Source organism: Zingiber officinale, chromosome 3B (assembly GCF_018446385.1).
Source record: "Zingiber officinale cultivar Zhangliang chromosome 3B, Zo_v1.1, whole genome shotgun sequence".
In the NCBI taxonomy this organism is placed as follows: domain Eukaryota; kingdom Viridiplantae; phylum Streptophyta; class Magnoliopsida; order Zingiberales; family Zingiberaceae; genus Zingiber; species Zingiber officinale.
In genome coordinates, this window is record NC_055991.1 from 131,124,657 (window position 1) to 131,196,745 (window position 72,089).

At 36.7% G+C, this 72,089-nt stretch overlaps 2 protein-coding genes, 1 long non-coding RNA gene and 1 pseudogene across 3 annotated transcripts; 1 reads left to right on the forward strand and 3 right to left on the reverse strand.

Moving 5' to 3' along the window:
- Positions 1–21,634: 21,634 nt before the first annotated feature.
- LOC121968631 lies at positions 21,635–38,533 on the reverse strand (annotated as a pseudogene).
- On the reverse strand, positions 23,686–29,240 carry LOC121968633. The gene is made up of 3 exons (XR_006108245.1): positions 29,131–29,240; positions 28,948–29,034; positions 23,686–23,722 (listed from the first exon to the last, which is right to left on the reverse strand). It is a non-coding gene; the product is annotated as an uncharacterized LOC121968633 (long non-coding RNA).
- A 4,555-nt stretch (positions 38,534–43,088) lies between the features above and the next one.
- On the reverse strand, positions 43,089–45,431 carry LOC121967764 (pentatricopeptide repeat-containing protein At2g13600-like). Its single transcript, XM_042518184.1, has one exon. It carries the CDS (start codon positions 45,346–45,348, stop codon positions 43,525–43,527), a length of 1,824 nt encoding a protein of 607 aa, XP_042374118.1. The 5' UTR covers positions 45,349–45,431; the 3' UTR covers positions 43,089–43,524.
- Positions 45,432–67,632: 22,201 nt separating this feature from the next.
- On the forward strand, positions 67,633–68,403 carry LOC122055244. The gene has a single exon (XM_042616612.1). The coding sequence runs from the start codon at positions 67,633–67,635 to the stop codon at positions 68,401–68,403; it is 771 nt and encodes a 256-aa protein (XP_042472546.1).
- The last annotated feature ends 3,686 nt before the right edge of the window (positions 68,404–72,089 follow it).

The window sequence follows — 72,089 nt, forward strand, 5'->3', positions numbered from 1 at the left end:
CAGGCTCTTAAGTCCAAGTTAACATCAGAATTTGAGATTAAAGATCTTGGATCATTGAGGTACTTCCTGGGCATTGAAGTCGCTCGATCAAAAAAAGGAATCTATGTATGTCAAAGAAAATATGTGTTGGATTTACTCAAGGAGACAGGGAAGCTGGGTTCTCGGCCAGCGTCTATTCCTATAGAAGTAAATCATGATCTTACTAGTTCTAGTGGGGAGGATCTTACAAATCTGGAAAAGGGAACATATCAAAGGTTGGTTGGAAAATTACTCTATTTATCTATGACTAGGCCTGACATCACCTATGCTGTTAATGTAGTAAACCAGTACATGCATGCTCCTAAAACTATCCACATGAAGGTCGTTGACAGGATTTTAAGGTACTTGAAATCATGTCCTGGAAAAGGCTTGCTGTTTAAAGGAGGTGGTGATCTGAAGGTGGAATGCTATTCTGATGCAGACTGGGCTGGTTCTCGAGATGATAGAAGATCCACTTCTGGCTATTGCACTTTTTTGGGAGGAAACTTGGTAACGTGGAGGAGTAAGAAACAAAATGTCTGTGCACGGTCCAGTGCTGAAGCAGAATATCGAGCCATGGCACATGGTCTTGCAGAGATGTTGTGGTTGAGTTTTCTGTTGACAGACATGGGATTAAAGGCTGAATTACCTCTCAGGTTGTATTGTGACAACAAGGCAGCAATCAATATTGTAAATAATCCGGTACAACATGACCGGACTAAACACATTGAGATTGATCGTCACTTTATTCGGGAGAGACTTGATTCTGGAGAGCTATGTCTGCCTTATGTCAAGTATGAGGACCAACTTGCTGATATGTTTACAAAAGCTATACCCCAAGCTGTGTTCGACTCTTCTCTTAGCAAGTTGAACATGTTTGATATATATGTTCAACTTGAGGGGGAGTGTTGTGAGAAGCAAGGGTAGATAGGTCTTTTTATCTTTTGTTAATAAGTTGATTCTTAGGGTTGTGTGGTTATATAGCTATATAAACAGATGTAATCCTACTGGAATTGTATGAATCTTTAAACTCTCTTTAATACAACACTCACTTCAAGCTTCAACAATTTATTCACAAAGAACTTAACAATCACTCAATCAAACAATAGCTTGATTCCCATCTTGTTTCAGCCAATAACATCACTTAGAAAGCTACTACAATTTCAGAATTCTGCACTTTTGATACCATCCGAATTATATCCAGCAGGTTTGAAAAGAATAGAAAGAAGATAAACAACAAATGATGCTGATCATTCAAGAGGTTCAATTTATTCCCCAAAGGTTCCAAGGGCTGATAATGAAGAGTTGCACACATTTGTTTTCATTTGTTTCTGAATTCAGTTTCTACATTTTTACTTCACTGTTTAATGTACCAATTGTTGCCCTTTTCTTCAACTTTTCAAAGTAAATAATACTCCATTCAAGTGCTTCGTTGATAAAATAATTACCACTAATTGAATTTCCCATTAAAGTCCATTGTGATCAGATTCCAGTGGCTATACAACTCACTGTTCTTACATTGTTTTGTGTCCAGATAAATCCCTGAATTCAGCTTTTCTCATCTTGCAAATGCCATACAAGGTCAGCATACCTTTTGTTTCAAACATACTCTTAGATTTCAATTAAGCTTCCACTCATTTGGATATTGCTTCCAAATCTTGATACAAACCTGATACAGATTTTCCAACTCTGCACTACAATTCTGCAGATTTCCACGGCCTTTCCTTTGTGTTACAGTTTCAGTTTCTTGCTCCTGATCAAAGAAAATTTTACACCATTGCATTCCTGCACTTCATCACTTCTAATTGTTAACGAGAGGGCAAAGCTTCCTTTAAAAGAAAACCACACTTTGTCACTGAAATGATAGAGGTTAAACTTCATGTTGCTGTTGGTTGAAAAGAGCATGCATCTTTGACACAACATTGACACTAAGCTCTTCATTTACATATTACTGCAGCCTCAATTTTCTGCAGATTCTAATTACTGCATTTTGTAATTTTCTTCCTTTCTCAATAAACCTCTTCCACTTCAGATTTCAGGATCTTGTAACTGTCTATAACAAGCAAAGTTCAGCAAACAGAATTGCTGAAATTTAATAGCAGACAACTTCTTTTCAGAACAAACCATTGCTGGGTTCAGAGATTGTTGTTGTGCAAAATTGTAATAGCAAGGTTAGGACTAAATGCAGTAATGATTCTACAGCTTAGCAATTTATAGTTTCTGTTACAGCAATTGCTTGTTCTGAAAACAGTACAGTAGCAATGCTAATCTGCATTCCTATTGTTAAACACATTCTTCTTAAAGGTTATAGCACACCTCATGGCAGCAACACCAAAAGAATGTTTAGATTCCAGCATTTCAAAACTTCAAACAATGTATCCATCAACTTGAATTCTAAATTTCAGAATTTCCAAACCATTTGAAGTAAGAAACCTCAAGAATCTTAAGCATATACAATTCTCCCCCACACTTAATTCTTTGTTCATCTAGTCAAGCTAACTCATCAAGCAATTAATCCAAAACTCTCAACGAAATAAAAGTAATATGACAAGCAAAGAATATTAAGAATTAGAATGCTAGATAAGAATGTTTCAAGAAAATAGTGGAGAAAGAAATGGGAAATCATGATGGAACAAAAATGACAAAAATCCTTCATTTCCATGCACACATATGCTATTGTGACTGTGAAAAGAAACTAAGCAAGTTCTAGAGTTTAATTTGCTATGAGTGCATTCCACACAAAGATAAAATAGTGTTAAGGCTTAAGGTGGTCCTCTCTAGGTATTTTATGCAATCAAGCTTGATTAATCAAAATGGAATCCACCACCATTTTAACCAATATCATGTAAGTAGAGTATCCAATCATGTCACAAGACCTAAAATTGATGATCAAATTTAAGAGACTTTTACCATCTTAAAAGTATCACTAGAAAAATTCATGGAGAATTTTATTCAAATGACATGTCATATACTAAACAAAATGCAAAGTATGAAAGCAAATGTGAAAATAAAATGCAAAATGTAAAAACAAAATGCAATTGCAAAGTATGAAACCAAAGAAACGTATAACGAATTTATTAACAAAGCATGAATTAAAATGCAAAAGAAAACAAAATTAGAACCAACTCTCCTTTAACTCCTGGTGGTTGAAGAAGATTCAGAAGAAGAAGTCACCCCGGTAGTGGAGTAGTTGTGGTTCCACTCAAATTCTTCTTGTTACTCATTTTTCCTTTCAAAATTTTTTCTGGAGGTCTAAGTCGGTTCAGTTTAAACACCCACTCCGGAAGCTCAATTGCTCTTACAACGTCAATCAAAGAAAATACCTCCCACACACATGTGGGATATAAAGAAAATAGGAGAGCATTAGTGTGGGTAAAAGATATTTTAAGAAATGATTTACATCTAATAAAATCAATAAATGGTACCTCTATGAAATTTCCTAATGTATCACAAACAATACTTACCTTATCGTGTTGAAAGGTACCTGGAGTGGTGTTTGTTACCTCTTCCTCATCTAGTAAATGCTCAGACTCTGATTCTGGTGAATGTACAACTTCATGTAGTGATTCTTGGGTGCTTGGCTCCATAGCACAAGTCCCTACACTTACATCCTTATCATAATCAAATCCAGGTGATTCTTGAGGTAATGATTCCAGTAAGCAATCCCCTACACTTAAGTCATCTTCTGCAACAATACCTGCATCATTCACAACATCTAGAGAAACAGTATCAATAGAATCAAAAATCTAAACAACTACATCATCATCACAAATAAAACTAGATAAATCATGTGAATAAATGGAAGTAGGATCAGGCCTGACAAAATCACTACTATCCATCTCCTCACTGGAGTTTTGTGCTTGTAACCGATTAATGGATGATGCAATCTGATCTAACTGACTCTGAATATTCTGTATCCTTGCAAATTGTTGCTCTTGATGTTCTCTCATTTGTTGCATAACTTCATTGAATTTCCAAACTAAATTTGCAAATTGGTCTTGTACTTCCTCATACCTATTCTGCTGCTCCATAGGTAGGTAATACTGAGATTCAAGCTGATAGAACTGAGTCTGAGGTTGATTGTAATAACTCTCCATCCCATCTCCAAAATCTGATAATATGGATCCATGGTAAAAGAAATTTCCTGTTCTTACACTGACAACTAGCAAATAAAATTAGAAGACTCAGGAACAAATAAAATCAACACATGGATATATAATCATGAACGCAATCAAACAACAATCCTAAAAACATCACTAGTGTCCCCGGCAACGGAGCCAAAATTTGATAAACCTAAAAATTCTACATGTCCCAAAAGGGCTTATCAAATTAACAATTAATATTCCATGAACCCCTTATCTACACAATCATGTTGTAGTAACGAGCTCAGGATCGAACCTCAAGGAACAAACGGTAGGATGTAATCTAGGACTGTCATTTTCTTCCTATTTTTGGGGTTTCTAATGTAAAAATGGGGGTTTAAATTTGAATCTAAGTCTAACAAAAGTGAAGCACAGCAATAAAGAAATTAATCTAAAGCAAGAGTGAAACCTAACTCTGTGCCAATGATCAAATCATAATGCATTGTCACCCTACATTACAATTAAACCATCAGCACACTTAAACTAAATATGAAATAATGAAATGCAATTAAATCTGATCTACAACACTAATTAAAACCCTAGCTTGAAGTTAACAACCTAACAATTATACGAGCACCAAATAAGACTTAAACTAAGCTTTAACAAGGTAATGAAATGCTAAACTACTACTAAAAACATAACAACATCAAAATAAATTTATGCCAAGCTACAAAACAGGAATAAAAGGAACTAAAATGGTAAACCAATCCATTCTTACAATCAATCTATCAAGCAACACACTCTTGCCATCACACAAGAGTGTCGAAGTCGGGAACACCCAACTCCGGACCTCAATGGAGCATCTCAGCTGCGTCTCAGTTCAAGGTATGCTCAACTACACTGGTGGACCACCTCCGGTGAGCTAGAAAACCCTAAACCCACTCAAATGCCAAAAATCTGGAAATCTTCAAACCTTGACCTCTGAATCTGGAATGGAGGCTATGGATTGCGGATTGTGGTCGGATGAAGCTCAGTAACCCCGGAGGAACACCACCGAACGTCGCTGATGTAAGGTGGAGCTCAGATCTGAGGAAATACCCAACAAATCTGGTGAAAATAGAGGATCGTCGGAGGAAGAATTCCGCCGGAGGGAACGCCCGCCGATGGCTCCGGATGATCGGAATCAGCTGCCGTGAAGCTCACCACCGAGGTAGAAGCTTGAGAGATCGATTGGAGGAAGAATCGAGGTCGAAATCTCCTGGAGAAATGCCGCGCGACGCAAGACTTGGCAGAGGAGTCGATGAAGCCACGAAGGTACTGTAGCTTCTCTTTTGAATCTGATCCAGATCTGAATGGACGACAGTGATTGATTTTGCTCCTGATCAACGGTGAAAAGTCACCTAAAATCCGATCCGAAGGTACTGATCTTGATCTAGGGTCTGGATCTAGTCTCCCTTAGGTCGGATCGACCAGATCTTCACTGGATGGTTCAGATCTGGCCAATCTTTGATGAACGGTCCAGATTAATCCGAGCTTGATCAATGGCTGTATGAACACAGATCTGAATCAAAACCTCTGGATCTTCATCTATGGCTGAGATCTCCTCCTCATTAGGTTGGATGGGCCAGATCTTCAATGGATGACTCAGATCTGCTTGATTGTAGATGAACGGTCCAAATAACTCCAAGGTTTGATCTTCTCGTTTCAACTCCGATTCGAGCACAAATTTGGTCCAAATAGATCCAAATCCAAGATCCTTTGATGCCTACAAAATAAAAATCAAATATTATTATCAAATAACACAAAAATATAATAATTTGCAATTAAGTCCAAGAATAAGACAATGCACAAAAATGTGATATAACCATGATTTAAACCTATGAAATCAATATCAAACCATGCATATATGAATCAAAATAATACAGTAAAATCATAGTTATCACTCACGAAGATGATAGACAATATCATAAGCATCCAAATGCTCATGTTGTTTCTGTAATTCAGATGTCAGAGCGGCTAGCATGATGTAACTAGCAAGTACAGAATCATCCTTATGTTTCTAAAGGACCAACAGTTGGTTCGCAGTTGCATTGGCATCAAGACTGGTGGGAAGAGGTTGATCAAAGACATAAGCTAGCTTCTCAGCTTTGAGAACAATTCTCAAATTTCGAAACTAGCCCAAGAAGTTTGGCCAATCAGTTTGTTCGAGTCCAAAATCGAGCGCAGATTAACAGAAGTTATAATTAAATGATTAACCTAGAAATACAAAAATGAGCATGTATAAGAGACTTGATTTTATTTATGTAAACAATTTACATAAAAGCCCACTTATTTATTAAATTCAAATACCCTTATTTTAAATTCGGGAGATGGTAGGTTTTCTCCAAGTGGGTTAATAGCCACCATAGATAAGAATAACATTTACTTTGGTCAACAAGTCATTCTTAGCTATAGCGGTAGATAACATATTTACCAATTGCATATCACTTATATGCAACCATGACATTATACTAGCAATTAATTGATCTACGAATAAATATCGAGTTGTTAACACATTCACAAGTATATATCAAATGCACATCACCCAACATCACCTCTATTCACACTGATCATGGCTTTGGCACAACAAATCAACGTTTCAAATATAAAACCAACCCGTTAATCATGAGATTGCATCTCTATAATTTGAACATGTTTAATTTCAAGTTGAGCTTGACTTTGGCCAACAACTCAAACAAGATTTTAAACTCTGGTTCTTACCATATTAATGAAAGGTGTAGGTTTTAATATTGAGTAAGGGATTTATGTCTCATCTACATCATGTAAAATTTTATCTACATGGCATTACACGCATGGTATAAATGATGACATGGCACATCGCACGCATGACATAAATGATGGCATGACACATCACATGCATGACATAGCATGACACATCATACATATGGTAAGATCTAATCACATCACACGCATGACAAAATCTAATTATGTCATAATTAATGCATCTAGATGGCATACAATATGGTATGTTTATAGCATAAATTAATATATGTTATAATTCTATTTTGGAAATAAAAATATGTTATAAATCTAATTTTAATAAATCAAAATTTATTGAATCAAATTAGGAAACTAATTTCAAAATTTAATAAACATATCCTATAAATCAAGAATCTTTAATTATTTTGGAAACAAATTTTCAAATTAATTTCCTAACTATTTAAGAAATAAATAATTAATATTTCTTAATTTATTAAATAATAATTCAAATCTGAATTTTTTATGATTTTTCAAATCTTTCTAAATTTAGAATTTCCTCAAAATTTAGGAAACTTTCTAAAAATAGAATATTTTAATAAATCTAAAATTTTCAGGAAATATTAATTCTATAATTAAATTTAGAATATCTCACATCTGGATTTTCATGATTTTTAAATCTTTTCAAATTTGGTATTTCCTAACAATTTAGGAAACTTTCCAAAAATAGAATGTTTTAATAAATCTGAAAATTCTAGAAAAGATTAATTTGACAATTTAATTTAGAATATCTCATATCAGAATTTTTTAAAAAATTTCAGAATCTTTCCATATTTACTATTACTTAACAAAATAGGAAATTTTCTAAAAATAGAATATTTATTAAAATTTTAGAAATTTTTAGAAATGATAATTTCTAAATTAACAGAATATTTCTAAATTTAATTTTCTAAAATTATATCATAAACTTTCCAAAAATAAAATTTTCTAACAATTTAGGAAACTTTCCAAAAATAGAAAAATTTTAATAATTTACAAAAAATCCAAAATTAATTAGAACACAAATTATAAACAATAAAATAATTTTACGATCATGTTGAAGCATAATTTGGCGCTGATACCACTGTTGGGATATGTCTGATGCGGTGTGTGCTAAAACACATTTCGTAAATATGATCAGTGAAAAATAAAATAATAATAATTCCTAAATTATTACATCACACGCATACAAGGATACAACATGATAAACATGATTGCATAATTAAATTTTTACAGAAAATAAATTTACTCTAGGTGTACCTTACGGATGACCTGTAACGAGAAGGGCATCAACCGTAGCAACGTTGTCGAACCTCGCCTCTATTCGTATCCACACCGAGCTCCTCAAGACAACTCCTTGAGTACAAGCCTCTCCTTCGGAAGTTACTAGCTACGAACGAAGAAGAGGGATCAAGAGGAAGGGGAAGAGGAAGAGGAAGAGAAGCACGCAAAGAAGAGATTTCTTCCTTGTGGTGGTCACAACGACAAGGGGAAGGGCTTCCCCCTGTTGGTGGCGACAAAGAGAGAGTGGAGAGGGAGAGAAGAAGAGAAAATGGGTTAAAGTTTTCCAAAATCCTTACAAGCCAATAAATGATTTCATGTGTATAATCTTCTCTCAATCATATCAATATATAGCCCTCATTAATGAGTTGAATTAGAAAGCCCAAATCCAACCCATTATCCCTTAATAAAAAATTAGCTCATTAACCCTTTGATTTGGTTCGCAACTAAACTGAATTGGTTCATAACTAATTCATGATTAAACCAAATATGATCCAATTCTTCCATAAGAGATGTGGCTCATCCGTGCTTCTATTACGACAAATATTTCTATATTTGTCTTATGTATGGTCAAACCAAACATTTATCTCTTGATCTAAGAATTCTATTCTTTAAGTTGTTTTACGTCTTTTAGAGACTCGTTAGTGTGTTGACCTAATAGGTTCCCGGTTTATCCTGGCCATCCATAATTAACTACTTAATTATAGAATGATAATGAGTGGCACCTAGTAGTACATCATGATCCATAATTAGCCAGAAAATCATAGTTGATCTTAGAATTAATTATAAATCCTTCAATAGTTACAGTGAGTTGTGCCTCATTCCTTTCACTCATCTTATACCCACTTGGTTCAGGACATGGTCTATGTGTCTTATCCCCACTAGGCTGATTACATCACGGCTAGCCTAAGTAATACTTCCTCGTTCTATGGATTCAAATTACTCGTACATGTGTACAAGAGTCTCGCACTCTTAACATGTGATGCTTTGGCCAAAAATTTTGAGTAATAATCCTAACGAGTAGTGATAGGATATACGTCTCCTCGCAAGAAGCGGTGAAGCCTCTGTGGGCTATCCAAATATCTTTGGGCACTTCAACTTATACCCAATCATCCTGGGTCCACGCCTCAATGAGATGCTTGCTTAAAATGTCAAAGTATAAGTCTCTATGACCAAGATGACATGTATACCTCAAGTCGAAGGAAACTTGCACTCGTGCTGCAATAAGAACTTCATAGAAATATCTATATATATGTAGAGAATCATATGAAGTCTTACAGCGAGTCACTCCAATGAACTAGTACCATAACCAGCATCCATATTTAACTCTTGACATCCCAATGTCTCTAGCCAGTGAGAAAACAACTGTTTGGTGTCTGAATATATCAATTCGACGACTAGGAAAATTTTAATATATTCATAATTACACGTGTAGAAATAATCACTAGTTGTGATCCAATCACAAATTATCTCATACTATGAATTATATTACGGATATTCAGTAAATGAGTTTAAGACAATCAAACATATAATATGCACTCAAATAATGAATCTATAGTTATCAAATAAATAGAAAAAAAATGTAAGGTAATTGCCTTAGGACATCCCTCAAATTCTAACTCGCTAGAGGTAATTAACTCGAAGGGACTGCCACTGGGACCATGGAGGGCGGGTGGGTGGAAGCTCACCTGTGGTAGTCGTGACTTCTCTAGTTGTCACTTAGCTTGCTTCTCCTCTCTAGCTTAGCAGCCCCCCGAGAGTTGATCTTCGCATTTGTTAATTTGTTGGTGCCGCTCAACAATGATTTGAGCATAATTTGAGCTTTAAAAAAAGGAAAAGAAATCAGTTAGACTCAAAAGTGACAGATAGAGAAATGACTTACCTAAGGTGCCAAGCAGCCATGTTTGGACAGTGTAGGACCCCGTGGTAATTTTGATGTGATCAACCAAGTTGGTTAGGTCCTGCTTTGTGTTTGATCCCTGTGTCTAAGTGTGTCGGAACTTAGGAGCGCAGGAAGTCGAGCGGAAGACGCAGCTAGCGAGAAGGACGGCACGGGAAGGGAGCTGACGGACTCGGTGCGTCCGAAGGACGAGAGAGCTGTGGAAGAGTACACCGGTGGGTGAGAAGAACGTGCGCGGCGTTCGAGGGACGTTAAGCCGGGGAGGAAGACTGCTCGAGGAGAAGGCCGGAAATTGGGTTCGGGTGAGCCCTATTTCGGTTGGCCGAAATCACCCAAAAGAACGGAGCGTCGGAAGCTGAAGAAAGCCAATGAAAAAGAAGCTGAGCTGGATAAAACAGCTCAAGGCGCCTTAAGCTTGGTCAAACAGATCGTTCGCGCAGCGGATAAAGTTTTATCCGTTGAACCCTTGGAGGCGCCTTGGACCCCTATTGGAGGCGCCTTGGACCTTCGAGATCAGATTTCCAGAGGCTATTTAAAGGCCCCTCGAGCTAGGAATTCATAACAACTCAAGCAATCAATTGTGTAGCCATTCCTAGCAATAGTTCTAAGCTTCCAAAGTGTAAAAGGCTTCTCTGCCTTCAGTAAAGGAGATTCTTTTTAGTGGCTTCTCATTGCCCTGGATTAACAACCTCCTTGGTTGTAACCAGGTTAAATTCCTGTTTCTTTTCTGTTTACTGTTTTAATTACTTTACTGCTTTATTTACTATTGCACTAATTGAGTTAAAAGCATGAGGAGGGTATAGTTTATTTTTGTTTTCATCAATTCACCCCCCTCTTGCCGGCCTCCGCTACTCCTACAGACAGGACTCAACCAAAACATCTAGAGAAAACCCTCCAACAATAGCTTATGGATGTGGTACTTCTGACCGGCCAGATGAGTGACTGCTTGGAGGTAGGACTGCTCCCAATGGTATTTTCCCAGCGCTAGGGATTTTGACAACTCCATTTGTTACCCTGTTAGGAAAGCGGGCTAATCGGGAAGTCGAATGTAAAAGTAATGGTTCTTCCATCCTTTAATAGATGAGAATGTCTTGTCAAAGTAAACAGTGCCGACTCGGGCTTGGAAGAGAAAAGTGTCCGACTTGGACAACTTCGGATAACAAAAGTAGTGGAAAAATTGGGGTAAAAGGGGAATTCTGTGTAGGCAGAATAGCATAACAACCCTGCACAATAATCTAAAGGAGTTGAGTACTAGCTGATACAATGGAATGTGGAAGTATTTACAAACGTTAGAGAAAAATGGGTGAATGGGAAAGCGCAGGCCAACGTAGAATTAGTCTTTGAAAAAAGGAAGAAAGTCATCTGGGGTGTACGGGGGTGAGCATAGGCAGAGGGAATGATGATGTTGTAATCATGAGGGATGTGGTAGGTCATCTTCATTTGGTTGACCTCATCACCATTGAAGTTGAATTCAGTGGAGGTATACCACAGCCGAGGGACAGCTGGGGGTGGAGAAGGAGAGTGGGCCATGAATAGGAGGAAGAAGTCAAAACCGAAAGGAAGAAAAGAGAGAGAGCTTACTAAAGAAAGATCGTCGGCGATGAAGCAGGAGCAAGAAGGAGAAGAGAGGAAGACGAAGAATGAAGATGAGAGGTCGTGGGAAAGGAAATTACAGGCTTAAAAACCCTATCCACGACTGCCTCAGGCAGTGCGATCAAGGGTTTTGGAAAATGAGATTTAATATGGGACGTTGAATTTAAAAAGGCAATCATCACATCAGATCTCAACAGTCGCTTATCACATCACACATGTGGCGGTAGAGGAAAGCGACACATAGCATTTGATTACTAGTGGCATTAATGAAGAAGGATAACGCATGATTAAAAAGCATGACCAAGCATACTTTGCATTAATGATTAGAGATTTGAATGGTTGTCGAGAAATTATGGTGATGTCAGTGGTAATTAAAAGGCACTAAGTGGGGGTTGTCGCTAGGAGGAGAGATCAAAGAGAAGTCAACCAAATTGGCTAAGTGTCATCAATAATGGGTCCGAGCGGCATCAACCTTGGAACAAAAATACCCGAGCGGCGGCTCTAAACCCTATCACGTCCGGTCAAGAGGAAGCCCACTTCTAGAATAGCAGAAAGATTCTCGTAGCTGAACTGTGGCTTTAAACCCTAGAACACCTGATTGGGGAGATGGGTTGCAGAACATACTAATTGTCCAGTCAGTCAGATTTACAACCTCCTTCGACTAGACTTGAGGGGAATACTTATGATGCAGTGATGAAGAGGGGCTCCACTGAAGATGGGTCAAAGTAGGGAAGAACGGCTGATGTGGAGGTCAAAGTCAAAGAGACACGATTTGTAGATTAGGCGAAGCCGACTGAACGGGGCAGCAAGGCTTGACGGACAGCCTATACAGTCCGAGCGGAAGAGCAATGCGGGACAGGTGGCATGTTTGAAGAGCCATCTCTGGAAACCTACGGCTGGAGGTTAGAGACAAAAATAAATCCCCTGGCCACCGTCTCAGCCAATTGGACATCATGGTCGGTCGGATGAAAGGCAACTTGCCGACAATAGGCAAGTCGAGTGAGGGAAGACAGCTTTATTTAGTACAACTGAGCTTGGATGTTCCGACTGAGCGACCTCCAGTCAACCTACAGAGGGACCCACTTGCATATCTTATCATACCCTTTTGGAGTCTTGCGCCGCTAATAACAAAGCATGTCCAGCAGACAAATCATATTTTAGAAGCTTCCAACCTATCACATCAGATAGTTGTATACTCGCTTAAGAAAATGTGTCAAGGATACTTTTTGACTTTTCTTTTCCTAGGTCACTTTGGAAAATATGCATGCACTTTGAGATGCATACACAGACACTACAGTGATACTATAAAAGGGGTTTCCATCTACAAGTGGAGGTATGTGTTACTTTGCTCTTCAACACAATTTATGCTACTGTTCGCTACTATTTTTTACTATGTCGGGATTGACTTGAGCATCGGAGGGCCAACGCTTGGAGCCCCTTCGCGGTCAAGCACTAACACTCCTTGTCTTGCAGGATTGCGTGGAGTCTTCGTCTAATTAACTAGAGCCACATCCACAACCAACCATCTTCTCCGCTTTCGGACAGGATTATATCGGTAATGGAAGATTTCTCGAAGGATGACTACACATCTTTCATGTTGTACATCTTCCATCATCAGACATATTCTAACACCAAATATTCCCTTTTGCCTCATTATTGCAGAGATTATGAGAGATGATATAAAAAGAGGGTTCTCTTCGGTGGTGATGTATACTCACTTTTTTACTTAGGCAATACATTTTTACAAACTTGACATCACACAACTATTGGGTAGGTACCCCAAGGTAGTTTTGATGTAGTCAACAGAGTTAAATTAGGTTCTGTGTGTGCTTAATGTCTTGTGTCTAAGTGTGCAAAAACTTAGGAACACAGAAAGTCGAACAAAAGATGCATCTAGTGAGAAGGACGGCATGGGAGAGAGTTGATGGGCTTGGTGCGTCAGAGGGATGAGCTCCTGCAGAAGAGTACGTTAGCATATGAGAAGGAGGCGAACAACATTTCCAAGGGACGAGAAGTCGGAGCGAAAGCTTGCTCAAGGAAAAGGAGAGAAAATGGATTCGGATGAGCTCTATTCTGGATGGCCGAAATCATTGAAGTGAACAAAGGAGAAACCGGACAGTCAATAAGAAGTTAACTGTCTAGGCGCTCAAACTGCCCTGGGCAGCCCAGGGTGCCTCTTCGATGTGCCCTTACCGAAGGCGATCCGAGCGCCCGGAGTTGTTCCAAGCCCCTAGACCAGATAACTTTTATCCAACGCAAGCCATTGCGGTGTGGATAATGTGTTATCCACACCCAGGTGCCTGGAGCCCTTCTAGACGCCCGGAGTTGCCACGTTAATAAACGGTCAGAATCAACCAACAGACTATAAATAGAGTCATGGTATTAGTAGTTCAGCACAACACTTTCTGTACTTCGAACTACATTTCTGATTTTAAGTTCTCTGCTTCCAATGCTTGTAAGAGGCTTCTCTGCCTACGACGAAAGGAGAATTTGATTAGTGCTTTCAACATCTTGGATTAACAACTTTCTTGATTGTAACCAAGTAAAAATTAGTAGCCTTTTTTAATTTATACATTTTAGTTTATTCTAATAAAGTGGTTGTCTTAATCAATATGTAAGTTTCAAGAAAGGTCTTTTTGCTTTTTCAGAGCAATTCATCCCCTCTTGAAGCCGACCTAGGACCTATATATTGTTCTTCTGCATCTTTCGCTCGGTCACCATACTGACTTAAGAGTCCAAGGGCCTATGTCGGGGACCCCTTCCCTGGTTCTCACTCTAACATTCCCTTCTCTCTCTGGTGTGTGTAGAGAAAAAGAATGAGCTCTTTTCTCTCTAGTTCGAAGTCTTCTCTCAGTCAACAATAGAGCCACATACCCAGCACACCATCTCCATGGCTTTCAGATATGATCAAATTTAGCGTCGTTGTGGGAACTTTCGTCTAAATCTGAAACAAAGAGATAGAAGAAGTTGGATGACTCACAACCATCACTTTATCCCAGGAAGATTTTGAGTTACTCATGGTTGTACGAGCACAGAAATTGGCACAACAACAAGCGGCAGCGGAATGTCCCTTGTTAAACAACCTGACCCTATAGTGATAGGGCCACATGTCGATCTAAGGACACGGGTGGAGGGGTCAACTAGGTTTCAATCGGCTCCTCCCCTAACTGGTTTCATGCAAGTGCCTACGCGGGCAGTTAACCTGCCACCTGTGCCACCACCCCCAATTGCCTATCACCGGGTATTATTTTGCACTCCTCTCAAGGAGATAAGCTGAGAAGAAAGTCCCAAGTATCATCTTATAGAGATGCACTGAAGCGAGATCTGCACAAGGGAAAAGCTCCAATGGTCAGTGGGTCCCCTGAGCAGATAAGCATGTCGTTCTCTCATGAAATCTTGGAAGACAAGTGGCCGAGCCACTTCTGACCCCCGACAATAAAGGAATATGGAGGGGCAACCAACCCAGAAGACCACCTCCTTAAGTTCAAAAACACAATCATCCTTCACCAATATATAGATGACATAAAATATCGAATGTTTCTCACTACGCTCTCTAGCTTGGCACAAAGACAATTCAACCGATTTTCTGCTGAGTCCATCTACTGCTTAAAGGATTTCTACAATCCTTTCCTTCACCAATTTGACAATAGTCGCAGGTACCACAAAACTATGTTGAGTTTATTGTCCCTCAAACAAGGGTCCAAGGAGACACTGAGGGCCTACATCAAAAAGTTTGATCAGGTGGCCATGGACGTTCCTTCAGCTACCAAGAGATTCTAGTGAGCGTCTTCTCTCAAGGGCTCACAGATAGTGAGTTTTCCGCTCCCTTATTAAGAAGCCTCCAAGGGGCTTCAATCATTTACTTGACCAGGAGACCAAATATATTAATATAGAAGAAGGAGGTCGACCCACTCGCTGTAGTCTCGGCTCTAGAGCATCGAGCACCACCTCCAACTCTTCCTCACAAAGGACCTTGAGCGGGCCCTCCACTACCTATCCCTGAACCGCAACCCCACACTGTACAACAGTGGGGGCTAGGCAGACGCAATTTCTTGAACCCCCCCAGATGAGCTCCAAAGTTCTATACCTACCATCGATCTGAGATGCACAATTCTCAAGACTATTACCATTACAATCAAGAGAAGTTTCTAGCGCCTAACCAATGGTTCCACCAACATTCGTCGTCTCCCAATCACCATCTCTACCAATGACCGAACATACCACCCTGAAGAGCCTACCAAGGCACTGAGCAGCGCCGATGAATGCTGTAGTAGCAAGATAACCTGGCTCAAGCCCCCACCCGGGTTGAACAGAAGCATCCCTCAACGCAGCAAGAGGAAAACTGCCATAATACAGCTCGAGGGTGTTGGATCAAAAGCACTAGAGGGAAGGGAGTGAATAGAGCTCGTGGCTTCTTCACACTTTTCAAAAAACATTCACGTAAGAGTTTGTGCAGTAGAAAAGAAATAAAGAAAGAAAGTCAAAAACAACCAAGCTAACACAATCGAGTTTTACTTGGTTCGAAGTCTGTGACAACTCCTATTCTAAGGCCAATACTCATTGAGTGTTTACTTTAGAAATTCACTATCAATCTAGAGAATTACAAGTGTAATAATTTAATTACAATAATTGAAAGTATACCAAAAACTTAGAATTCTAAAAATAGAGCTTTTGATCTTTAGAGCAGCATTACGGCTTCATGGATTGTCTTTGGAGCAGTACGCACGAGAAGGATCTTGAAGATGAGTTATGTTGAAAGTCTTGCTCAAAGACTTCTTTCATAGAGTGCTGAAGGCGCCTTCAATAACATGGAAGGCGCCTCCAGCTGTAGAATTTATCCCCAAACTCTCAGACTTGATAACTTCCGCAATCTGCAAAATTGATCCAGCTAAAGGCGCCTTCAGCCACATGGAAGGCACCTCCAACACTGTTCATCGAAGGCACCTTCAGACATATAGAAGGCACCTTCCAACACTGATCATTCGAGTTTTACTTTTATGCTTCTTACTTCTTGCAAGGCAGGTTAGTCCAAATACCAAATATATCCTGTAAAACAAAGTTTAGCACAATAAAATAATATGGTAATAAAATGTTTGACAGTCTTTGGACTGTTCGATTCTGACTTTCGGATTTCCAGAAAATCCTAGGTCGAACTGACACATATTGTTCCCTCAACGGGGAACGCATCCTCACGTACTCCTCTCAGGAGAATTTACCTTTTGTCAGACCTGTCCTCCAGACCGTCTGGACTTTTGCTCAACATCTGAGACATCAAAACTTCATGCTGGATTTTTGATCCCTGACTCGTCCAGTCTTCTGCCTAGTGTCCGTGACCCTTGGGACTTACACCTAGCGTCCTCGACCCTAGGATTTCGCTTAACGTCCTAGACCCGCCAAGACTTTGTCCAGCCCCCAGGACTAGGTCTTCGTTTCTTAACCACAACTATGACTTTCCACCTGCCTAGTCTCAAATAGGACTTTTTTTTTCCTAAGATCACTTAGGACTTTCTTGTACACTCAGTTCAACTAATTAGAACAATAAGAAACCTTAACTTTGAACCCTTTTCCATAATAAGAACTTGAGTCCGATCATCTGGTGCTTTCTACACCAATAGGGGGGATATTGGGATGATTGCAGGAGGCCCAACCGATGGAGACTCCAACCGGGTGAGAAAATCGTACGCTCGTCGATTGAAGATCCACTCTATTGGCTATAGCCAAGAGTAGGAAAAAGGGGTCGAGATTAGTTTCGGGCCCAAGAATTTATAGGGGGTGAAAGTACTCCACAATGATGTTTTGATTATTAAGGTTGCTATAGCCAATTATAACATACATCGAACTTATATTGACATATGTAGCTCTATCAAAATTATCTTCAAGAAGGCGTTTGAGCAACTGTAGATTGATGAGCAAGCTTCAACACATGATGACGCCTTTGTATGAATTCATGAGCAACGATATTCAGCCGCTCAATCAAATTAAGCTGACCATATTCTTAGGGGAGAAGCCCCTAATGAGGGCACATCGGTAGGCCTTCATAGTGGTGGGCGCACCCTCAGCATATAATATAATATTAGGTCGACTGGCCTTAAATGAGTTTCGGGCGGTTGTCTCAACTTTTTGCCAAAAGATCAAATTTTTCATGGATAATCAGGTTGGCGAATTTAAGGGAAATCAACTAATGACACATAAGTGCTATGTTGATATCATCAAATTATGTTGATGGTAAAAAAAATGAGAATTCAACTTGTAGGATGAAGTTAACAAGTTTTGGTGGAAAGTAGATCCAGCCCTGAGTTGGTCCGGGACCCAATTCGGGCTTATAACTGGGTCAACGTTCAAGGCTCAAAAACAGGTGGACCGCTGGTTAACCACCGGTTCTTCCCGCCGGTTCACCCCAATTTTATTTATTTATTGCCCGTTGGACTGGTGGTTCCTAGACGTTGGGAAGGGGGTTGGAGTATTTTTCAACTGTTAAGATTATTTGACCACTTTTTGATTAAAGACTATAATTTAGTGTCCGTTACTATCTAAACTCTATAAATAGAAAGTTCATTTCATCATTTTCACACGCATCTTCTCTACTTTTAATCTCAATTTTGCATTCTCTATACATTTTCATCTCCATTTTTATGCACTTTCGTTTTCAATTTTTAATTACAATGGAAGGAGGTCTTGGAGGTGCATCCACTACAACAAAACCCCTCATAGACATCGGTTTTCCACCGGTGTCTATTACATTTTCGACCGATGTCTATGAAGGCGATGTAAAAGGTCTGCCATTTTAGACATCGGGTTAAAACCGGAGTAGTATCACTTAACGACACCGGTGTTCGAATCGGTTATTAACCGGTGTAGTATCACTTAACGACACCGTTTCATCAACGGTGTAAAACCAATGTAATATTATATGCTAATAACACCAGTTTTGGCAGCGGTATACAACCGATGTAATATTAGTTAATAACACCGGTTTTACAGCGGTGGAAAACCGATGTAATATCAGTATTTTTTAACAGCATAAATTTGATTTCCGAAACAGTGAAAAACCGACAATAACAAAAAAAATACACAAATATTCACAAATTACACAAATATTCTTCTTCCAACAGTATCCATAAAATACACAAATATTCACAAATTACATAAATATTCTTCTTACAACAGTATCCATAAAATACACAAATATTCTTTTTACAACATCAAAAGGTAATAGATATTGTACACATCAAGGTAATATTCGCAATTTGCATTCCATGCAAATGCATGCATCATCCAAAGTTTTCAAAAATCAAATACCTTTCCTACTCAAATGTAATCTAGCATGCATTCAACCCACTCGAACCGCACTTCATCAATTTCAACTCTGGAGTACTTGATATTTGTAAACTGTAAAAACACATAAATAATATATTAGTAAATCAAGACCAAAAATCATAATTGAAAAAGCAGTAAGAGCACCAGGTAACAAGATGAGTAATTGGAATGCTTAAAAAGAGAAACGTTCATCAATTATCTCAACCACAAATAAATAGAAAGAAGAATCAATGATGTAAGATACTGATATAGTCCAACACCAGCACAAATTCGAAGAAGAAATTACCTATCTTTGTAAGCTGAAGCCAAATTTGCATTGGCTTTAGGCATAGTTGGTATGATATTCACAGCACGTATATAATCCTGAATTGCTTCAGTAACTCTACCAATCTCCTTCAATGTGTTCCCTCTATTGACAAGACCATCAGCAGCAGTCTGCGAAGAACTTCATTGTAATAGGCTATCACTTCTGCATAATTTCGCTGGTGTAATACAAGAGAACTATCAATTTCTAACTAGGGGCAAAGATAGCAAAGAAGAAGATAGACAAATTATATGACTTTCTTCCATTAAATGAGGCAATATGCAGTAACTCTCAAACTAGCGATGAAAAAGGCAGATATAGTACTCTACCTGTTGCTTGTATATAATAGCCAAGTTGTTGAAGGGCGCAGATATCCCTGTTGTAACTGCTAAAGTTGCCTTATAGAATGATGCAGCAACACTCATCATGTTGCTGCATGAAGAGAAGTTTCATTAAGAAACAAAAATAAACTATCCTCATAGTTGTCATCAAACATTTCTAAAGCTTACCAGTCCATGTATATGTTGACAATGCTTGTGGATGGTTAGGTTGTAAAGCAAGGCATGACTTGGGAAAAATTATTAAAATGAAGTTATTCAACAAGGAAAAAAAACTTAAGAGAATAAAAATATCCAAATTAAAAAGTCACCCTATAGAAGTTGATAGCCTCTTCCACATGTCCAGTGTCTTTGAGAGCATTCCCCTTTTAATGTGCAAGAAAGTCGATCATTAACTAACCTGGCTCACCATCAAGAAGGATACCACATTTTGACATATTAGACCATTATCAACTTACTAGATTATTGTAAGCTTCAATAAAGGTAGAATCACAGTTGATAGCTTGCTTGTAATGCAGAATTGCCATGTCAAGTTGACTTTGTTCATAATAGATGCCAGCAAGGTTTCCTGCGTCCAGATAACCCAATGCATAGTTGACATAATAAACTCTCTTCAGAGCATAGTTTGCAGCAAAATTATCCATAAAATCAAAAAGAGATTAACAGTCCAGTGGAAAAATAGGAGTTATTGAATCACGTAGCATATTCCAGTGAATGTATTCTGCAATAGCAATGTTATGAAGAACCTGAAATAAATAGAAAATGATTAAGAGTTCACACAAACAAGAACTACACATAGTAAATAAACTTCTCTTCTTTTGTATGCAAGTCAACAACAAATCATCATGTACTTTAAAAATGAGTAAGATGTTAGTTAAACTAGAAATATTTAGAGGAAAAAATAGACATGTTTAATATAGCAGCCAATTAATACATTTTGACATGGTGAAACAACATCAAACCCTTAGTTGCAACTATTAAGGAGACCTAAAGACAAATAGTGTAAAAGTCTTCACACAAAAAGTAGAAGTGTGGATACCAAATATGCAATTTCTTCTTTTATATCAAACCCAACAAAGAATCATTGGATCACTGTCATCTTTGGGAAGCAATGAGATTTCAATTAAAATAGAACAAATTTGAGGAATTTTACATTCTTGATTTGTATAATAACTGGTCAATTGATCTTCGTATGGAGAAGAACCAAATAAAATATGGTCAGTGTAAAATCCTTATGAGTTGAAGTCGAATTATATTTCAACTAAAATACAGATTAAATCAATGACAAATGATAATCAAAGTGAAGAAATAAACAAGTAGACAATAGGTTCCATTATCACAATAGTTCACAGAACCTAAACATTCTAAAAACACTAAATCTAAGAATTTATTTGTGGTAAAGAATCTAAACTTGTTGCGCATGAAATATAATGAATCTGGAATGCAAATGCTAAACACCCTAGGAGTTGAAGTCTTATGAATGGTCAGGTGCAAGAAAAGGTGAGGAGGGCCCCTTGAGGTTTAATCTTAACAACTTAGCATCTAATATTTGGACGCTAAAATTAATGCAGGTTGATGACTTTGACTCTGAAATCTACAATATCCACAGTTCACACATGATTACAGTACACTCTTCTTCATAGCAAACAACACAGAGTAGGAAACTACAAGTTCCGTTATGCAAAGTTGACCATAGAGAAAGTTAAAATCCTGTTACTCTTACTTGTTGGTCTCACCGTAGAATTACATCCGTCATGCATTTGCTGCAATTTCATAAAAGATATCCTTAGGTCATTAAGCCATGTGCAAGCTCTGTTCATCTTTTCACCATTTTTAAGCCCCAAAATCTTATATATTTTTCATCATAAAGGACTTTTCGTTTGCTCATAGCTTGGATATGTGGTAGCGCTAATCAGGCAATTTCTTAGATTTAGGTTCAAATGACGATCTATATGACTAAGGTAATCTTGCAATAACTTGAACAGAAATTTGAAATATTCTGTATTTTTTCAGGAGGGATAACTCTAAAAAAGATAATAGTCATTCCATATCAACTATGTGAGTTGAAGTGCTAACTAAGAGAAAAACCACAAAGGTACACAAACTTCCAAAAAAAAAATTGTAAAATGTCAATTCTGATTGACATAAAAAATCATTACCTAGGTCGAGGGCTACAACTTCTTGACCTTCCTCTTGTCTTTGGAACTGCTTCCATAATTTTTCCTTTATGTCTAGAAATTATTAAAAAAAAAGATACATACAACTTATTAGATTTCATGTTAAATAGAAAAGAAACATCACATTGCTTACTGTTTACATCCATAGAAGATGAGATACACGTCTACAAATTGACCAGATGCAGTCAAAAGGGTAGCATTACACTATGAATTGTTAAGAGATTAACTAAACTTGTAAAACTCTGCACAAAACTAACAATGTGTGAGGAAGAACCTCAAACAGTCACCCACTAACCTATTGCTAACAATGGGATAGTAGTTTAGAACATCAAAGGCTGCTTGAATTTATTAAATACTAAAAATTCTTTCAAGTATACTTTGCATTTATTGTGCAACTTGTGTTCCAAACAATCATATACGATTTTCGATGACCGCATTAATATCCCTTGTCTTTGTCTAAGTAACTAGATGCACATCAAAATCAGATATACAAGATCAGAAGTGTTGGAGTGACAGTACTCATGTCTTTAAGATATTAAAATTTGGACCACTTTTCAGTAAATTTGTTCAAGTATTGTAAAGGAGATATACAAAATAATTCTTAAATTCAAAACCTTCCAGTTATTTCTAATCTACTGAATTCAAGTCAGTGCAACAATAGCAAAAAATAATCACTTCAACAAAAAAATCACAAAAGAATACTAGCAGTTCCATAACTTACATACGCTCAGCATTTGGTCCATATTTTGCAAACTAAACCATAATATTCCGACCATCCACATTCCTCCCTACAATATCCAATAAAAATAATAATCAAATTATAGGTTACTTTCCAGAAGATCAAACATCGTCAGAAAATAATTATCAAAACCAAAAATAAAGTAAAAGAAACTTGGCATCAAGTTTATCAACAGCCTTCTGAGCCTCATCAGCATACTTATACCTCACAAAAGCAAACCCTCATGAATCTCCAGTCCTTTGAGTCGCCAAAAGACGAACAAACAATTTAGTAAACAATTGAAACTCAAAAATCGTATCAATAACAGCAATCTCTCACCTCTGGTCCCTTGGAATGAACACGTCAATGACTTTCCCGTACCGATCAAAGAGACACTACAAGAAAAAAGCTAATAGAAAACGCTTTTAAAGCGTTGTCTTTTTGCCTAAAAAAGCGTTGTTAAAGGCACTGTTGTAAAAAGTCTGCTCAACGACAACGCTTTTAAAACGTTGTCGTTTGTACCAAAGACAACGCTTTTGCAACGCTTTAAAAGTGTTGTCGTTTTATGCAAAGGCAACATTTTGCAACGCTTTTAAAGCGTTGTTTTTGGTAGAAAAAACAACGCTTTTGCAACGCTTTAAAAACGTAGTCATATTTTGCAAAGACAACACTATTACAACGCTTTAAAAGCGTTGTTTTTTTACAAAGACAACACTTTTTGCAACGCTTTAAAAGCGCTGTCGTTTTAAAGAAAAAAAATTTAAAAAAATTATTTAAAAATTATTATTTTATATTTATGAAACTATTATTTTTCTTTTACCATGTCTAGATTCAAATTTTACATATAATCAACTCAGTTAATGATTTCAAACTCATAAAAATAATAGAAATCTGACGCTGAAGTAATATTAATAATTAATTACATGAAAAGCTAGTAAATATCAAAATTTACACTAATTCTGTTTCAAAGTATATAGTGATATTCACATATAAAACAAAAGAGCACAAAAAATCTGTTTTGAACAGCTACAATCTGTTTAGCCAACAATCTGTTTACTGAATACCGAATACTGAAGTAGCCAACAATCTGTTTACTCAAAATAGTACAGTAGTTACCGAATCCATACACTTAGTGTACCGATCAATTACTGAATTCAGACGCTCCTTAGTGTACTGATCTCGACTGTCCTGTATCCACCTACAAAAGTAGTAATAATATGTTTCAAGTTCATATATGAGCATTACCGATGGCTCTCAAAAGAAACAAAACAATCATCATGACTTTCTACCTACCGAACACACGCAATATCTAAATGAAGATTTTCTGTAGCTATTTTGTGCAGTTAGTGTTTCCCATTTAATTATTCAAGTATAATATGGTTTCATGGAAATTCTATTCCATCAAAAGAATCCCCTCTAAGAGGTTCTGATTCTAATGAAAATCTTAATGAAGATTTTCAAATTCTTGATGTAAAATAGTTTTCAAATTGCACGCAGCTATCTGACTGCTTTATTAAACTAATCTCATGCAGCTTGTTCTTTGATCTACTAAGACGCCAAGCACATTGTAACGACCCAATTTTTCCTATTTCAAGTTCTAAAAGTCCATAAAAATATTTGGAAATACTTTTAAAATATTCTAGAAAATTTTAAAATATTTTTACGTAATTTGTGCAGGTCGTTTAGTATGTTTACAAAACTAAAGAAGTTTTGACAAAAAATTATTGAAGGTGAGACTCAAATCCATGACCTCTTGTCGAACACGACCTAATCAGGCGCAGCCAACCAACTGAGCTACGTGGATTTTGCTAAGCAAATAAGTAGAGATAGATATTTAAGGTATAGTTATAATGGAAAACCCTAGATTTCAAAGAAGGCTTAAGTTTTTTTCCCGAACCGAAATCCCGAAACCTCTCTTCCTCCCTCGCGTACGCGGCGGCTCTTCTCTCGGGCGGAAACGCAGCAGCAGCTAGGGCACGATTCCGGTGGCCGACGAGGGGATTCTCTGGAGGTTCTTCACCAGTACAAGGTTCTCTCGTCAAGGAGGGACCGTGAGCACAAGAGGAGACCGAGATTTCGAGCTCCACCCGGAACCCTAGCCGCCCCTCCCTCTCGGTTGTAAGTCCAAGCAATCAAGGGTAAGTACTACTCACCTGTGGTAGGAGTTGCTCCGATCTTTCGGTTTCGTTTCCTTATTTCCTGAGTTTCTTGAATCCGAAGCATGCTATTTGATTGGGGGTTTTTGATGTTGCTGCCATGTATTTCAAAGAAGAGAAATAGGGTTAGTTTGCTTGTTTAGCATGTGGTTGGTTGCTTTGAATTTTGTAGTTAGAAATTCGGAATTTGGAGTCTTCAGATTTCGGAATCTGCTAGAATTTACAGATTTTGGAATAAGAACAGCCTCTGAGGTTTACTATGTATTAGAATTGGTACAGCTCCGGTTCACTCCTTTAGATACGCAGTTTTAAATCCTTTGTGGCCAAGTAAACAGAAATGAACAGCTAGGAGTGTTTGTTGGATAAGTATAATTGCTTGGTTTCAGTTTGGTTTAAAGCATGCTAAAAGGTTTCCTTTACTCTATAATAACTTAAGCTGTGGATAAGTTTGTATAGGCCTTTTTGTGCTTTGCATTGGGCAAGAACAGCCCTATAATCAGCATTCCTGTTAGACCCTTCTTTTGTGCTAAGTAGTGGGCACGAACAACCTTAGATCCAGGAACATGGTGTTAGCTTTCTTGCTATTAATAAACATGATCAGTCTTGTTTAGTAACATTGGAAATTTAGTTTTCTTGCTATTAGAATATCATGTGCAGAATTTTAGTGTAGTTGGATCTCTTTGTATGCAGAATTTTTCATTGTAGCTTAGTTCATCTTTGCTAATTCCATGTACATGATTAGTTTTAAGTTTAGTATCTTAGCCTTGGATTTCCATGTTTCTGAACATGAATAACCTTTGTTATTTAAGCATGCAGTTAGTATTTTCCTTGCTACTTAAAAAGGCAAGAACAATCCTTTAATTAGTTAGAATGGTTTAGTATTTTCCTTGCAACTCAAAGGGCAAGAACAACCCTTATTTAGTTAGAAGGGCAGCCTTTATTTAAAGTATGCAGTATTAGAATAGCATGAGCCGTATTAGTTTTTAATTCTGTTTCATTCGCAAATTTTTAATGATTCACGTGTGCAGATTTTTGTTATTCACATGTGCAGATTTTTAGTATTCATATGAACAGATTTTAGCATATAGTAGCATGCTGATTTTTGTTTCCCTTTGCTTTAAGATGTGCATGAACAGATTATAACATATAGTAGTATGCTGATTTTTGTTTCCCTTTGCTTTAAGATATGCATGAACAGATTTTAGCATATACATGTATGCATATAGCATTTAGTTTGGACTTTCCTTGCTATAATGAGCAGCTATAAGTAAGAACAAGACCAAGGTCTAGTTAAAAAGAGATAACAAGTAAATTAAAGTAAGAGGCTAGTACCCGACTTCCGAGGTTGTCGTTAGGGATGTAAATGAACCAAACGGTTCACGAGCTATTCGGAGCTCGATTCGGTAAAAAGCTCGTTCGAGTTCGTTCGTTTATCTTATCGAGCCGAGCTCGAGCTCGATTTCGAGCTCGACAGTTTTATCGAGCCGAGCTCGAGCTTAAGGATATTCAGCTCGTGAGCTCGCGAACATGTTCGTTTATAGGCTCGCGAGCCAAAAAAAACGAACCTTAAATCGAGCCTTAAAATGAGCTCTAAAACGAGCCAAAAAAATGAGCTCTAAAACGAGCCTTAAAATGAGTCAAAAAACGAGCTCTAAAACGAGCCAAAAACGAGCTCTAAACGAGCCCGAAAATGAGTCCGAGCTCGCTTAACGAGTTAGGCTCGTTAACTTTGATAATCGAGCTAATAACGAGCCGAGCTCGAACTGTTCGCGAGCCTGATAATTCTAAAACGAGCCGAGCTCGAGCCTTGTGATAAAAGCTCGAGCCCGAATATAACTTAAACGAGCCGAGCTCGAGCCTGATACTGTTCGACTCGATTCGGCTCGTTTACATCCCTAGTTGTCGTTAAACAAATCCAGGTGACCGTTTCCGAGGTCTCGGCCCTTGTAAGACCGAGGTCTTTCCCTGTGGGACTACAGCGGTCTCTATTAGGGAGCGCACATAAGATGGTACTAAGCCTGGGCCCAAAGAAAAAGAAGAAGAAAGACAAGTAAAAGTAAAAGAAATTAAAAGATTAATTTCAAGTATAAAGCTATAAGTAAATGAAACAAGTATCACCTATGTTTAGAATCAACAGAAATTTAGTTTCTTTATTTCTAAGCATACAGCATTTGTTTCATTACTTTCTTATCAGTTTAGTGAGCATATTTAGTATTATTTCCGGTATTCAGCTTTATTCTTGTATATCATGAGTATGCAATTTATTTGAGTACTTTGCTATTAGATGAGCATGAGTAGATTTCTTTTAGCATTTCAGTTTCAGTATCGTTTGTATTTTTATGCACTTCGAGTTTTTGTGAGATAGTATAGTACTTATTAAGCGTTTCGCTTATAGATCTATTTTTCCTCCTACTGCAGATAAAGGAAAAGCTAAAATATGAAAGGAAGGCGACAAGGTGGTGGTGATGAAGGTGTGTGATGACTAGACTATAGAGAGATCCAGAGTTTGCTGGCAAATTGTCAAGACTCTTCTGTTTAGAGTTATTTTAGTTTCTTTAAATATTATTATGAGTTAAGATTGTAATTAAGTTTATTCCGCACTTGTAGTTGGGTCCTATTGTTGGAGTGATATAGTTGTTTGCTATTGCTAGAGTAGTTTCCTTCTTCTTATTGTGTTATTATACTGTGTGGTTGTGAAAAAAGTATGTTTCAGCCGCCTGTGGTTGTGTATATAGTGTCTGTATGGTTGATTTGGTCACCGGTACAGGGGAGGCTTTGTCGAAATTTTTCGGTAGGACTTCCTCTGGGGCCGTGATAAATCTAAGTGTTGCTAATATTAGCATAAGTGACACTAGAAAGTAGAGTAATAGTTAGGTAACGGTCGCCCTTAGAGAGTAGTAGTAAGAAGGGTGGGTTGTTACACACATGCTCTCCCATGTTTACTTCCTCCCCTATAGTGAGATACACTTTGCATTTTGCATAGGAGACCACTACCAAAGGGCTTTCATTACTCAAATCACAATTGCAATGGTGGTATTCATCCAGATTCTGCAGCTCTTAGCAGGTATTCATCATGTGAATGTCGTGCGGTTAGTTGGATATTGCTAAGACGGATCAAAGAGAGCTTTGATTTATGAGTATATGCCTAATGGCTCACTTGACAAGTACATTTTTGCTCCCAATGGAACTAATGGTCACTTTTTCACCTCAGAAAAACTCATTCAAATAGCAATTGGTATTGCACGGGGCATCGATTACTTACATCAAGGATGTGATATGCAGATTCTACACTTTGACATCAAGCCTCATAATATACTTATCCAAACACACGCAATATGCACTCAGCCAAACACACGCAATATCTTAATGAAGATTTTCTGTAGCTAATTTGTGCAGTTAGTGCTAAAATGAAGATTACTGATGGCTCTTCCTAATGTTTCTGTTAGTCTAAATGCCCATAGAACCATCGAAGAAAATATGCAAAGCAACATTAGGAAACAATAGACACATAAAGTACATAGAAAGAGTGCTAAAATAAACATGTAGATTGTTAAAAAGATAAAACAAAAATGCTACTATTCAGAATAAACTAATAAATGATACAATAAGAGAAACTATGTTCAGTAGAATAGCAGTACTAATAGATAACAAACACATTTTGTGATTAGACAAGTTGAAATATCAGAGTTGAAGGGGTGAGGGATAGCACGAGATAAAAGAAACTCCAGTTAATAGCCAACTCCGATCATAAACTGCCAAAAAAAGATATCTTTTCTCAAAAAATTAATCTCACAAAGCAATTCATGTTAACAGCCGAATTAGCAGATTATTAGTTAAGATACCTCAATGGCATATTATTAGTTAAGAAATAAGGTTAACAACGAAACAAAAAAATAATGTAAAAACACTCAAACCTCAATGGCAGATTATTAGTAGCAGCTCATAATTAAAACAAAATTGCAGCAGCTCATCGAACAAGGAAAACGAAGAACAAATATATCAAATAGAACAAGGAAAAAGAGGGATAGCACAAATAGCAGCAGCTCATAATTAAAACAAAAATGCTACTATTCAGAATAAACTAATAAATGATATAATAAGAGAAACTATGTTCAGTAGAATAGCAGTACTAATAGATAACAAACACATTTTGTGATTAGACAAGTTGAAATATCAGAGTTGAAGGGGTGAGGGATAGCACGAGATAAAAGAAACTCCAGTTAACAACCAACTCCGATCATAAATATGAAGGGGTGAGGGAACGCACCTACTCATAAATATGATCTTGTATACATTCTGCCAACTCCGATCGCACCTCATCAATTTCTTCTCGAGAATACTCTGCTTGTGTGAACTGTGAACATTAATGAGGAAAAAAAATCAACATTGACTTTGCATATTTTAAATAGTTTATTTCAAATAATTTGAAACATAAGCAAGTAAACATTACTATAGATCGTAGTGAATCTCTTTCGATAATTTCAACTTCTTCAACAATTTGTCTCATAAATCGCATCACATAGTAACCACATTGTTTGACATCTTGTTGTCGAGGAGCCTATGGAAATTAGAGACATATTATTAATGATAAACATACACATTAAAATATATGTTATATGTAATTACACATACCTTTACTATTACCCACATAGCCTTTTTTCTACCTTTCCTTCCCTTGTTTGAATTAAACAATCTTAAGGCCCTTCATACGTTAATGATTTTTTTTTATATGAGTTTTGTATTAACATAAATGCTTAATAAAAAAGGAATATGAACTCACATTTCCACTATATATTTCCAATCCTCATCATGAATGCGGTGCCTTAGAGAATCCAACAAATAAATAACTTCATTATAAGGGTCAATAACAGTGAGAATCCAATGGAAACTATGCAACAAACACATAATTAGTGCATATAATTCAATAAATTATCAAAAGACAACAATTGAAAGTGATGTTTTAATTCTTACTTACCCGATATTACATGGCACCAATACAAGTTGATCTACAGATGCACCACTTAGCCTGCCTGCCAAATGACTTGCCCTTTGGTTTAGCCTTTCAAACTTACCCTTTTTTTGTCATGTGCACTGGTTGCCATATATGGGATTTTATGTGGATTCATAAATCTGAATTTCTCTTTCTTGTTATTTTCAGCAGTTTTTTATAAAGATACCTGCCATTGCAAACATTATAAAACGAAGAGGTAGATTGAAAAATGAAAGTTATTCACAAAATGGATGATTATCATAGATTACAGTAAACCTGTTAAAATTATATTTAAATTGCTAAATCTAAACACTTACCATATGTAGTCAACTACACAATTGCCTGAAAGGGGCTCCAAATGATACAAAGGAATGATGTCCTCAAGGTGTAGAACAAGTTCATAATCATCATCAAACACGTCATAATCAAAACTCACTGATATATATCTGCCATCATCTAAAGCACGCTTACTATAACAATATAACATATGTAATGCTCTTGGGGCACTTGTTGACAAAGTATGTTTCTTTTTTGGTTGTTCAAGCTTCTTCCTTCGAGGCTTCTAATAATTTCAAATCATGACAGTTAGATAGGATGATTAATAAAACAAGTGACAATTTAATTTGAAATAAAATCTAACAAATACCTCATCTTGGTTCACTATCAAGTGTTTTGGCCAAGCCACATGGGTTCCTACTGTTGGTGCAACCTTAGGTCAAGGTTGACCTGGTTGACCCGACTCGAGTTGACCTGACTCGAGTTGTATTTTGATGTTTGACAAGAACAAAAGAGTTGTATCTTGATGGGAGATTGTGGGTGCAACCTTTGGTCAAAGTTGACCTGACTCAGAAAAGTCCAAGCAGGGGGTTTGGCACGGGAAAAGTCCAAGCGGGGAGCTTGGCACGGGAGAAAGTCCAAGTATGGAGACTTGGCACGGAGAAGTCCAAGTATGGGAACTTGGCAAGTGGAAGTCAGAGAGGGCTCGGTAGCTCGTTCTTCGAACTGTGGTCAGAGAGGGCTCGGTAGCTCGTTCTCTGGACTGGAAGTGGGAAAGTCCTGGTGAGTGAAGCCAGGCAGTTGTGAAAACCCTAGTGAGTGAAGCTAGGTGAAAGTCCTGGTGAGTGAAGTCAGACAGTGGGAAAGTCCTGGTGAGTGAAGCCAGGCAATTGTGAAAACCCTAGTGAGTGAAGCTAGGTGAAAGTCCTGGTGAGTGAAGCCAGGCAGTGGGAAAGTCCTGGTAAGTGAAGCCAGGCAGTTGGAAAGTCCTGGTGAGTGAAGCCGGGCAGATTGGAAATCCTGGTGAGTGAAGCCAGGTGAAAACCCTAGTGAGTGAAGCTAGGTGAAAGTCCTGGTGAGTAAAGCCGGGCAAGGGAAAATCCAGATGGATCAAGGGTGATCGGACATCCGGTGTTGAGAAGGTCAAGTAAGTCAAGGGAGTGATCGGATACTTGACACGAAGAGAAAAGTCCAAGTGGGTCAAAGGGATTGACCGGACACTTGGTGGGGAGTCTTAGCAGGTCAAGAGAGTGACCGGATGCTAAGCATGATGTACCAACAGGTCAAGGTTGACCGGATGTTGGTTTGGAAGGCTTGGGACTTGGTTTGGGCGAAAACCAAGCTCTGGATCGATCACTGGATCGATCCAGTGATACACTGGGTATCTGGATCGGTTTGGTGACCGATCAGTAACCACACAGTGAGCTTCTATGTGTTATCTGATCGGACTGGAGATCGATCAGTGATCGATCAGTAGCATACAGTGAAGTTCCTGATCGGTCTGCAGACCGATCAGGAAATGATCAGAAGGAGACGATCAGAAGGAGGGAAAGGCCCTGATCGGTCATGGGACCGATCAGGGAAGGACCTGATCGGTCACCATGACCGATCAAGACCCTTGTGGACCGATCAGGATGAAGCCTGATCGGTCCACATCCTAGCCGTTGCGTAGCAACGGCTAGTTTCTGTTGTGTCTTCTTCGCAGGTTATAAAAGGGGTTGAGTAGCTACTGTTCTCCTCCCTTCTTCTTCCTTCTCGAGCTGCTGTTCTTCTTCACTGCTGTGATCTGAGCTTTGCTGAGCTCGCTTCTACTTGAAGCTTCGTGTGAGCTTCATCGGCTGGGTTCCTGCTGTTGTAGGCGTCGTTTGAAGCTGCTGTTTCATCCAGTCGACAAAAAGGCAAGCTAGGGTTATTACATTTTTGTATTGTACTTAGTTTCTTGCTGTATTCTTGTACTCCTGTTTATCTTGCTGTTGCAAGACATTGTGGCGAGGTTTCTCCACCCAGAAGGAGTGATTATTAGCCGGGTTTCCGGGGACTCATCCACCGACGGATTGATAGGCTTCGTCCACCTTACGGACACGCTGAGGAGTAGGAGTTTCATCTCCGAACCTCGTTACATCCATCGAGTTTGAGGTTTGTCTTTTTCCTTTACGTTTCTATTTAGTTATTTCCGCTGCGCTAACCCTAATCGTAGGAAGAAACGAAGAATTTGGGGCGTCTATTCACACCCCCCCTCTCTAACCGCGATCATCGATCCTAACACCTACAGCATCACCAATTACTTCAAATTCACTTGGAATTGGATATGGCAAAGGTGTTGATTTTTCTACTGCTTCATCAATGGAGACTCGCATGCAATTATTTGGAAATGGAACACCATGGAGCATTTTATCAGATTTATTGCCACAAACAATTGTACCATGTGCAACAATATTTGTGCTAGATTCCAATGTCAATGCAACTGGTTTTCCCTAAAATGTAAAAGTTGCAGGTCACAAATAGCAGCAGGTCACAAATAGCAGCAGCTCATAATTAATGCAACTAGTGTTATACCTGCAAAACATCAGCTTGACACAAAATTTGTAGGTCATCATCATCGTTCTTCATGTCATCTTCAATCATGGGTTGCAACTTTACTGAGAAAATGCCTTTGTCATCAATCGAATTATCGCACATGGTACCCTTTTTATACACCATTACTTCAAGGTTTTGTATACGTGCATCTTGCTCTAAAATTTTCTTCCTCGCCTCCATCAGCTCCCTTTTATGCTCAGTGATTACATCAGCATGCTTCCATCTTCAACTAGAATTGAAATATATTGTTGGAGTGATATGAAGTAACATACCGATGAAACTTTCACAGACGTTCTTTTCAATATGCATCACATCAAGAACATGTCGAATGTGTAGATGTTTCCAATACTGAAGTTCAAAGAATATTGATTTCTTTTTCCAGCATGATTTTACATCATCCTTCTTCGACTGAATATTCCCACTGATTTTTCCCCAATGACAATTAATTCTTTCAACTCTTTCAAAAACTTCATCGCCACTCAATGATTTTGGTGCAGAGGTAAACTCTTGGTTTCCATTAAATGCCTTCCTTTGCCTTCGATAAGGATGAGTTGCAGGTAGAAACCTTCTATGGCCTGTATATGACATTTTCCTACTATGCTTCAACCTTTGTGAATAGGTTTCTTCACCACAAATAGGGCATGCATGATATCCTTTTACCATACATCCTGACATGTTCCCATATGCAGGGAAGTCATTAATAGTCCATAGTAAGACAGCTCTAAGCGAGAAAGTTTCTTGTCGATATGCATCATATGTTTCAACGCATATATCCCATAAGCATTTTAAGTCATCAATTAGAGGTGCTAAGTAAACATCAATATCATTTCCCGGTTGTTTGGGACCAGATATCAACAATGTGAGCATCATAAATTTTCTCTTCATACACAACCATGGAGGAAAATTATAAGTGATCATTAAAACTGGCCAACAACTATATGCAGAACTCATCGAATCATGGGGATTCATCCCGGCTGCTGATATGGCCAATCTAAGATTTCTTACCTCAGTAGCAAAATCTGGCACTTGTGATCAACTATTTTCCAAGATGGTGCATCAGCTGGATGACGTAAGTATCCATCACGAAGTCTTTTATCAGCATGCCAAGTCAACTTCTTGGATATCTTCTTATTTCGAAACATTCTTTGAAATCTTGGAATAGGGGGGAAGTACCATAGAACCTTTGCAGGAACTCCTTCCTTTATCGTATTTGTTTGGCCCAACTTCCACCTTGACATCCCGCAAGTAGGGCAATTGATAAAATCCTCATACTCCTTCCGATATAAGATACAATCATTAGGGCAAGCATGAATTTTCACATAATCCATCCCTAATGCACATAAGCTTTTCTTTGCATCATAAGAAGATAAAGGCAATTCATTGTCATCTAGAAGGATTTCTCCTAACAAACTAAGTAAGTCAGTGAAACTTTTATCACTCCAACTATATTTGGCCTTCAAGTTGAATAATTTCACAACTGCAGATAACATTGTAAATTTAGTGCATCCAGGATATAAAGGTTTCTCGGCATCTTCAAGTAGCTTATTGAATTGGGTTGGATTCTCGGCATAACTATCAAATGCAGCATCTACCATATCTATTGGGTCCTCAGCAACATATTTTTGTTCATCTGGCCCTACTTGATCACTATCATTCTTTGAGTTCCCTATCGTAGCTCTTTCACCGTGCCATATCCATGTATGATATGTTAAATCTATACCATTACAATACATATGTGCTCTGATAGTTTGTACATTTCTCTTCTTTAAATTACCACATTTTGCACATGGGCAAGGTATTGCGTTACGATCATTAGCATTTGTCATTGCAAATTGTAAGAAAGACTCTACTCCAAACTCATATTCATGTGATAGTCTATCCTTTGACATCCATTCTTTGTCCATTCTTGTAACAACTAAATAACCAACAATGAGCTAACACCTTCAAAATAGTTGTAAATAATATACAAAATATTAACACAAACACAAGTTTTAAAACAACAGATAACAAAGGAAAGGTAGATAACTAAAAACAAAAATAAAAATAACAACAGATATTAATTACAAATATTTTAGAATATCACCAACAAAAGAAAATAGCAAACAACAGCAGATATTTATGAATTATGTTTTCTAGGCATAAGTTTGCTAATGCAGTAGAGATATTTATATCTCCCAACAGAAGTAGGTGGTTAATATTTTGTAAACATAAGGGAAAATTGAGTTTTTCACTTGTCATGAAAATCTAAACAGCTAGAGAATGAAGTTTGACTTCTTGGATGCAATTATTATATGATTAGCATGGGTTAGAAGATGGATTTAATCCAAATATAGTACACAACAGAAAATCATGGAACATGAAACTGGAAGGCCTATAGCATTGACAACAATAAAGAAGCCCAAAAGTTTGATAATGGGAAGCAGTGAGAGGATGGGCTCACAAGTTTGTTGTTCCTGAGTATCTAGTAATTTAAGTTCAAAATGTTAGGATCCTTCGTACGGCTAGAGAGGGGGGTGTGAATAGCCGACCCCAAATCGCTCGCGTTTCTTCCTACACTTCCTTAGCGCAGCGGAAAAATAAACTAGAAACGAAAGGAAGAATATCAAACCTTAACACAGCGATGTACGAGGTTCGGAGATGATACTCCTACTCCTCGGCGTGTCCGTAAGGTGGACGAGCCCTGTCAATCTGTCGGTGGATGAATCCCCTGAAACCCGGCTAAAATATACTCCTTCTGGGTGGAGAAACCTCGCCACAAAATCTTGCAACAGCAAGCAAAGAGTACACGAGATACAACAAGAAATACAAGACAATATGAATACAACAACACTAGCTTGCCTTCTCGTTGTCGACTGAAGTCCCAGATGAAGCAACAACTTCACGGACGGATGAAGCAGCAGCTTCTCGGATCCAATCGTGGAATGAAGCTCACGCGAAGCTTGCGAAGAAGAGCTCAACAAAGCTCAAGCACGACAGCTGTCGCAGAGAAGTAGTGGAAGAAGAAGAAGTGCAGCGAAGAAACTAGCCGTTGCGTCGCAACGGCTAGAACCCTGATCGGTCTGTGGACCGATCAGGCCCTGCGCTGATCGGTCCCCAGACCGATCAGTCAGTGCACAGAACCTTCTGTGCGTACTCTGATCGGTCTGTGGACCGATCAGGCCACAGCTGGATCGGTCCACAGACCGATCCCAACTCTTGGCTCCCTTCCGCGACATCGTCTCCTGATCGGTCGCCACGACCGATCAGGGAAGATCCTGATCGGTCCACAGACCGATCAGGCGTCTTTCTCGCGGCTACTGATCACCTTCTGATCGGTCTGCAGACCGATCAGATAACTAGTGACTTGGTTTTTGCCCAAACCAAGTCCCAAGCCTTCCAAACCAACATTCGGTCAACCTCGACCTGTTGGTACTTCATTCCTAGCATCTGGTCACTCCCTTGACCTGCTAGAATTCCCACCAAGTGTCCGGTCAATCCCTTTGACCCACTTGGACTTTCCTCTTCGTGCCAAGTATCCGGTCACTCCTATGACCTACTTGGACTTCCCATCACCAGATGTCCGATCACCCTTGATCCATCTGGATTTTCCCTTGCCCGGCTTCACTCACCGGGACTTTCCATACCGCCTAACATCCCAGTTAGGACTTTCACCTAGCTTCACTCACGAGGATTTTCACACCGCCTAACATCCCAGTTAGGACTTTCTCACTGCCTGGCTTCACTCACCAGGACTTTCCACACTGCCTAACATCCCAGTTAGGACTTTCCCACTGCCTGGCTTCACTCACCAGGACTTTCCACACTGCCTAACATCCCAGTTAGGACTTTCCCTCGTGCCAAGCTCCCTGCTTGGACTTCTCCGTGCCAAGTCTCCATACTTGGACTTTTCCAGTGCCAAGTCTCCATACTTGGACTTTTCCCGTGCCAAGTCTCCATACTTTGACTTTTCCCGTGCCAAGTCTCCATACTTGGACTTTTCCAGTGCCAAGTCTCCATGCTTGGACTTTTCGTGTGCCAAGCTCCCTGCTTGGACTTTTCCCGAATCAGGTCAACCAGGTCAACCTTGACCTAAGGTTGCACCTACAATCTCCCAAACACCTATTCTTGTCAAAAATCAAGAATAGAACTCTCTCACGAGTGTCAAACATCAACATGCAACTCAACTAGGTCAACCTCGACCTAAGGTTGCACCGACAATCTTCCTAAGTCAAACATCAAAATACAACTCGAGTCAAGTCACCTCGAGTCGGGTCAACCAGGTCAACCTTGACCTAAGGTTGCACCAACACAAAAGTCATAAACATATATTAGCCAAATATCCTGACCACAAAATTTAGTAGTAACTTTTAATATGGGCGATCTCTCCAACTTATTAACCAAGGATTACTCCTACATTTGTCAATGGAACTAGAAGGTGTACTTGCATATCCTGATGTGCACTTGGCATGCAATCATCTCAATATATTCTATCCAATTAATGCTAACCCGTCCATGAATTCACTATACTATGCACACTACATCACTTCTTACAAGAAAAGGAAATCATCATATCAAAACAACTAAGCACTTATTTGGAGTGTTCCTTTCACCCAACTAATCATCAGTTATCACCGCTCTCCATGTGCATAGATATGGAACCAAAGAGAAGTCGTTTCACCTTGTGAAAATAAGGTAAAATTTCAATCCATTTAATTGTTGGGATAGTGTAATGCTCAGGTCACGAAAAAATTCCATGCATAACATCTGATACTCTCATATAAACTTCTAGAGCCTCTGTTTATGACCAGTAAGAGACATCACATGGTTCATATCTTGTTAGTTCAAACAAAAATATCATTTGCTAGATACAATTTTTTTTATGAAACATAACAAGAAATCAGCAGAACGAAATAATGAACAACCCAAACAAACTGCAGTTTCATGCTTACAGGTGCATAAGTATTACGCGGATACCACACTTGCACATGAAAATTGTCATGGATACAGAGAAAACTAAAACCCAGAACTATGACCTAAATCCCAAATAAAATAATAAAATCACGAAAACTGGAAGCCTCCTCCAAATAAAATTTCGTGATGTGGCAATCCCTCGGACACAAGAAACCCAAAATCCAGCCAAAAAAGCTCGAAAAAGTGTTCCCTTTGACGAGGAACAGCGCGAAGGGGAGTGGAGAAAAGCGAAGACGCGAGGAATTGGGCATAAAGCAAACTATACCGTTGCACAAGCCTATGCTGGATTCCTCGGTGTTGATGCTGTAGAGGATGCCCTCGTATCTGATCTCGCTCTTGGAGGTCAAGCTTATGAGGCTCCCGATGTAGGAGTCCACCGAAGCCCCGGATCTGGAGGCTGGAGAGGAGTTTGTCGGAGAGGAGTTGGATGGAGAAGGCCGCGCGAGATGAGGAGTACTTGGGAGAAGGGTTCAGGACTTAAAAATGATCGGAAGATAGAAGTTGGGAGAAGGGTTTGGGTTTTCTACTCCTTACCTAGATCCAACGATTTGTATTAATCAAGATTTAGATCCAACGGTTTGTATTAATCAAGATTTAGATAAGATTTTAAACATAGACAACACTTTTTATAAAACGTTGTTGTAGACACTAAAAATCAGTCTAATAGACAATGCTTTTTACAAAGCATTGTCTTTGACTCGTAAAAATCACTAATCGACAACGATTTTTAGAAAAGCGTTGTCTATTACTAAGAAAATAATGAAATAGACAACGATTTTCACTAAAAGCGTTGTTAAAACAAAATAGACAACGCTTTTTATAAAAAGCGTTGTCGTTTAAGTGTTGTAGAATCCCAATTTTCTTGTAGTGAGAGGAAAGAGATCATCGGCAGTGGTACCTAGCAATTTGAACAGAACGCGAGTCAAAAACTGGATTCCCATCAAAACCAGCAAGAGAGTCCGGGGAGAAAGGGAAAACACTCACGGAAGCTGATGTTGAGAACGAGGAGGGAGTAGGTGTCCTTGATGTCCGGCGGCCCTGATCTCCCGAAGTGCGACATGGGTGGCGACGAGACTACTCAGATTTTTAGGGTTTCAACTTTCAGGGAGAAGACTGGCGAACGATGCGGATGGGACCATCTGGCAACGTCGATCTGAAGAATTAGAAGGTGAGGAAAGGGGTCGGCGAGGGTGATCGACAGTAGAGAAGAGGGGGGCAAAGGTACGACCTTGTTGAACCAGATCCTGCGGGTGGACTGGATTGCGTGGTGGAGGTCGGAAAACGGCGAGGCGGAGGCGAGCTCCTTGGCGAAACGCTTGCTGCGGCAGCACCGTAGCACATCCTCCTCCGTCAACGAAAAAGACGCCATCTTTCGTAGATCTAGGAAGGGGAAGAGGGAGATGAGGCTGAGACAGATGGTCGAACGGCCAACGGCGAGGAGAAAAGTGGTGGCAGCGTTGCGACGGTATATGGTGGACGGCGCGATAAAGGTTTAGGTTTAGGTTTGGAGGAAAGAGTGAAGTGTTGCAAATTTCTGCTAAGTATTGGTGGGAAAATTAAATTATTTTATTTTATCATAGACACCGGATTTTAAAAATTGCTGCTAAAATTAGTGTCTATTAATGAAAAAAAAGGCGCTCATAGACATCGGCTAAAAAAACCGATGTCTATGAGCGAAAATCTGCGCTCATAGACACCGGTTTTTGGAAAAACCAGTGTAAATACTCAAAGACATCGGTTTTTGCTTAAAACTGTTGTTGTTCCACCGATGTCTATGAGGGTTTTTCTTGTAGTGATCATCTCGAGTTCGGAAGGGAAAGAAAATACTAAATCCGCTTGATGACCCTAACATTCAATCCACCGATAATGAGACCAAGCACCTTTCGATACCCGAAACATAAGAAAGTACCGATGCAATTACTTCTAGGGTTCAGAAAATTCCTTCTCTAAAGTCTTCTATTTCCACTAAACATTTTGAAAATGTCACTCTTCCATTGGGAGAATTGCATGCAAAATGTAAGCACTGTACTGCTTCCTACAAATTCTAAGCCGGCGGCGGCTATGGGTCGTTAAAATGACAATTATGAACAAAGCATCCAACGGAATATGGACTCGATCATTCTCAAACATAATTATCTAAATTTTCTTCAACTAGCGATAGTACTGATTCTAGTTTATTTTTATATTTGGATAATAAATTAAGACATTCGCTAACTTTATTTCAATAGAACATCTGTCTTTTAGGTTTGAATTCATGTGCTAAACATATTCCTAGTACTACACTTACTCGTATAATTAAAAAATTAGTAAAACAAGGGGAAAAATTAATTGATGAATTTAGTAAATTAGATAATAATTTTTTTTATGTTCAAGTATTTAGAGTGATCATTGGCAAACATATTCATATATGAGTGTGACTTGTCATTAGATTGATAACTCTTGAAACCTCCGAAAAAGATTGTTAGCTTATAGAGTTTTTGATGAATTACATAATGCTCATAACATCATACAATTATTATGTTTAATTTTAGAAGAATATGGATTATCTCATAAAATATTTTTAATATCATTAAACAATACTAGTTCAAATACCGCTTGTATAGATAATCTAAAATTTATTTCTCAACCTATTATTGATGGTTTATTTTTTTTTCATATACACTATATATGTTATGTTTTAAATTTATGTGTTCAAGATAGATTAAAATTTTTAGAAAATTATATTAAACTAATTAGAATTACAATTTTTTATTTATGGTCACATCTATTTATAATGAAACAATGTGATAGATTTTTTAAAACTAATGGAATAAAATATAAAAAATCTCCATGTGATGTAGTAACACATTGAAATTCAACATACCAATTATTACATGATTCATTTTAATATAAAGAATTATTATATTCATTTTTTTACAAAACACTAATACTAATATATATTTATTTTCACAACAATAGAATATTTGTAGTAGTATTTGTCAAATTTTAAAAGTATTTAATGATATAACTGAACAACTTTTCGATATTTATTATTCCACTACTCAATTAGTTTTAGAAGTTATGAAAACTAAATGGTAAAAATATTTTTATATTATTTCTAAAATTTATTTAATTACATTTACCTTAGATGTTAGATTTAAATTAGAAGTTTTATCAGAAATATTAACTTTATATTATGACGCTTTAATTTCAATTAAAAATTCTTATTCTGCTAATCAAGTTAATATTATATATAATGTTAGAATTTATTTATATGATATTTATAATCAATATTACGTAAAATATGAAACACAAACTGATATTTTTTAAATATAACAAACTACTAGTAGTAATTTAAAACTTATAAAAGTATAATTTTTATTAAAAGAACAGATGAAACGTTCACAAGAATCCTCAAGTTCAGCACAGGAATTTGAAAATTATTTTACGATTTTTTTGATTTTAATGAAGCGGATAGCGAAAATTTCAATATCTTAAAGTGATGGTCACAGAAAACTCAAAGTTTTCCCGTCCTCTCATGATCGTCAAAGAAATTTTAGTTTGTTTAGTATCAACTATTATTGTGGTTCAGACATTCAGTGTCGACAGTAATATATTAGATGAACAGCGTTTAACTTTGTCTCCCGACTCTTTGGAAAACCCAAGAATTACTCGACAATTGGAACGGAGCTAAGAAACAAATCCAAGGAATGAAATTTTCAAATGATGAAGTTGAAGATTTTGATACCGAAGGAACGAATACAACATGAACGGGAAATACAACGCCACTTTCAAATATAAAAAGGTAAAAATATAAAAGAACTACGTGAACTTTGATTCTCCTATACTCTAAGAGGAAACGTAGACAACTTAAATGAATACAAGCCCTTTTTTAAAATAAATTTTAAATTTTAAAATATAATGGTGAACCGTGAACCAACGATTCCGAACCGTGAACCGTAACCATTTTGAGCGGTTAAAGTTAAGGATTGATTTGGCAGGAACCATCGAACAGGCAATTCCGAACCGTCGGTTCCAAACCGTCGGTTTCGAACGTTGATTCCGAACCGTGTCAAGTCTAGTGAAAAGTGTAGAAACCATTCATACTTTGAATTTGTATGTGGCAAGCCATGAATCAGATGCTAGAATACTGTGGTTGCCAAATTGAATCATTTGTTGAAGTTGCCACTGTCTGAATGCCTAAAGTAAAGGGATCTGAACTTGAGAAATTTTCATAATAGAAAATGTGATCCCTATGGCTTTCAATCCATAAGCCAATGCTAACATCATCAACTGGATCCATCTCAAAGGCTGAACGCCTAATCTTTCTCTCCAACCTTCGCACATACCTATGGGTGAGAAGATCATCTCGAGTACATGGTCCACCCTGCTTCTGGACCATTTGAGTATGCCTCTGCATTATGGTTTCAACAGGAACTCCAACATAGAGTAGTGACATAATTTCAAGACGAAGTTCATCAGAAATGTAAGGTGCAAACATTGCTCGTGTCCCAGCAAATTTCTTGGCAAGAGGACCATGGCAAGGTAACCCTTTTTTGTCGACATGTTTATCTTGATTGTATATGATAAGAGCATGAGAAGGTTCAGCCATTAACCTCTTTACAATAAAATGGCATACACATCCTCTCTTTGTGTTTGGTCGTCCTGCAGGAGATTTCCTCATTGTAGCATAGTGCCTGCTAGGGCAAACTACACCACCTTTCCTATGGTCATCTGTCCCAAACGAACACTATATCTGCATCAAAAAACCATTATGTATATAGAAATATGTCTGTGATAGGTAATCAACACTTCCCATATCTACAATAGAATTCTATGCTTAGAAATAGATCAATAAAAGAAACTAAAGTCCAAACAATCGACAATGCATCTGCTCATACTAATGTAAATAGGTGTCCTTGATCCAGGGTACAAAGGATACATAAACTTGAACTAAGATATCAGTAAGTCAGTGCCACAGGAATTATTTGTGTAAAAATGGCTGTAGTTTAAAAATCAAATGATGGCAAAGCTGCACAAACTTAAAACAACAATCATGAGAGACAATCAATAATCACCCAGATAATAGTCATTTTTGTCATAAAAGAAGGATATCCCTGCATATCATAATAATCATCAGTCAATAAGTCCAGGTTTTCCTTTCTATCTGCCACAATCACAGAAGAGGCCAACTGCAGTATACTAGTTCTGGATTACCACTTACAGAATATACTCAAGAATCCCATCGACTTTTGGTTTGTATGCCAACTGAGGAGGGTGCCTCCTGAGTGCTTCAACATGGAACCTGGTTGGGCATTCCTTGTTATTGGATTCACCTCGTACAAAATCATTCACCCTTGGGAAGGGAATAAGTGCAAGCCGATCCATTTTGTCTCTCCATCCTTCCACTCTTGACCACACAATATCTGCAGCGGAGAACTCCAAAGTTTGTGGGTTCTGCACTGGGAGCGTCAAAATCTCATCCCATCAAGCCATTAAGAATCTACAACATATCGCATACAAAATATCATTTTGAAAAAGGAGGGAAAATAATCAGTTTTATCACAAAACCTCAGAGAAATTAAGTGATGTAGTACAGGTGATAGATAAAAAAAAGTAAGAAGAGGTTCCAGTTGAACTGAATACTAAATATCACATCTTCCCTGTTAAACTATAATGGTATATGCCATACAAAATCTACATATAGAAGATAAAGAAGACTTTCTCACTGAGACTGACCGCCTAGAACTTTTCTTTCTGTGGTATCAATACCCAGGGCTGTTAACTGGTACAGATATGTATCGAAAGACTCCAAGCAGTCGCACTCGCCGGCAAAAGAAAGAGGATCAAGAGATCCAAGAAGAAGCTTAAATAAGGTGGTAGATTTCTACCGCACAAACTATAAATTTGATTGATTAGTAACCAACAATTTTCTTGAATCCCAGGAACTGAGAAGAGAATAATACAACCGTTATCTCTCTGGGAAATAAACTTGTTGACCGTAGTTTATGAGTCGTGCGTAACTTAAACCTCAAGGGAATCATTGCATCACCCACACTTCATCCTTGTCGATTAAGTCGTCCGTTCCTCGTCAAGCATTATCAATCCCAGTGTCTCCAGTACCCCGGAGATTAGCTCAAACTGTGCTATATGTGTGTCAGCTGATACGAAAGTATAAGGTTGACCTCTGATATCAATCCAACTTCTGCCGACTACTTTTTGAACTCCAACTGTCAAAATCTTATTCCTAACTTTCATCGCCACATTCCACTCTTTGTTTTCAGCATACAAGTTTGCGAGGAGAACGTAATTGGAAGAATTCAATGGTTCCGACACATAGAGTTGCTCGGAGATGCGCTTTGCCATGACCAAGTTTTTGTGCTGTTTGCATGCTGCAAGCAATGCACCCCAGAGGTTAATGTTAGGTGCTGTAGGAAGGGCTAGAATCACAGCTTCTGCTTCTTCGAGCAAACCCCAACGTGCAAATATATCAACCACACAGGCATAGTGTTCAGCTTGGGGTTCACATGAGTACACTTCAAACATGTCATTGAAAATATTACAGCCCTTGTGGATAAGCCCGGCATGGGAGCATGCGGTCAAGACACCAACAAAGGTGACATGATTCGGCATGACTTCATTGCGGTGTACATGAACCAGTTCGTCAAAGAGTTGCAGAGCTTTGGCGGTTCCTCCATTTTGTGCAAATCCACATATGACCCCATTCCATGAAACAATGTCTTTCTCGGGCAAGCTTCGGAAGAGTCTTAGTGCACCAGTTGTTTCTCCACATTTTGAATGCATAGTCACAATTGAGCTCCCCACAATAACATCAAGTTCCAAACCTTTCTTAATAGCCAAACCGTGATATTGCTTACCATTGTCATATGCACCGACATCGCCGCAACAACTGATCAAACTGCCAAAAGTATGAGAGTTTGGTTCCACTTCAGCCATCTGCATAGAATTCAAAGCCTCGAAAGCAGTATAAGTGTTGCCGCTAGCCAAAAGACCTGAAATTATGATGGTCCAAGAAACTGCACTCCGGTCATACATTTCATCGAACATCTTAAGTGCTGAATGAATATCTTCCTTTGAGTACAGATTCAACAATGCGTTGCAACAAAAGCAGTCCGTAAAGAATCCACCTTTAGTCATCAATGAATGCAGCTGCTTGCCTTCCGAAACCCACAAGTGATCAGCAAGTTCATTCAGAACAGTCGCCAACGTGAACTCGTCGACTCGAATCCCATCCCTGATGACCTCCACGAAAGTCTTGAGACATAACTCGCCCATCCCTAATCTCGAGTAACAATCCATCAACACATTCCATGCTGCCAAGTCTCTCGCACCCATTTCGTCAAACAATTTCCTTGCATGATTCATCTCCCCGGAGTCGGCATACATCTTCATCAGGTTTGTGCCGATAAAGGGGTCTGCCGAAAACGACGCCGTCTTCGTTATCTGTGCATGAAGCTGCCATCCCGCACGTAGATCGCAGCAAGCGAGGATCGTCGAGTAGGTGAAGTCGTCGGGCCTGACATGGACATGGTGGCGGGCCATGGTGGCGAAACAGGCAAGGGCTTCCCGGGAGCGGTTGGCGCGGACGAGTCCGGAGGTGATGGTGTTCCAGGAGTGAGCGTCTGCGCAGGGGATTTGGTCGAATAGGTTGAGGGCGTCGTCGATGCGGTCGCACCGGACGTAGCCGGAGAGGAGGGTGTTGAAGGAGACGGTATTGGGGCGAGGCATGTGGAGGAGGAGGGAGCGGGCATGGACCAAGGCGCCGCATCGGACGTAAGCGCGGAGGAGGAGGTTGCAGCGGTAGGCATGGCTTTGGAAGCCAGTCTTGAGCAGGGAGGCGTGGATCTTCGCGGCATTTAGCAGCGGATTGTACATAAAAAGAAGGCAAAGATCGCCGTCTCACAGAATATTTAGCTCTGCCGGGGTGGAGTGTGAGGTATACGCATTTTAATTTTCAAAATAACATTTAATTTAATTTAAAAAGATCTTTAAATTCTAAATTGAAGTCAATCCGCATCGATTCCAATCTAACTCAATCCTAACACAAGCTGATCTTAATATAATACAAGATCCCTAACCAGAATCTAACATGAATTTGAAAACCCCCAACCAACCAATCCTAATCTAATATTTTTTAAGTCGGCTTAGGTCGGATTGACGGATCAAGTTTATTTTTGACAGTCATATAAAAGAAAAAGAGAGGAAAGGATAAATAAAGGTAAGAACTTTGAACTTAATTTGGAAAGGAATGAACTAAAAGAAAGATAGGGATTAGTAAATTTTAATCTTCCTTATATATAAAAAGTATAACTTCATTCCATCTCTTTCAACCTTTCCTCCCTCCCTCCCATATTTCCTCTCCCGAGTAATGATATGCTCAAGGAAAAATCTCAAGGATAGACATATAAAGTCATGGTCCACTATTTCACTTTTTGTAGGCTCCATCACTTTATGTATCTATCCTTAAATTTTTCCTTGAATTTTTTTCCTTAAACATATCATTTTTCTTCCTCTCCCTTTCTTTTACTGTCGTTCTCGTTAATCAACCTCTCCTCACCTATCCAAACGAAACCTTAGTCATCAATTAGTAACAAAATGTATAATACTAATATGTTTTTAATTAATAAATAAATCTATTAATCATATATAATATATTTATTGATTTAGTTCTTAAAAAATTATTGCAAATAATCAATTCACCATTTTTTTTTTCTTTTTCAAAGATCTTTCAAATAGATAAATATTCGTAAAAAACCTTTCATAGAGAGGAATCCATATATTTTTTTCACCTTAATTTTTGGGAAAAAAAAGGAAAAAGATGTTTAAGTAAGAATTAACTATAGGATTTGAATACAAAATTTAAAAACATAACAAATGCATTAATATTTACAAAAAGAGACACTTTTACTCGTTTCAAACATTGTATTTAAGCTAGTATGGGTACTTTCCTCATTTTCCATATCCTTCCTAGCTCTGATGACACAAATCTTTAGAGCATTCAGATGAATGCATCACAAACATCAATCAGGCCATCAGTGTTGCTCTATAAAAAACTCATGTAAACCCTCTTAACCTTCACAGGAAAACATCAAACACTACAAAAAAAAAAATAATAATAATAAATAAATAAATAAACTTTTAGAAGCGGTTTTAGACACCTATAGCAACGGTTTTCACCCGCTACTAAATCTATTGCACCAGTTCAAAATCGTTGCGGATGTTGGCGACGCTAAAGCCAACAGGTGCGGTAAAGCTGACCGGTGGTTCATGACTAAGAACCGATTCTGATGGATACCTATAGAAGCGGTTAAGGACCGATCCTAATAGATACCTATAGAAGTGGTTATTGACTTATCCTGATGCATACCTATAGAAACGACTAATGACCGAACCTGATGCATACCTATAGAAGCGGTTAATGACCGATCCTGATGGATACCTATAGAAGCGGTTACTGACCGCCTCAATAGAATTTTCCAATCTAAAAAACTGCCCTTTAGAAGCAGTTATAACCGGTTCTAGAGGCCTAGTTATAGGAACGGTTAAAACCGCTACTATTATTGAATTACTAATTTTACAAAAAAAAATCTATTTTCTATTATACCGGTAGAATTCCAAATCAAATGCTCAAATTAAATCAATTGACAATATTCATATTTCATTTAACAAACTTAATTTATTTCCATAGCACATAAATATAAATTGGATTACCAAATGAACACATACAATTTGTATTTTATTTCAAAACATTCAAAACATTCATAACATATAACATTTAATTTCACACTATAACACAAACACAATATTTTCTTCAATCTCCAAAATATATACAACCTTCAATAACAAGTTTTCTCTACCAAAAAACCATCAAAAGGCATGTGCTCCAAATGACAAAAGGCATTTGCTTCAAGCGACAAAAGACATTTGCTCCAACCTTCAATAGCAACCTTCAATAGAACCACCAAATTATATTCTATCAACATATTTCAATATATAATGAAAAAAAATATTTAACCAAAGAAAGTACCAAATTAAAACATCAAAAGCTATGAAACTGTTAACTAGACAAGAAATACTGAAGAAAACATCTAGATATCTATTTATTTTGTTAGCTATCTTCATGGCATCAACATAAAATATTTTCAACAATGTGTGGCTTGTCTTTATTGTTCCCACTATAATGCAGGAAGGAACTTTCAGTAGACCTAGAAGAACGAGTTCTTCGAGCTCTATGTTTATAGGTTTTGGGCCAGGTATCAATTAACTTTCACTGAGAGCTTAAGCTCTAATTAACACAGTTTTATATACTCCTATAGGAAGAATTGTGTACAAAGTAAAAGCTTGGCAATAGTACAGTATATACTATATAGCATGTGCATATTACATTGGATTTTATTTCATGAATAAAAAAAACTAAAATCAGAGAGAAACAATTCACTGACAGATATACTGCTTCATCAAGTTTGTTAGCATAATCAATTTAAAATCAATTGTAGTTAAATTTTTTATTGATTACAGAAAATATTGAATAATGAGAAAATAGATATTAGAACCTTCATTCGGTCGCTCAAATTGTTAAGAGAAGAATAATATGACAAACCAACTAATTTTGTGAAAGTTTGAAAGCTGGTCTTTACAGTTGATGAATCGGTACATGTCTTCTGGAAATTCACTACATCTCTAATAAAATTGAAAATCAACCTCACTTATTTTGCTTGATATGCCATTGAAAATATGAACTTAACAATGCTGGTAACTGTTTGATAATTAGAATACAGAATCATTGGCAGCCACGAACATGACAGACTGATTGCTTCTTAGTCTGCAATCTTCATGTGTTGATTTATCTTGCAAATTATTTTAGATAAATACATTCTAATTGAATCATCAGAAATTTATTTGGTACTGCAGTCAGTCATATGTTTTTGTAATTTGGATAATAGTGTGTTGATATTCAACTTGGAATGGCAACAAGGCAACACTTGTTGTGAAACGGCGCGATTATGAATTAACTTATTATATACTTTTCAATCAACAGGATTATTGAAATGTAAGATTTAGAGGAACAAGTATGCAAGAATAGTATAGAAAAACTCATATGCCTAGGATTATGGATTAACTTATTTTAAACATCAATTTAAAAAAATAGAAAGTCATAAATACTCTAATAAGAACATCTGTAATTAAAAAACCAATCTCTCTAGTTATTATCTGATTCTGGTGATGGGGAGGATCTACACCTATCTTCTTCCGCAGGCGATGGAACTTGTTGTTGCATAATATTTGCAAACATAGATTTCCATCCGAAACATGTTTTTTGAAATATCACTGCATATTTTCAGACGTCTTGGATGACAATAATAACCGTTGCAATCTTGGTTTTAACGGAAAATACCAAAAGACTTTGGCTAGAATTTTTACCTCGAGACGTTTTTTTTCCACCTTTATATGACCTCCTTGATGATTTCTGCAAATTTTTTTATCTTGAAAGGTTACACACTTTGCAAACCTATTCATTCTCACTTTCCCCCCAATAAATCATGCAATCATTTGGACAAGTGTGTATTTTTTCATAATGAAGTCCTAAACTAGAAATTAATTTCTTTGTTTCATAAAATGACTTAGACACTTGAGCTTCAGATGGAAGTACTCGACGAAGGAAGTCCAACAATGCTGTAAATGACTTATCTCTCCATTTTCCATTCACTTTCAATTGAAATAACTCAACAAGGAACGACAGTTTAGAAAACTCTGTGCAGCCGGTATATAGCTGTTGTTTCCCTTCCTCTATTAGTCGATAGAAATCTTTCATATTAGACTCCATTGGTGTATTACTCGTTAATGCTCCAATGTAATTTTCATTACTTGTAGATCCTTCATGCATTCCAAATGCATCATGCAACATTTCTTATACCATGAGTTCATGGCTAGTTACTTCAGAAATTTGTTGCACGGAATCATGAAGTTCTTTGTTATCAAGATCTTGTACAATTAGTTTTTTCTCTATGAAAATTTCAGATGAGATAATCTTGTAAGATAGCATTTATCATCAGATGTTCGTGTACTATCTCACAATCATGACTCAATGAGTTTATGCATTTGCAACAAGGACACGGTCTCGTGACATCTGGAGCCGCATCACCAAATGCATAACGTAAAAAATATAGGATTCCCACCCGATACTCAAGACTACCATGTGGCGCAGCCATCCATTGCTTCTGCATAATTTGATGATGTTCAATAATTTATAAAAGTTAACACATTGAAGATTTATCAAAATTAAAGAAACTTCGTAGATAAAATTTCAAAGAATTCAACAAACATATATATAAATACAATTCCTAAATATAAAATTTTAAATATATAAACAGAAGGATTTCAAAAGAAAAAAAAATCATATATATATGCTAATGGTCTTATGAGAAATCTGTAATACTATTCGACTTAGAGAACAAAAATATGAAAATGAAGTTTAGCATCATAGACACGCTGTAAGCAAACTACAATAATAAACTTGAAAAATAATACGGATAACTTGTAGAAAAAGACCAATTAAATTAAGGGATTTATGGAAAATTTTACAAATCTATCGGCCAACACAAATTAAACCCTAATCGATTATAATTTTTATCACCATTAAAATATAAAAATATTGTCATCATACGAAAACTAAACCAAAGAAATTACCTTGAGAAACAAAATCAAAGGCGATTTATGATGTGGATGTCGAAGGATGACGCTAGGGTGCAATTAATCTGATGGGTCGCTAGAATAAAGAGGATCCCAGGAACATAGATGGTCGATAGAAAAGAGAAGGTCGCTGGAACAAAGAGGGTCGCCAAAATATAAAGGTTTGCTGGAATTGTGAAAATAATATGAGATGCGAGCATGTTTTTTTTATTAATCTCGTATGTACCCTTTAGAAGCGGTCGTATGTAACCTTTAGAAGCGGTCCTCAAACCGCTTCTAAAAGACACTTATAGGAACGGTTCTTATAACCGGTTCTATATGTGTCCAATAGCAACGGTTTGCCAACCGCTTCAAAAAAACTCAATTGAAGCGGTTTTAAGAACGGTTACACTTGACCAATTCTATTGGGTCTGTTTTTACAACCGCTTCATCAATCACTGCTAATTCTTCGATCCTAATGTCTTATTTTTTATAGTGAAAGAAGGTTTCATGGCTAACAATACTATTCTTGCTTGCTTGTTGCTAGTGTTCTTAGTGGCCACCACTCCAAGTGAGTCACTCTCTTAGTCCTGGTTTGTTGTTAATAAACACAAACATACTGATATTCATAGTAATATTTGATTTGTTGTTGAAGGTACTGTGAACTGCAAGGCTGATGACACAGGTGGTGACCAAGTGTTAGCAATTTGCAAGGGGAATTCAGATTGCAGGGTCAGCTGTCCAAGATTGTGCAACGCCCCTTGTATCGGCGGGACTTGTTTTTTATCTGCTAACTGTAGTTTATACGACCATCTGAAGTCTTGAAATAAAGTCTCTTTTGAGACATATATATATATCGAAAGCAACCATGGGACAATAAATTCATGTCGATCGACACCTAAATTATGTTTAGTGTGTCTGTCTCTGAATGATATGGTTTTAGAATGCTGAGTGTTTCTCTAAAGTTAGTGTGGCACGATTAGCGGTGTAAATGAATCAAATCGAGTCGAATATGTAGAAAAATTTAAGGCTCGAATTTAATTCGAAATAGGTATATTCGAGTTCGAGCTCGATTCAAAGCTCGAAAAACACAAAAAATTTTGTTCAAGTTTGGTTCGAATTATTAGGGCTCGAGTTCGAGTTCGGCTCGAAAGATTCGAACATGTTCGCAAACTATTCGAATTATTGCTTGAAAATAGCTACTCGAAAGACTCAAAATTTATTTATTTAATATATATTTAACTGATATTAATAAAATATTAAGGCTCACGAGCGGCTCGCGAACATCCGAACAATATGATTTGGGCTCAAGTTCGGCTCGAAAAAATATTCGAACATGTTCAAGTTCGGCTCGAATTCAATAAATTCGAATATGAATCAAATATTTTTTGATCTGGCTCAAAAAGCTAGCGAGCCATCTCGATTCGTTTGTACCCCTAGGCACTACCATCGACTCTAACTCCCTTAGTCTTGGACGAAGATGTCCATCGACTCTAACTCCCTTAGTCTTGGATACAGACACGTCCATCAACTCTAACTCCCTTAGTCTCGAACCGAGAAGTCCATTGACTCTAATTCTCTTGGTCTCGGTCCAACGTGTCCATCAGCATTAATTTTAACTCTTTTGGTTTCGGACCACAACTTTCAACGGCCAATTGTTAGAAAATTGGTTTTGGTAACTCGAGTGAATGAGAAATTAATGTCAATGAAGGGTTGCTCTGATATGATCGGACGAAAATTTGATTCACATATGAGTTGGATTTATAGATGAACACTAATTCGAATATGTGGAACAATTGAAGGGTATGAAATTATAATTAATTTCATTGATTAATTGATTGATTGAATACAAGATTAATTATGATATTAATTAATTAATTAATATTTATCATAGATTAAGTAAATAGTTAATAAAATTAATCAATTAAATTAATTGATCATAATGAAAAGGTTTAAATGGAAATGTTTAAGGGAAAAGATACATCTCATATCCTTTCACCTCTTGGAAGAAACCTTTCACCTCTTGGGAGTAACTCTTCATCCCTATAAAACAAACCTCATTCCTTTCACTCAACTCACTCAATTCTCAAGTTATGAATTCTTCTCTTGGCTTCTCTTCTCTCTCTTGTCTCTTAAGAGTTTCAAGGCTTCGAAAGTTCGATAGGGCACTACAATCAGATGATTGCAACTTTGGCTCGATAAGATTAGAAGACTAAGGGATGTATATTTCTTGAGTCAAATGTCTCTCAAAGAGTAATACAATCCTGATCAGCACTCCAATCAGACGACCACAGTTTTGGCTCAATAAAATTAGAAGATTAAAGGATGTATACTTCTTGAGTCAAATGTCTCTCAAAGAGTAATACAATCCTGGTTAGCACTCCAATCAGATGACCATAGCTTTGGCTCAATAATATTGGAAGACCAAAGGATGTATACTTCTTGAGTCGAGTGTCTCTCGAAAAGTAAATACAATTTTGGTCAGCACTCCGATCAGATGACCACAAGTTTGGTTCGATGAGATTGGAAGACCAAAGGATATATACCTCTTGAGTCAATCCTGGTCAACACTCTAATTAGACGATCATAGCCCTAGTTTAGTGAAATTGGAAGACCAAGTGATGCATACTTTCTAGATTGAGCACTTTTTGACAACAAATGTAATCGTGATCATCATCCTGATTAGACAACCGTAGTTTTAACTCAGTGAAATAAGAAGATTGGAGTTATGAAGACTTACTTTTAAGAAAGATTGAGGCCCTTGAAGTATTTTATAAAACACTAGAAATGTGGTTAGAAAATTCAACTAAGCAAGATCATCCATGATGATTGAGGGAGAGAATGTAGGACATTACTCAAGGAATGTTTCTTAAGGAAGAGCAACATTCAATAATCGACTATATCACATCCACCTCAATTCAACAATGGTGGCTTAAACATTGAGAAGATGATAAAGCTATATTGATAAGATTTGGATTTATCCTGAACATTGTGGGAGAAATTATCCTCTCGATAAACCACAAGCCTCAGTGAAATAGAAATGAAAAATCTCTATAAAGCATTGCAAGATCACGAGTCTTCTAATGAAGCCTATAAATGTAGTGGTTAACCAATGTGCCAATATATATGATACATTATGGTATCTAAGAAATTATGAGAAGAGCATTAGTGTAAAATGGTAAGTTTTGAAATGACTTAATATCATTAAAAGCAGTAGATCTTTAGTGGTAAAATCTCTATTGAATATGGAGAATTGTGCAAATCCGCTAGGCTTACCAAGAAATCAATTATACTACATGTCTAAAGAAATGAGTCTAAAACTCAAAATTCAAATCGAGTAACCCAACCATGTTGACTGGAGATCCCAAGATCATGATTCAAAAGGGATAACTAAGCTACTAGATTTAAGGCACCTATGAGTAATCACTCCAACTCATTCCTGAAGATAAAAGGTGCAACATGTAAAATGAGTAAAGGATGAATAAAATCTCTTAATGATTCCTGTATTATACCGTAAAGGGTATAATAGGGTATTGCAGGATACACTTAATAGGAGATCATCTAAATAAGTGTGAAGATGGACCGCTTCAATGAAATACTTATGGTTTTGGCCAAAATGGACAAAACCAATGATTGAATAATTCAAGACATAGTTCATTGGGCATCCAAGTAAATCTGATCATATTCCACTATGGAAGGTTCAAAGCCACAAGCTACCTCTCCTGATGCATTAGATGTTGGTGCGGGTAGCACTAACGGTCTAACCCAGGTTTTGATGAATGACAAATAGGTTAAGTTAGTTGTGTTGTTGTCTGACACTTTGATCGAGTGTGCAGGAGAAGTCCAGACAGGTCGACGGGCTGACCAGATGTCTGGCACGAAGTCCAGCTAGGTCGACGGGCTGACCGGATAGCTGGCGAGAAGTCCAAGCGGGTCGACGGGCTGACCGGATGCTTGGCAAGAAGTCCAGACGGGTCGACGGGCTGACCGGACGTCTGGCAGGTAAGTAAGGTAAGTCACTAGAGGGGAGTGACTGCGAGGACGCGTTCCCGAGAAGGGAACATTAGGCGTCGATCCGGCTTAGATCCATTTCGGATATCTAAGTCGAGATCGTGACTAGATTCCGGTCTCGGAAAGACGGAATCTAAGTCATACTCTTGATGCTAATTTTTATTACTTAGCGTATCTGTAAAAATGTGCTAACAAACTGTGCTGCAGGGTTTATTTGCCTCGGACTAACACTGTTTTGCATGTAGGGAACAGTGAGGGTCCGGGCGCTCGGAATGGCTCCGGGCGCCCGGAAGTCCGGGCGCCCGGAAGTCCGGGCGCCTGGAAGGGATCCAGGCGCCCGGAGGCAAATTCTATCCCCAGGACGACGTTGACACTTGGAGCATGCTGGTTGGGAGTGTTACGTCACATTCCAGGCGCCCGGAAGGGATCCAGGCGCCCGGAAGATATAAAAAAGCCCTGTGCAGGAGCTTCAAGATATCAGTCTTCTGAGAACTCTGAGTCCAATCACTCTGCTGCTCTGCGCTCCAACGACGTTCACAAAGCTCCGACGACTCACTCCGGCTCTCTTTTTAATTTATTGTTTGTCGGTTAGCTTTGTTTTCTTTCTTTTCATTAGCAATATTTGTACGTAAATTGTAATTATCCGAATTGCTAGTGAATTGCCCAATGAAAGTACTCAAGGAGTACGGGCCTTCGAGTAGGAGTCGTCACAGGCTCCGAACGAAGTAAAAATCAACAGTGTTCATCTCTTTACTTCTTTACTTTTCCGCTGCGTCTTAACTCGAGATTTTCGAATCGATATTCACCCCCCCCTCTATCGAATTCAACGGTCTTACAAGTGGTATCAGAGCAGGTACCGCTCTGATTTGGTGCATCCACCAATCAGACAAAGAGGGGGTCTTTTTAAAAAAAAATTATATATCGTTCGTTTTTAAAATAAAACCTTACGCCTTTCGTTTTTTCCCTCCAAAACTGGTTTTGAAAAATACATCGTCATCTTTTCACTATTATTTAGTATCGACAAAATATTACATTTTCAAAATTTTGAGATAATATTTTTTATTAATATTTTAATAATATTTTATTATTTTTAAAAAAAAAAAATTAGTAGTGAAATATTATTTTTTTAGCACTGCTAATCCAAGACCAAGTCTTGGGATTGTGTCTTTGTTTCATTGTGTGCAAGAACAATGTCTTTTCAAGAAGGATGGAACCCCTATGAACCACCACCGTACGATGAAGATTTCAACTACTGGAGGCGAAGAATGGAATGCTTCTTAGGAAGCGTAGATATCGATTATATGCTAATATTGAAAAAACCCTCTCAGAACTCGGAGCTGAATAAAAACGTAAGTAAAATTATTTATAATATTTTACCTAACAATATTATATGCAGACTAGAAAAATACAAGAATGCATATGAGCTATGGACCCAGTTGATCAAGCTTCACGAGACGCCAATGGAGCTAGAAGATCAAGTTAAAGTCGAATCCGGACTCGAGTCAGATCCAACGGAGAAGCTTGCTGAATTAGGGGTTGCGCTCAAGGTTAGTAATAATTACCAAAACACCCTTGCTAGTAGTAGTTTAAAATATGTGCATGTTAATTTGGATATGTCTGAAAGTATATGTGAAAATAGTATACATGACAATACTTGCGAAAATACCCCTAGGATATTTTCTGATAAAATAAATATAATTAATTCGGAAAATATAGAAAATACCCCTAGGATATTTTCTGATAAAACAAATATAATTAATTTAGAAAATACAGAAAATCTAAAAATAATCAATAAATCTAAAAATTCGAATTTAAACCTAAACAAATTTGAAAATTCAAACAAAAAGGATGACAAGGTCAATATTAATCTAGAAATAATTAATAAATTATTCAATAATCTAGACAATATCAATCTGGAAAATTCTATCCAAACCCAAGATAATTTAATTAACAAAAAATTAAATTTTAATGATAAGACTTATTTAATAAATTCCACTAATTATATCAACTTAAAAGGTAAAGAAAATATAAGGATAAAATCAAACACTTTGATAAAATCAAAACGGAAGTTAACAAACTTAAAATTAAATGTTAAAGATAACATATTAAACAAAAATAATCTAGAAAATTCAAAATTAACAATTAATAAAAAGTTAAAAGATAAACCCTTAAAGAAATATAATTCAAACAATTTAATTAACTCAAAAATAAATAAAAACCTAAACTTTAAAAATAAGCTACTAAAGAAAGATAAGTCAATTAACCCAATAAAATTAAAATTGAAAGAAAATTTAAATATTAAATATACTCTTTTAAAGAAAGATAATTTGACCAATTTAATTAATTCAAAATTAAAAACTTAAATTTAAATTACAAATTAAACATTAAAAGTTAACTAAAACTAACTTTAATTATACAAGAAATCTTAAAATTAAAAATCAACAATTTAGGGGAAGGCTCCAGAATAGCTGGCACCTCCAAAAATAATTTACCCGACAGGGTAACCGAAACAAACTTACCCGGTAGGGTACTTAGGAATAGAATAAACAGGGACAAAAGTTTAACTTGTACTGGTGAAGTTTTGGATGATAGTACGTTGGGGAAGCTTGGGCATCGCATGTCTAGAAAGATATGGCTTCGATCTGGTGCATTTGGCCAAGTGGAACTGACCGAATCTACCCCTTACGGATCCTAACTAGGTAGACCAAGGTTTAGTACTAAGCTCCGTGGATAGGACTATTCGGAAAACCTCGAAGGGTTGGTTACTTCTAATGATGTCCAGGTGACTCACCAAGCTTAGAAGTTTATCCGAAGAATGCCTATTTGTTGAGACCAAAGCTAAACCTGAATCTAACACAAGTTAAACCAAACTCTGTAATTAAATATAATTCATCTCACAAAATTATAGAATTCCCTGATTGATAATCTAGATCGGGTGAGATGAATAAGGATCAAATTAATTTTCAAATTAAATTAAAATTAATTTTCAAATTTCAAATTAAATTAAAATTGATTAAAATTAAATTTCAAATTTCAAATTCAAATTATAATAACTTTAAAAACTATTTTCAAAATTCTTTAAAAACTATTTTTTAAAATTCTTTAAAAAAAACTATTTTAAAAATTCTTTAAAAACTATTTTAAAAATTCTTTAAAAACTATTTTTTAAAATTCTTTAAAAACTATTTTTAAAACTCTTTAAAAACTATTTTTAAAAACTCTTTAAAAACTATTTTTTTAAATTCTTTAAAAAAAACTATTTTAAAAATTCTTTAAAAACTATTTTTAAAACTCTTTAAAAACTATTTTTAAAATTATTTAAAAACTATTTTTAAAATTCTTTAAAAACTATTTTTTAAAATTCTTCAAAAACTATTTTTAAAACTCTTTAAAAACTATTTTTAAAACTCTTTAAAAACTATTTTAAAAATTCGTTAAAAACTATTTTTAAAAATTCTTTAAAAACTATTTTAAAAATTCTTTAAAAACTATTCTTTAAAATTTTAAAAATTCTTTAAAAACTATTTTTTAAAATTCTTCAAAAACTATTTTTAAAACTCTTTAAAAACTATTTTAAAAATTCGTTAAAAACTATTTTTAAAAATTCTTTAAAAAACTATTTTAAAAATTCTTTAAAATCTTAAAAATTCTTTAAAAACTATTTTAAAAATTCCTTAAAAAAACTATTTTTTAAAATTCTTTAAAAACTATTTTTTAAAAATTCTTTAAAAAAAACTATTTTAAAAATTCTTTAAAAACTATTTTAAAAATTCTTTAAAAACTATTTTAAAAATTCTTTAAAAACTATTTTAAAAATTCTTTAAAAAGTATTTTAAAAATTCTTTAAAAAAAAAACTATTTTTAAAATTCTTTAAAAACTATTTTTAAAATTCTTTAAAAACTATTTTTAAAAATTCTTTAAAAACTTTTTAAAAAAATTCTTTTAAAACATTTTAAAAAATTATTTTAAAAACTCTTTTAAAAATCATTTTAAAAACTTTTAAAAATTCTTTAAAAATTATTTTAAAAACTCTTTTTAAAATCATTTTAAAAACTTTAAAAAATTCTTTTAAAAATTCTTTTAAAGCATTTTAAAAATTATTTTAAAAAAAAAACTCTTTTAAAAATCATTTTAAAAACTTTTAAAAATCATTTTAAAAACTTTTAAAAATTCTTTTAAAATATTTTAAAAATTATTTTAAAAACTCTTTTAAAAATCATTTTAAAAACTTTAAAAAATTCTTTTAAAACATTTTAAAAATTATTTTAAAAACTCTTTTAAAAATCATTTTAAAAAACTTTAAAATTCCTTTAAAAATTATTTTAAAACATTTTAAAAATTATTTTAAAAACTCTTTTAAAAATCATTTTAAAAACTTTAAAATTCTTTTAAAAAAAAAAAAAAAAAAATTTAAAACCTTTTAAAAATTATTGTTATTTTAAAAATTATTTTAACTTAAAATCATTTTAATATAAAAATTATATTTTTAAAATTATTTTAACTTAAAAATCATTTCAAAAATTATTTTAAAAAAAAAAAACTTTTAAAAATCATTTAAAAAATATTTTAAAAATCATTTTAAAACTATCTAAAAATTTTGTATCATTTTGAAAAATTCTTCTTATTTTTTTCACTATAATGAAATAGTAATAATAAATTGTTTCTATAGATTATTTTTTTTGACTTTAAACTCATTTTTAATCTTAAACATCATTTTAACCTTAAAATTAATTTTTAATTTGACTTAACTAAAAATTAAATCTTAAAATAAAACTTAATATTGAAATTACAATTAAAATTAAAATTTTTTAACTTAAACTTAAAATTAAACTTAAACTTAAATTAACCACTAATATTAATTTAAATCTAAAATCAAAACTGAATCAAACATATGTTAATTGACATAAAACATATTATAAAAATCATTTTAAATTTCTTTTAACTGCTGTTTTAGAAATCCCTTTAAAATTTTTTTTAATAATAATAATAATTATAACTAACACTTTCATTGACCAGCTCAATCAAGTAATATGAAATTTAAATTATTTCACTAAGTATTAAATTATTAAATCAAGTAAAAACTAATCAATAAATTATTGATAATGCTTAACTGTTATTGAATTAATAAAATCTTATCTTATTTAACCTTAAACTAAAGTTAAGCACCTGAATCTAAAATTAATTAATTAATCAAATTCAAATAAACAGTTATACCAAGGATACAGAGATAATAATATATGTATTAGACAAATGTGTTAGGACTTTGAAATTTAACACAACCAAACCTTAGTATTAAAGGGGAGATATTAAATTAAGGGGAGTAACCAATTCAGGGGGAGGTTCAATTTCTTTTAAATCCCCTAGAAAAATTAATAAATAAGGAGGATTAATAAATTAAAGGAATATCAAATTCAGGGGGAGGTTCATTTTTTAATTATCTCCTTAAGCGTTATTTTTTAATCTTCTCTTTAGAAAATTCTACCTCATTTTAAAAAAAAAAATTACTTTGAACATTTTTAGAAAATATTTTCAAACTTTTAAGTATCAAGTTCAGGGGGAGAAATAAAACTAATTCAGTTTTTCAAATCGAATTTTAAACTTAATTTTGAAAATCAAAGTTTAAAAACAACTTGTTTAAAATTATGAAATTTTTTACAAAAATTTGAAAGTTTGAAAGGTTTTGAATCTAATACTTTTAAACTTTGAAAATTTGATTTTGAAAAACAAATTTTACAAAAACATTCTAAAAATATGATCTTACTTTTACCAAACTCCTTTGAAAAGCGTTTCAAAGTTGAAACTTGTTTTGAAAATTTAATCTTGAAATTTAGACCTTATACACTTATGTTTGAAAATTAAACTTAAAAGTTTTCAAATCTTTATACTCCCCCCAGTCAACTTGATCTTTTCTTGGATTTAAAAATTGTACTTTTGTCCTTGAATCCTGAACCAAACTCAGTTATTTTTCAAGATTAAGTGTTATTGTTTTAAGTAACTCTACACTATGATTGTTTACCCTTGTTTTTTTTTATGAATGCCAAAGGGGGAGAAGGGTTAGGTGGTTAAGTTAGCTAAACCAATTTGAAAACACAAACTAACTTTAAAACCACACAAATGCATGTTGTTTCGTACATATGCTTTCACTAACTTAACCAGGTTGTCATTCCATCAAAAAGGGGGAGATTGTTGGTGCGGGTAGCACTAACGGTCTAACCCAGGTTTTGATGAATGACAAATAGGTTAAGTTAGTTGTGTTGTTGTCTGACACTTTGATCGAGTGTGCAGGAGAAGTCCAGACAGGTCGACGGGCTGACCAGATGTCTGGCACGAAGTCCAGCTAGGTCGACGGGCTGACCGGATAGCTGGCGAGAAGTCCAAGTGGGTCGACGGGCTGACCGGACGCTTGGCGAGAAGTCCAGCTAGGTCGACGGGCTGACCGGATAGCTGGCGAGAAGTCCAAGCGGGTCGACGGGCTGACCGGACGCTTGGCAAGAAGTCCAGACGGGTCGACGGGCTGACCGGACGTCTGGCAAGTAAGTAAGGTAAGTCACTGGAGGGGAGTGACTGCGAGGACGCGTTCCCGGGAAGGGAACATTAGGCGTCGATCCGGCTTAGATCCATTTCGGATATCTAAGTCGAGATCGTGACTAGATTCCGGTCTCGGAAAGACGGAATCTAAGTCATACTCTTGATGCTAATTTTTATTACTTAGCGTATCTGTAAAAATGTGCTAACAAACTGTGCTGCAGGGTTTATTTGCCTCGGACTAACACTGTTTTGCAGGTAGGGAACAGTGAGGGTCCGGGCGCCCGGAATGGCTCCGGGCGCCCGGAGGCAAAATCCCCTGAGGCAAATTTTATCCCCAGGACGACGTTGACACTTGGAGCATGCTGGTTGGGAGTGTTACGTCACATTCCAGGCGCCCGGAAGGGATCCAGGCGCCCGGAGCAGCATATAAAAGAAGCCCCAGGCAGGAGCTTCAAGATATCAGTCTTCTGAGAACTCTGAGTCCAATCACTCTGCTGCTCTGTGCTCCAACGACGTTCACAAAGCTCCGACGACTCACTCCGGCTTTCTTTTTAATTCATTGTTTGTCGGTTAGCTTTGTTTTCTTTCTTTTCATTAGCAATATTTGTACGTAAATTGTAATTATCCGAATTGCTAGTGAATTGCCCAACGAAAGTACTCAAGGAGTACGGGCCTTCGAGTAGGAGTCGTCACAGGCTCCGAACGAAGTAAAAATCAACAATGTTCATCTCTTTACTTCTTTACTTTTCCGCTGCGTCTTAACTCGAGATTTTCGAATCGATATTCACCCCCCCCCCCCTCTATCGAATTCAACGGTCTTACAATAGACTTCTGATGAAACTCTTATTTAAGACTTGAAACTTATTCATAATTTTCATTCATGTAGGAGATTGTTAGAAGATTAATTTTGGTGACCATTAGGTATAAGACAACTATTTCTTGAGTAGACCGTCGTTAACCAATTTCTCGAGTGAATGGAAAATTAATGTCAATGAAGGGTTAGTCTGATATGATCGGACGAAAGTTTGACTCGCATACAAGTTGGATTCATGAATGAATGTTAACTCGAATATGTGAAACCATTGAGGGGTATGAAATTATAATTAATTTCGTTGATTAATTGATTGATTGATTAAAAGATTAATCATTGTGATATTAATTAATTAATATTTATAATAGATTAAGTAAATAGTTAATCAAATTAATCAATTAAATTAATTAATCATAATAAAAATATTTTTTAGGATATTTTTCCTCAAAGAAAATCTGGGTATGTTGACCTTCGATGTTGAGATCCAACGTTGGGTCCGGTTAGTCATCTCAACGATAAGTCAATGACTCTAACCGGTGGAGCTCGGTATGACGACGTGGACCTTGTCCCATTTATACTCTTAACATCCCCTTTCGGTTATCGAAGTACCCCTTCGAGTAAGAGACATACCTTTCTTAGTGTCGTCACTACCGACCTAATCTCGTCGATCATCGAGTTATCCCTTCAAATATCGACATAACCCCTTTGGGTAAACTTATGCCTAAGGATAAGAGTATTAAGGTTGAAGTGAAGGTTAGACCTTTTTTCCTTTAGACAATATTGCCCCACCCAGGTGCTTACGGTTTATTGGTAATCGTCTCCCAAAATACAACGACTTGTGTCTCGAAATAGGAGCACTCCAAATTTCGAGCCCTGCCAAACTTTCGAAGCTTTGAAACTCTTAAGAGAGGAGAGAGAGAATAGAACCCAAGAGAAGAATTCACAACTTGAGAATTGAGTGTGAATTGAGTGATTTGAGTGGAAGAAATGAGGTTTATTTTATAAGAATGAAGGGTTACTCCCAAAAGGTGAAAGGTTTATTCCAAGAGGTGAAGGGATATGGGTTGTGTCGTTTTCCAACCATTTCACTTAAACCTTTTCATTATGATTAATTTAATTGATTAATATGATTAACTATTTACCTAATCTATTATAAATATTAATTAAACAATTAATTAATAGCACAATGATTAATCTTTTAATTAATCAATAAATTAATTAATAAAATTAATTATAATTTCATACCCCTCAATAGTTCCACATACTCGAGTTAGCGTTCATCCATGAATCCAACTCGTATGCGAATCAAATTTTCATCCGATCATACCGGAGCAACCCTTCATTAAGCATTAATTTATCATTCACTCAAGAAATTGGTTTACGAAAATCTACTCGCGAAATAACTGTCTTATCCCTAATGATCACCAAACTAATTTTCCAATAATCCCCCACATGAATGGAAATTATAGATAAGTTTTAAATCTCAAACAAGAGTTTCAAGGAAGACTATTGCATTAGGAAAGGTAGCTTGTGGCTTTGAACCTTCCATAGTGGAATACGATCGGATTTACTTGGCTGCCCAATGAACTATGTCTTGAATTGTTAGGTCGTTGGTATAAACCAAGATAATCATATCCACACAATAGCCCCTTAGGCTTTCTGTCCGTTTTAGCTATGGACAAAGCTTAGATGATCTCCTATTAAGAGTATCTTGCAATACCCTATTATACCCTTTACGGTATAATATAGGAATTATTAAGAACTTTTGTTCATCCTTTACTCATTTCACAAGTTGCACCTTTTATCTCCAGGAATGAGTTGGAGTAATTACTCCTAGGTGCCTCAAATCTTGTAGCTTAGTTGTCCCTTTTGAACCATAATCTTGGGATCTCTAGTCAACATGGTTGGGTTACCACTATTTGATTTAAATGTTGAGTTTTAGACTCATTCCCCTAGACATGCAGTATAATTGATCTCTTTGTAGGCCAGCGGATCCACACAATTCTCTATATTCAATGGAGATTTTACCACTAGAGATCTACTGCTTTAATGGTATTAAGTTATTTCAAAACTTACCATTTTATACTAGTGCTCTTCTCATAATTTCTTAGATACCATAATGTATCATATATATTGGCATAGTGGTTAACCCCCACATTAGAAGGTTCGTGACCTTTCAATGCCTTATAGAGATTTTTCATTTCTATCTCACTAGGGTTTGTGGTTTACCAAGAGGACAATTTCTCCCATAATTTTATGATAATTCCAAAACTTATCAACATAGCTTTTATCATCTCCTCAATGTTTAAGCCACCATTATTAAATTGAGGTGAATGTGATATAGTCAATTATTGGAATGTTGTTCTTCCTTGAGAAATATTCGTTGAGCAATATCCTACATTCTCTCCCTCAATCACCATGGATGATCTTGCTTAGTTGATTTTTCCAACCACATTTATAGTGTTTATAAAACATTTCAAGGGCCTCAATCTTGCTTAAAAGCAAGTCTCCATAACTCCAATCTTCTTATTTCACCGAGTTAAAACTGTGGTTGTCAAATCAGGATGATGATTCACGATTACACTTGTTGTCAAAAAAGTGCTCAATCTAGAAAATATGCATCACTTGGCCTTCCAATTTCACTCAGTTAGAGCTATGATCATCTAATTGAAGTGTTGGCCAGAATTATCCTACTCTTTGAGAGATACTCTACTCAAGAAATATACATCCCTTGGTCTTCCAATCTCATCGAGCCAAAGCTACGGTCATCTGATTGGAGTGCTGGCCAGGATTGTACTACTCTTCGAGAGATACTTGACTCAAGAAGTATACATCCTTTGGTCTTCCAATCTCATCGAGCCAAAGTTGCAGTCGTCTGATTGGAGTGCTAACCAGGATTGTATTACTCTTTGAGAGATACTCGACTTAAAAAGTATACATCCCTTAGTTTTCCAATCTCATTGAGTCAAAGCTACAATAGTTTGATTAAAGTGTTGACCAAGATTGTATTACTTTTCGAGAGATACTCGACTCAAGAAGTATATATCCCTTGGTCTTCCAATCTTATCGAGCCAAAGCTGTGGTTGTCTGATTGGAGTGCTGACAAAGATTGTATTACTCTTCGAAAGATACTCGACTATAGAAGTATACATCCCTTGATCTTTCAATCTTATCGAGTCATAGCTGTAGTCGTTTAATTGGAGTGTTGACCATGATTGTATTTATTCTTCGTGAGACACTTGACTCAATTCTTAGTCATTTGCAACACATGTAATGCAATCCTTCTAACTCATCTATTTTGACCTCCACTTAGGTCTTATTCATTTAGACTCAAGTCTAGATTTTTACTAAGTGGGCTTGATCTTCTATCTAAAGACTTTCATTAGCCATCTTTTTGGATAGTTTAAGCACATTATCCTTAACTTTATGACTTTAGTCAAATGGCCCATACAAAGCCTTGACCATCATTATACCCATGGTATAATTTTGTTGTCCTTCCTTTTAAGGCATGGTTCTCACATAGGAAAATTCTATTCTTTCTTGCGAGTAATTCTCCCATCGCTTGAGGTTTACTTTTAGATGTGCTAGGACATCTTTTGATAGTAACTTTAAAAGATACATTGTCTTTAAGTAATACAGTGCCTTTTACTGTCATCGCTTGAAGATAATTATGGAGAATTTCTCTAATTTTTCTCTAGTAGGAGTAGGACCCACAGTCACCATAATCGTCAATATCATCTTAAGATTGTAGGATATTTTTCCTCAAAGAAAATTTGGGTATGTTGACCTTCGGTGTTGAGATCTAACAATTGGGCCCAGTTAGTCATCTCGACGATAAGTTAATGACTCTAACCAGTGGAGCTCGGTATGGTGATGTGGGCATTGTCTCATTTATACTCTCGACATCCCCTTTCGGTTATCGAAGTACCCCTTCGGGTAAGAGACATACCTTTCTTGGTATCGTCGCTACCGACCTAATCTTGTTGGTCGTCGAGTTACCCCTTCGGATATCGACACAACCCCTTTGGGTAAACTTATCCCTAAGGATAAGAGTATTAAGGTCGAGGTGAAGGTTAGGCCTTTTTTTCTTAAGACGATATTGTCCCGCCCAGGTGCTGACGGTTTATTGGCAATCGTCTCCCAAGATACAACGACTTGTGTCTCGAAATAGGAGCACTCCAAATTTCGAGCCCTGTCAAACTTTCGAAGCCTTGAAACTCTTAAGAGAGGAGAGAGAGAATATAACCCAAGAGGAGAATTCACAACTTGAAAATTGAGTGTGAATTGAGTGATTTGAGTGGAAGGAATGAGGTTTGTTTTATAGGAATGAAGGGTTACTCCCAAGAGGTGAAAGGTTTCTTCCAAGAGGTGAAAAGATATGAGATGTGTCTTTTCCCTTAAACCTTTTTACTTAAATATTTTTATTAAACCTTTTCATTATGATTAATTTAATTGATTAATATAATTAACTATTTACTTAATCTATTGTAAATATTAATTAATCAATTAATTAATATCACAATGATTAATCTTTTAATCAATTAATAAATTAATTAAATTAATTAATTATAATTTCATACCCCTCAATAGTTTCACATACTTGAGTTAGCGTTCATCCATGAATCCAACTCGTATGCGAATCAAATTTCTGTCCGATCATACCGGAGTAACCCTTCATTAAACATTAATTTTTCATTCACTCAAGAAATTGATTTACGACAGTCTACTCGTGAAATAGCCGTTTTATCCTTAATGATCACCAAACCAATTTTCCAACAGGTTTAAGTGAAAAGGTTTAAGAAAAAAGACGCATTTATATCCTTTCACCTCTTGGAAGAAATCTTTCACCTCTTCGAAGTAACTCTTTATCCCTATAAACAAAGTTCATTCCTTCTACTCAAGTTGCGAATTCTCCTCTTAGATTCTCTTCTCTCTCCCCTCTCTTAAGAGTTTCAACGCTTCGAAAGTTCGGCAAGGCTTGAAATTTGGATTGCTCCTATTTCGAGACGTAAGTCGTTGGATCTTGGGAGACAATTGCCAATAAACCGTAAACACCTAGGCGGGGTAATATCATCTTAAGGAAAGAAGGCATAGCCTTCACTTCAACCTTAATACTCTTATCCTTAAGGATAAGTTTACTCAAAGGGGTTGCATTGATATCTGAAGGGATAACTCGACGACTGACGAGATTAGGTCAGTAACGACGATACCAAGAAGGATATTCTCTTACCCGAAAGGGTACATCAATAATCGAAAGAGGATGTCAAGAGTATAAATAGGACAAGATCCATATGGCCATACCGAGCTCCATTAATCCATATACCCATACTTAAAAATATCTAAGAGCATCCACAGTGGGAGCTCTCTGTGACGTGGCAGCAACGAAAAACCTCCCTCGCATAGTGGGAGCGAGGTTTTTCGCTTTACATGAAAAAGCGGCTCCATGGTTATGGAGCTGCTTTTTTCATGTTTTTTTTATATATTATTTTATTTTAATAATTATAAAAAAATGTTAACGGTTAAAATTTTTTATATATATTATGTCGTTGAACAACGACTATTTTAGTCGTTGTTCAACGACTATTTTAGTCGTTGTTCAACGGTTAAATTTAGTTTTTTTATAAATACATGATCGATTTCATATTTTTTTCATCCATCTCGTTGTTATCTTCGCTTCCGATTTCTTTCCTCAACTCTCTATATTTTTCAACCACAAAAATATCTTGATTTATTTCAAATGACTCAAAATCCAGATTGATCTGTGCTCCATGAATTCTAGAGAAATGAATTGGCGGAAGATGCGGAGGATACAGATGAATGAAGAATGCTCCAACTATATAAGCAGCGACAAACGGTCAAAGAACTCAAAGTTCTTCCAGTAGAATACAGAGGAGAAGGTATTTGAATCGGGATCGTGAAGTTGGGCATGCTCGTCTTTTCAATGATTACTTTTCTGATGATCCGGTATATCCTGATGACATATTTCGACGTCGATTTCGAATGCAAAAAGAGTTATTCCTTCATATAGTTGATGCCGTGAAAAATCATTCCGAATATTTTTAATGGAAGGTCTATGCAATGGGGAAAAAAGGTTTGTCACCACTTCAGAAATGCACAGTGACTATTCGTCGATTGGCGTATGGAGTCCCTGATGATCATTATGATGAGTATCTACGGATTGCTGAAACAACTGTCATCCAATGTTTATATCAACTTTTGTCGATGTGTAATTGAAGTGTTCGGGGCCCAATATTTAAGAAGACCTAATACTGCTGATATCCAACACTTCCTTGAAATGCATGAGCAGAGACATGGTTTCCCTGGTATGTTGGGCAGTCTTGATTGTATGCATTGGCAATGGAAAAATTGCCCCGTAACTTGGAAAGGCCAGTTTACTCGAGGAGATCATGGTGTCCCGACAATTGTGCTCGAAGTCGTTGCATCTTCGGACTTATGGATATGGCATGCCTTTTTTGGGATTGCAGGATCACGTAATGATATCAATGTGCTTAACGAATCGACGTTATTCAACGACGTGTTACAAGGGAATGCACCCGAGGTTAATTTTACGATTAATAATACACAATATACAAAAGGATATTATCTTACCGATAGGATCTATCCAGAATGGGCTACTTTCGTCAAGAGCTTTCCATGCCCCCAGGATCCCAAGAGAAAAATATTTAAGGAACGACAGGAGGTCGCGAGAAAGGATGTCGAGAGGGTATTTGGGGTGCTCCAATCACGATGGGCAATGATAAGAGGTCCAGGACGATTTTGGTACAAGGATAATTTGCAAGACATCATGTATACCTGTATTATTTTGCACAACATGATTATTGAGAATGAGGGAGATGCAGTAGTCAATTGGTCGGACGATGAAGGAGATCCTCAATCACAAATATTCTAAGGCTCCACTCAAGAATTCCAAGCATACATCCGCAGAAATTACGAGTTACGTGATAATCAACTACATCATCAACTTCGAGCAGAATTAGTTGAGTATATTTGGGCACGCTATAATTGTAATCAGTGAAAAAATAATTTATTAATTGCGATATATGTATTGTGATATTTATGTAATTTTTTTAATTATGAAAGTTATTTTATGTTAGTAATTTATGAATTTAAATTTTATTAAAATTTAATTATATAAAATGTAAATATAAAGAAAGATAATAAAATATATATAATGAAAGGTGTGGGACCCATGAAGAAGTTATTGAGAGGTTTTTTGACAATGGAGAGGGATATGAGGTTTTTAACTTTTGGCGTAGATGTGACAACAAAAAAGCTTTCAATGGGCTCTAACCACTGTGACTGCCCTAAAGAGAGGGGAAGTTTAGGTTAACAGGGAGGATTGCATTATTATGGGGACACTGCAAAAAAAAAAAGTATATTGTGTGATTTGGGCATGTCGTTAAAACCTTATTATAGGGAGATCAAAAATATTTTAACAGTGTGATTTGGAGCGTAGTTAAAAATTTATTTTAAAAGATATATTTTTAATAGTGTACTTTTACGCGCCATTAATATTTAATTTTAACAGCACGCATTGTGTGCTGTCAAAAGTATATTTAACTGCATATTATTTTTGCACGCTGTTATTTGTAAAAATATAATATTATCTGCAGCACACTTAATTGGGCATGCTGTAAAAACTATTATTAATGGCACGCCCTAATCGTGCACCGTTAATGACGCGTTGCAGAAAGCAGTATTTGTCGTAGTGGTCACACACACTAAAAAATCTCTAAAAGACGTAAAATAAGTTAAAGAATAAGATTCTTAGATCAAGAGATAAATGTTTGGTTGAACCATACATAAGTCAAATATGGAAATATTTGTCGTAATGGAAGCACGAATGGGTCACATCTCTTATGGAAGAGTTGGACCATATTTGGTTTAATCATGAATTAGTCATGAACCAACTTAGTTTAGTTGTAAACCAAACAAAGAGGTTAATGGGCTAATTTTTTGTTAAGGGATAATGGGTTAGATTTGGGCTTTCTAATCCAACTCATTAATGAGGGTTATATATTGATCTAGTTGAGAGAAGATTATATACATGAGATCATTAATTGGCTTGTAAGGTTTTTGAAAAATCTTAACTCAATTTCTCTTCTCCTTTCCCTCTCCCCTCTCTCTTTGCCACCGCCAACAAGGGGAAGCCCTTCCCCTTGTTGCCATAACGACCACAAGGAAGAAATCTCTTCCTTGTGTACTTCTCTTCCTCTTCCTCTTAATCCCTCTTCTTCGCTCATCGCTAGTAACTTTCGAAGAAGAGACATGTACTCAAGGAGTTATTTCTTAGGAACTCGGCGTGGATACGAATAGAGACAAGGTTCGACAATGTCGCTACGGTTGATGCCCTTCTCGTTATAGGTCATCCGTAAGGTACACCTAGTGTAAATTTACTTTCCGTAAAAATTTAATTATGTGATCATGTTTGGCATGTTATATCCTTATATGCGTGTGGTGCGTGTGATGTAATAATTTAAGAATTATTATTATTTTATTTTTTGCTGTGCATGTTTATGAAATGTGTTTTAGCACACACCGCATCGGGCATATCCCAATAGATAGGACCCACTGTAGTTGACTTTTACTTAACCAAACTTGAATATTTAGGGTGAGTATACTAAGCAAGTTCAATCAAAACTGAGTCTCATCTAAACAGAGTCTAATTTCATATGGGTTATATTTGACCCATTTTAACTTTGACTGACAGATCAACTTGACTTTTGACTCCACTGGACATTTGGGGGTTGCAAAAAACTATCACATCACAAGCATCCCCTTCAAGTCTAGTCAAAAGAGGTGTAGTTCGACTGACTGACTATATTGAGTTGTCCTTTTTCCCCCAATGCTAATCTGTCATAAACGATGAGTATGAGTTGTCAGCATTCCTACGGGACCATTAGCCGAGTCTTGGTCACTGAAGAGATAAAGCATCATATTTAATGAGCATGATATGCGAGATCACATATCATGCTTATGATTGGTGCACTATACCACTGCATTAATGGGCGACATGAGGTATCCACCTCGAGCTACAGGAGCACCATACCGCCTTAACTACAAAGGCGTGCGGTGACATTTCTTCTCATGTAACTTGATCCAACAGTAATGGTGTGTTGGTGCCTATTTAACTTCTGCATATAATAGTTGCGCATTTGAATTACCTCGGAGATTGATGTGTTACTCCGTAACTTATCACTGCCACGCTTTAATCGAGAGAGGTTGCCATTATTATGACCACCCGATTGAGCAGTTGGACGACTGTGATGAGATCTCGCAACTACCTTTAACCATCCAACGACTAGGCGAGTTAATGTGACAACCCTATTGTGCTCCCACTGAGGTATATTAGGTCATCCGAAAGCGACATCGTCTTTATCCCATTTCGTTGTTTCTTGCCTTCATCTTCCTCCATTCTTCATCTGTCTCTACAGTAAGTTCGTCATCCTTCTCTCTTCATTTTCGATCCCTTCCTTCTACATTGTGCTTTTGTTTCTGGACCTCATGACCATTGCAAACTCTGTTATGCATTGGTATGAGTCTCATAGGAATGTATATACGAGGGGTGTAGAGATGCATCTCCGGATATCTTATGGTATTCCCTTTGGTGACAAGATCCAATCTCGATGCCAGAGCACAACCCCATGAGTCGCCCATAGGTTACATCGTCTGCTTTCAGGTTAGCTATCAAGCGGCTTCGAATTCATCCCTTCATTGAAAATATTTCCACCTACTTCTGAATCCCTCTTCCTCATCTTGCCCCTAACTTTTACCGTTTAATTTGTGCAATAATCATCATTTTTCAGCTGTATCAAATCCCACTTAACTCTACCAACTTTCACTATCTCTTTTATCCCCAATAGGCAAGCCCAAAGTATTTTATTTCACGACTCAGTCGTGTAGTTTTCTTACAGAGGTGCCTTAGACATGGCAGAGGCGCCCTCACGCTAATAAACTTCAAGAATAGAAGTTCACTGAGGGAAGGTGCCTCAGAGACGATTGGTGGTGCCTCGGAGCGCATTGGAGCCACCTTGGAGCTAATGGAGGTGCCTCAGAGTATATAAGAGCCGAAGACTTCAGATCGGATAAGTACTATTGGAGGCGCCCTAAACCATTAGTGGTGCCTCCAATGGTGTATAAAAAGACGTCTTCGGTCAGCATTAAAGAATTACTTCTCTATGCTTATTCTCGACCATACAACTTCTAGAAGAACTATTCCAATCATTTTGCCACCTTATTAAACTATTGTTGCAACTCTACTACGCCTGACTGCTACCGGCAAATTGACACCAACACACGAGCTCGATCAAATTCCATTCTTCTAAGTGTTGGTTAGATTTCATTTATTGTGTATTTTTTATACTTGCAAAATAAAAGTGTAGTGTGTTACACTTTCCTCATTTCTATACTTGACTGCTCCACCGAGAGTTTATCGGCAAAGAGATTTAGTGATTACTCCTCGGAAAGGTCCAAGGGACCCGAGTCTTAGAGTAGAAGTCGTTGAAGACTCCGAACTAAGTAAAAACTCTTACGTTCTTTTATTTGTGTTTTTTGTTCATTTATTCTGCTACGCAC

What these genes read in the sequence shown, in the direction of transcription:
- LOC121967764 (XM_042518184.1), bottom strand. Translation starts at nt 45,348, where the DNA reads ATGTACAATCCGCTGCTAAATGCCGCGAAGATCCACGCCTCCCTGCTC.
- LOC122055244 (XM_042616612.1), top strand. Translation starts at nt 67,633, where the DNA reads ATGGAGTCCCTGATGATCATTATGATGAGTATCTACGGATTGCTGAAA.